Here is a 72089-nt window from a genome sequence, read left to right as displayed (position 1 = left end):
GTTTTCGGGTCGTTACACATACATTAATACTATTTATTAATTATAAATTGCAAAAGTATGTATAATAAATTTGGTAGGAAGGAAATATTCTATCTCAATTCTATTTGTTTGGTACATAGCTCTATATATACATGTTACGAGAATAATATGAATATAAAGAATAGTCTAGAATACAACTCAGTTATACACATTCTAGAATTTGTTTATTTTCTATGTTACACGTATACACAAGAATAATATTCTTTATCCTCTCTCAAGATGGAGATTAGAGGATGAATTGGACCCAACTTGGACAATGAGTGAAAGAAACAGCGAATACCAACTTTGTGAAGAGGTCAACCAACTAAAATTCGAAAGGAATGTGAAGAGTATGAAGGAAACCAGTGGTGATTTGTTCTTGAACAACATGACAATTAATGTTGATATGTTTTGTTTGTTCATGAAATGTGGGATTGTTACTAATGTAGATGGTTGTCTGATTGTTGCAATATAAAGGAATGGGAGCAGAGAGAGATGTAGAACTCTTGAAGGAGATAAGAGATCCATTTCAGCTCACATGTTATACTTGTCATGCTTCGATATTCAGCCTCCACTGAGGAGCGACTGATTGTATTTTGCTTTTTAGACTTTCAGGAGATGAGAGTAGCTCCTAAGAAGATGCAGAAACTTATAATGGAATGCCGACTAGTAGGGTATGCAACCTAATAAATGTTACAGTAAGCTTAAAGTGTGAGAGATGATGTAGCTAGAAAATAAGGCCTTAAGGACACATTCATAAATATTTTAGGACTTGTAGTATTACCTTCCAATGAGGGATCCTTGGTGTTTGCAAGAATTGACTCAAGTACTACACAAGATAGCTTATATAAGGATAAGTCATGCTAAGATAGAGCAATTTACCAATAATCCATCTATATCTTTTAGGATCAAGCATGAGCTTGCATGTGTCTGTAGATAAATGAAGAGCTTTTTTTATAGGAAAAATAGTGGGCTTAGCATTAGAGAGACCAACGTCTTGAAGCAAGTCCAAGATATATTTACGTTAAATAAAAAACAAACCATCTAGTGAGCGTTTGACATACCCCATGTCTTAATTGTAAAGGTTGTATTAAGAAATTATTTTATGGCATTAGAGGATTGTTCATTTGGGCCCGTAATGTGTATCTCATCCATGTAAGCACGAAGAGCTTGGAAGGCTCAACCGAGGATGTAACAGCCCGGAAACCGGTACCCCTCTAGTAACGGCCCGACCTGCTCGGCGCTAGGATTCAGATCGGCTTAAGGCCGCCGGAACCCGTAGCAAGCCTGCTAGACATCCTGAACAACTGGTATAATCCCATACATGATCACACTTTACGTAAAAACTAAAACTTTTGTTTCGAAAATACGTCAGCCTGAACTATGCATGGAAACATAGAACCTCATACCAGATGGGTCATCAAGCTTGCTTTAAAACATATCCGCTTTGGGTCAAGGGGTTGGAACCCTTTTTTTCCCTCACGGCCATCAAAACACATAACATTTAAAATCATTTCTTATCATGGAAACCTTACATACATCTTGAAAACATTTATAGTGATCACGCACAAACTAAGGGATTAACCAACTCTCTAGGCAAAGCACAATTCTATACATCACATGCTACAACACATGGCATATCTATACTTTTCTTAACCTTACTCTATCTCTTATAACATGCTCTTTCCATTCATTCATATTCATACATCATCATCATGTCCACAACTAGGCTATAAACATACAATGCATACATAACATAACATCTCTTTACATACATCAAACTTACATAACATGCTTTTTCCTTTACATAAACTAAGCTATTCTATTACATCCAGACATGGCAACCCATGCCCAAAATCTTCTCCCAAAGCTCTTTCTGACCTACTCTGGCGTACTAAACTCTGGCCCTGCAAGACTGGGGATAAGGGAAAGGGGTGAGCTACGAGAGCCCAGTGAGTAGAAACAGAGAAAAACATTTGATTTAGTTCCTCCTTTTTTAGATATATTATTATTCTTTTTATTGTTCCACCCTTTTTAGATATTTTATGCTAAAGACATTTTATTAATCCAATATTATCATTTGCTTTAATTCCACACTTTTTAGGTATATTATTATAACTTAACTCTTCATGCTTCATGAAATGCAACACATCACAAATAAACACATCAAGGATGGAATTGTCACCTTTAGCCCTCTACAAGAAAAGAACCTCAACAAATGCAACATGCTCAACAAAGCTCTGTTCCAGGGGCGATACGGCCACGCCTGGACTACATATACATACTCTGTGTCAGGGGCGATACGGCCACACCTGATCTCCTCATACTCTGTGCCAGGGGCGATACGGCCACACCTGGTCTACTCATCTCTTAATGTGCATGACATATCATAACATGTAACATTACATCACACTGAGGGCTATAGGATCATCCAGTACCATCCACATCAAATCATCGTATTATGCAATGCATCAACTTCGTGATGTCTAATGCAAACATCCTACTACATATAAACATGGTGCATGGCATGGTGAAACTAGTGCAATCATCCTATTACATATAAACATGATATACGTGATGCATGAACATGCTTTAGGCATTAATTCTTAATTAAGAGATTAAGTTAGTTCTACTCACCTGAAGCCTCTGCTCAGCTTACTCTACTGGCCAACTATCTCTGAAACTAGACACCTCGCCTCGGGTCCGATCCTACACAGATGGACTCAAATGAGGTACCAAACACACTCTAACAACTCATAAGAAACTCCCCAAAAACCCCTCTAAACATCCTCAAAACAAGCATAGAACATACTCAAGAAAGGGCTGGACAGGGCACTTTCGGCGGCACTTTCGGCGGCCGAAGGGCCCTTCCAGAGACGAAAGTCAGGCAGGTTCGGCGGCACCTTCGGCGGCCGAACCTTCTCTCCAGAGACGAAAGTCAGGCACTTTCGGCGGCCGAACATTACCTTCGGCGGCCGAAAGTCTGCTTTCAAGCCAAAACCTCAACTATCGGGGGCAAGGTTAGGCGGCCAATCCCTGCATCCTCAGGCAGGTTCGGCGGCCGAAACCACCTTCGGCGGCCGAACCTGAGTTCATCCAGAACTCTGCCTTTGGGCATTTCAAGCCTCCCAAACCTTCCAAAACACCCCAAAACGAACACACAACCTCTAAAAACATGCATAACACCTTAGTCATGCAAAAAGGAGCTTAACAACTAGATTAAACTCCAAAAACAACATCAAGAGCACTCATAGATAGTTTATGACCTACAATGGCCAAAACCATCAAAACAACCCATAATCTCACTTGCTCTCTCCCAATCATGCATACACTCTCCCACAAACATAAAGGAGCATAAACTAACATATACTCCTCAACACAAACATCACTTAGCATACATTGGGCATAAAACCCTCAAAAACCTAAACATGCATATCTACCCAAACTCAACCATCAAAACATCATTAAACTTACTTAAAACTTATTTAAAACACTAGGAAAGCAAGGATCTACACTTACCTCTTGAAGATCGAGGGGTGGTGCGATCCCTAACTCGGAGGTGTGGAGGATTCAAGCTCCAAAAGCCTCCAATGCTCCCAAAACTCCTATGAAAGCTTCAAAATCTTCAAAACAAGGGTAGATCTCATGAAAAACTAAGGGATGAGTGAAGAAAACGTGAAAGCAACCCAAGGAGGACCAAGACTCACCTGAGCTCGAGAATGGGGAGGAAACTCGCCCATTTCCGATCTGGGGGCTCTTTATAGGTGGCCTGCCGAACCACCTTCGGCAGCCTAACGTGCCCCCTAAACTCATGCATGTTCGGCGGCCGAATCTCACTTTCGGCGGCCGAACCTCAGCTTGTTCCAACAAAGCTTTCGGAGGCCTAAGGCGCTCCCGAAGCCTTTCCATGTTCGGCGGCCGAACATCACTTTCGGCGGCCGAACCTGGGTTCTCCTCCTTAGTCTATTCTTTTAAAAACTTAACTTTCTTTTCATTTAAAACCATGAAATCACATGAAAACATTTAGGAAAACCTTTTGAAAACCTTTGCTATACCCCTCACAACTGATCCGACATCCGAGATTCCACCGGACGGTAGGAATTCCGATGTCCGAACGAGCGGGGTCTTACATTCTTCCCCCCTTACAGAACATTCGTCCCCGAATGTTCAACAAACAAACAAACAACAAGGGTACAAAAGAACCTATAACATACACTCTAGAAGAGACGAGGGTACTGCTGGAGTGTAGACTCCTGGGTCTCCCAGACACATTCTACCAACTAAGGGGTGGTTCCAAAAGACTCTTACCATCGGGTTCCTTGCTCCCTCGCCTTCTAACTCATGTGTCCATGATCCATACTAACTGCTCAACATAGGTGAGGTCTCCTAGGACCTCTGCTCTCGGTTCACTCAGAACCTTACTTGGATCCGACACGCACTTCCATGATGAGGGAACATGGGAAAACGGATGGATTCTATCCATGGAAGCCGGTAAATCTAGCTTGTACGATACAGCCTTAACCTTTTTCAAGACTCCGAAGGGTCTGATGTATCGTGAAACTAGCTTACCTTTCTTCCGAACATGAACCACTTCTTTCCTGAGAAGACGCCTTAAGCAATACCATACCTCTCTCCCAGAAAACCAAGCTTCCTACAGACATCTGCCTAACACTTCTGCCGGTTCACGGCAGTCTTGATCCTTTCTCTTATCATCGGCCTTCTTTCTGTTGTAAGGGAATAAACTGCTAAGGGGTTTCCGACCAAAGGCATCTGTCATAACATCTGCCTCATCCGGATGATACTGAGACTTGTAATCACAGCTGCTAAGCAGTTCAACCCACGCCTCCTGAATTGTTTAGGAGCATAAGCAATCACCCTTTCTCTCTGCATCAACACACAATCTGATCCCAAAACGGGACACATCGCAGGACACTGCGAAGCCTCCCCTACTGATGGGCAGAACTAACGCTGATGCTGACATCGACCTTCTCTTTAGCTCTTCACTGCTTCCTTTATACTATTCTGACCAAACCAACCTCTGATTCTTTTTGGTCAATCCGGTCGTAGGAGTAGCAATTCTGGAGAAGTTCTAGATGAACTTCCTGTAGTAATCTGCCGAACCCAACAAGTTCTTACTCTTTGTTATTACCATGGGTCTGGGCCAATTAGCTACAGCTTCTACTTGCTTGGGGTCCACTTCAATTCTCTTTTCTGACAGGTCCTAACCCAAGAAAGGTACACTCCTTCAACCGAAACTCACATTTGGAGAACTGGGCATCCAAGCCGTGTTCTCCTGGGGTTTACTGAACTGTCCTCAGATAAGGGGCATGCTCCTCTACATCCTGGGGTGCACCAAGGCATCGTCGATGAAGACAATACCAAGAGCTGCAAAAACTGACTGAAAACTCTTGTCCATGAGGTTCATGAATGCTGCAGGGGCATTGGCTAGCCCAAACGGCATCACTAAGAACCCTAAAGCCCATATCTGGTCCTGAGCACTGTCTTCGGCACATCCTCCTCACTGATGCTTAACTGGTGGTACCCAAATCTCCAATCTGTCCTGGAAAAACAGATCGTCGATCTTAGGTAACAGATACTCAATCTTGGTAGTGACTCTGTTCAACTGTCCACAGTCGACACAAAGCCTTAAGGATTCATCCTTCTTTCTCATGAAAACCTTTAGAGCACCTCTAGTGAGATACTAGGTCGGATGAAGTCCTCATCTACCAACCTTTACAATCGTTCTTACAACTCTTTTACATCTGCTGATACCATCCTGTGGGGAAGGATAGAGATTGGTTGAATCTCAAGTATTACTTCTGGTTTGGACTCTATCTCCCTGACAGGTGGTAGTCCTGAAACTCGTCTGGGAAAACATCTAGAAACTTCCTAACAACGGGCACTGAGGCTGGCTCCCTGACCCGACCATCAAACTCTCTTTCAAGAGCTAAAACCCCTGATAACCTTTCCTGAACAACCTACGAGCCTGAAAGGCTGGTCTCAGACCTCTAGGTGTCCCTCACTCTGACTATTCTATAGACTACCTCTGATCCATCCTATTCTCTGAACCTGACTACCTTGTCTCTACTGTCCAAGGTAGCACTATGAGCAGAAAGCCAATCCATCCCTAGAATGACATCAAAACAGTCAAGTCTAGAACCACAAGGTCGGCTGGAAGGCATCTACTCTCTGAACATACTCTGACTATACTGGCAGACTAACTCTGCCGCAGATGGATCACACTTGGGTCTACTGACCCAAAGAGGACACCCTAACTCAGAAACTATCAAGCCCAACCTCACTATGGCTCACAAGACAACAAGGAAAGAGAAACCTCAGGGTTCATAAAACATACACATCAGACCATACCAGAGTGAGATTACCTGATCCCATCGGGTTCGATGTGCTAGCCTCCTGCTGGGTCATGGCGAAAATCCGCGCCGAAGCTGATGGACCTTCTCCACGGGAACCTGCTGAAGGAGGGGCTGTCCCCCTACCTCCGCCTCTTCCACTGCCCTGCATCAAGGATGGAACTACTGGTCGAGCTATGATGCCTGGAGTTGTCTGATGGGACGGTGCCATAAAAGCTACCCGAGGACACTCCCGAGCTATGTGTCCCTCCTGGCCGCATCTGTAACATACTGCAGTCCCAAACCGACAGACTCCTTTGTGCGGCCTACCGCACCTCGCACACTCTGCAACCTCTGTGCTTGAGCTCGAACCATCTCCTAAACCCAGACTTGATTTCATCCGATTCCAGAACTTGTTCTTCTTCGATCTCCTGAGACCTCGGTCTCCCTTTTTACTCTTCATAGTAGCCTCGCTCAAAGAGGCGGGATCAACATCCCCTGTGCTCTGGGTTCTGAAACCCGAAGATTGTGCCATCCGTTGCTTAACTGACTCTTCAATGATAGCACTAGCCTCCATTTTCCGAGCCATATCCACTATGGCACGGAAGCTCTCCCTTTCTACTGATTGGATCAGGGAGGAATACCTGGGATGGAGCCTCATGGTATACCTCTTAGCTTTCTTTTGGTCATTATCATATTCCTGACCCACATACTGTAGCAACTCCAGAAACTGGTCTGTATACTCCTCGACACTCATATCCTCCGTCTGTCTCAATTGTTCAAACTCTATAACTTTCAGCTCCCTCGAGCTGTCTGGAAACGCCCAACTGGTGAACTCATTGGCAAACTCTTCCCATGACATCCCTTCTAACCTCGGGTCCACATAGTGCTTAAACCAACCTCGAGCTTTCTTACATTTCAATGTGAACCCTGCCATCTGAATGGCTCTACTATCATCAGCTCCTAACTCATCCGTTATCATCTTCACTGTCTGGAGATACGCAAACGGGTCATCACCCGTCTCGTACTTAGGAGCATCCAATCTCAAGTAATCCGTCATTTTCACTTTGCTCCCTCCAGATGAGCTAGGTTTTGGTACTTGGACATCAGGGACTACTGTTTCTGCTGGTGGTGGAGGAGGTGCAGCATTCCCCTGGGTAGGGTTTGCTGGATTTGGATAAAAAGACGGGGGTGGATGCATGGGGTACTGTGGGTAAAAGGGAGGATAGAGCATAAAGGTGGGATATGGGTTATAACTGAAGAAATCCGATGTACCTCCCATCGGATACCCTGGCCCTTGCGGGTAGGGTGGATACTGTGGCGGAACAAAGCCCGAGGCCTGAGTGCCTCCTTGGGACTCTTCCATATCCTCTACTGACATACTCATGCCCAAACTACTATCTCTTCTTTGGTTATCCTCCTCTGTCTCCATCACATCCTCTGACATATCACCCAGAACTGTTCTCCTCCGACTTGCATCAAAAGACCTTCTAGGGTCCCTTGATGTACCTTCTCTACTAGTCCTACAAGATCTTGCTCTCTGCAGAGCAGGGGGATGGGCATCCATGCCCTCATTCTCTGGCGGAGCTCCAGTCAATCTAGCAGATCGACGAATTCCTCTCATCTTAACTTCTGAAACATAACATACAAACATACAAACATTAGCATCATATGGTCCATGTGAAGACACACGAACCCACATCATACAGAACATATCATTAATGCGCATGCATATAAACATGGCATTTCACAACATCATGCAAGACAGGACTCTACATCCTATCCTAGTGGACATGATCTTACTCTTGCTCTTTTCTTATTGTGCTTGCCTTACTAAAACATCTATTGCAACCTCTTTCCGATGTGAGATCCCTTGATCCCTGAGCATTCTCTGCTCAATACATCGTACTCTTGAGGCCCTATGCTCTGATACCAACTGTAACAGCCCGGAAACCGGTACCCCTCTAGTAACGGCCCGACCTGCTCGGCGCTAGGATTCAGATCGGCTTAAGGCCGCCGGAACCCGTAGCAAGCCTGCTAGACATCCTGAACAACTGGTATAATCCCATACATGATCACACTTTACGTAAAAACTAAAACTTTTGTTTCGAAAATACGTCAGCCTGAACTATGCATGGAAACATAGAACCTCATACCAGATGGGTCATCAAGCTTGCTTTAAAACATATCCGCTTTGGGTCAAGGGGTTGGAACCCTTTTTTTCCCTCACGGCCATCAAAACACATAACATTTAAAATCATTTCTTATCATGGAAACCTTACATACATCTTGAAAACATTTATAGTGATCACGCACAAACTAAGGGATTAACCAACTCTCTAGGCAAAGCACAATTCTATACATCACATGCTACAACACATGGCATATCTATACTTTTCTTAACCTTACTCTATCTCTTATAACATGCTCTTTCCATTCATTCATATTCATACATCATCATCATGTCCACAACTAGGCTATAAACATACAATGCATACATAACATAACATCTCTTTACATACATCAAACTTACATAACATGCTTTTTCCTTTACATAAACTAAGCTATTCTATTACATCCAGACATGGCAACCCATGCCCAAAATCTTCTCCCAAAGCTCTTTCTGACCTACTCTGGCGTACTAAACTCTGGCCCTGCAAGACTGGGGATAAGGGAAAGGGGTGAGCTACGAGAGCCCAGTGAGTAGAAACAGAGAAAAACATTTGATTTAGTTCCTCCTTTTTTAGATATATTATTATTCTTTTTATTGTTCCACCCTTTTTAGATATTTTATGCTAAAGACATTTTATTAATCCAATATTATCATTTGCTTTAATTCCACACTTTTTAGGTATATTATTATAACTTAACTCTTCATGCTTCATGAAATGCAACACATCACAAATAAACACATCAAGGATGGAATTGTCACCTTTAGCCCTCTACAAGAAAAGAACCTCAACAAATGCAACATGCTCAACAAAGCTCTGTTCCAGGGGCGATACGGCCACGCCTGGACTACATATACATACTCTGTGTCAGGGGCGATACGGCCACACCTGATCTCCTCATACTCTGTGCCAGGGGCGATACGGCCACACCTGGTCTACTCATCTCTTAATGTGCATGACATATCATAACATGTAACATTACATCACACTGAGGGCTATAGGATCATCCAGTACCATCCACATCAAATCATCGTATTATGCAATGCATCAACTTCGTGATGTCTAATGCAAACATCCTACTACATATAAACATGGTGCATGGCATGGTGAAACTAGTGCAATCATCCTATTACATATAAACATGATATACGTGATGCATGAACATGCTTTAGGCATTAATTCTTAATTAAGAGATTAAGTTAGTTCTACTCACCTGAAGCCTCTGCTCAGCTTACTCTACTGGCCAACTATCTCTGAAACTAGACACCTCGCCTCGGGTCCGATCCTACACAGATGGACTCAAATGAGGTACCAAACACACTCTAACAACTCATAAGAAACTCCCCAAAAACCCCTCTAAACATCCTCAAAACAAGCATAGAACATACTCAAGAAAGGGCTGGACAGGGCACTTTCGGCGGCACTTTCGGCGGCCGAAGGGCCCTTCCAGAGACGAAAGTCAGGCAGGTTCGGCGGCACCTTCGGCGGCCGAACCTTCTCTCCAGAGACGAAAGTCAGGCACTTTCGGCGGCCGAACATTACCTTCGGCGGCCGAAAGTCTGCTTTCAAGCCAAAACCTCAACTATCGGGGGCAAGGTTAGGCGGCCAATCCCTGCATCCTCAGGCAGGTTCGGCGGCCGAAACCACCTTCGGCGGCCGAACCTGAGTTCATCCAGAACTCTGCCTTTGGGCATTTCAAGCCTCCCAAACCTTCCAAAACACCCCAAAACGAACACACAACCTCTAAAAACATGCATAACACCTTAGTCATGCAAAAAGGAGCTTAACAACTAGATTAAACTCCAAAAACAACATCAAGAGCACTCATAGATAGTTTATGACCTACAATGGCCAAAACCATCAAAACAACCCATAATCTCACTTGCTCTCTCCCAATCATGCATACACTCTCCCACAAACATAAAGGAGCATAAACTAACATATACTCCTCAACACAAACATCACTTAGCATACATTGGGCATAAAACCCTCAAAAACCTAAACATGCATATCTACCCAAACTCAACCATCAAAACATCATTAAACTTACTTAAAACTTATTTAAAACACTAGGAAAGCAAGGATCTACACTTACCTCTTGAAGATCGAGGGGTGGTGCGATCCCTAACTCGGAGGTGTGGAGGATTCAAGCTCCAAAAGCCTCCAATGCTCCCAAAACTCCTATGAAAGCTTCAAAATCTTCAAAACAAGGGTAGATCTCATGAAAAACTAAGGGATGAGTGAAGAAAACGTGAAAGCAACCCAAGGAGGACCAAGACTCACCTGAGCTCGAGAATGGGGAGGAAACTCGCCCATTTCCGATCTGGGGGCTCTTTATAGGTGGCCTGCCGAACCACCTTCGGCAGCCTAACGTGCCCCCTAAACTCATGCATGTTCGGCGGCCGAATCTCACTTTCGGCGGCCGAACCTCAGCTTGTTCCAACAAAGCTTTCGGAGGCCTAAGGCGCTCCCGAAGCCTTTCCATGTTCGGCGGCCGAACATCACTTTCGGCGGCCGAACCTGGGTTCTCCTCCTTAGTCTATTCTTTTAAAAACTTAACTTTCTTTTCATTTAAAACCATGAAATCACATGAAAACATTTAGGAAAACCTTTTGAAAACCTTTGCTATACCCCTCACAACTGATCCGACATCCGAGATTCCACCGGACGGTAGGAATTCCGATGTCCGAACGAGCGGGGTCTTACAGAGGATTTTATAAACAAACAATGGTTAGATAGAGATTGATGGAATCTAAATTTCTGAAGTTTACTTGTAAACTGTTTATTCCTTTGATAACCAACTTATCTTAACCCAAAAATAGATTTTATGAGCTTGCAAACTTGCCCAACATTGGCTTTTATGCATCCTTCGGGTAGTGTTAGTGGGAAAGATTTAAGGTTGTTTATAAGGAAAAAAATTTTCATGGAACACCATATCTCTGAAGACAAACAATTTTTTGGAATGAACATCAAAACCTTATATGCCTTTTTTCCAATGGCATGACCAAAGAATATGCATTTTGATAGTCTGTGTAATACCCGGCTAAGTCAGACATCGGAATTCCTACCGTCCGGTGGAATTCGGGGATGTCAGAGACTTCTAGTCAGGTATGAGAAAGAGTTGCTACCTGTTTTGAAGACTTTGTAAGGTTTAGCGTAGAAAACGAGTTGAGTTTCGTGGAGAATTGGCCAAAGGAGTTTTTGTCATGTTCGGCCCCCGAAGGTTAAGTTCGGCCGCCGAAAGTGCCCAATGTTCGGCCCCCGAAGGTTATGTTCGGCCCCCGAACGTTGCATGGTTTTGCATGCAGTATCGGCAGCCGAAGCTGAGTTGGCCAGCCAATGTATGGGCACTCCTTAGTCACGGTTTTGGACATGTGTTGCTTCCAAATCTGTCCAGAGGTTATGCCACGTCTCCCATGACTCATCTGCAGAGTTTTTATCAGCTCATGCAGAGGTTTGGCTTTGTTCAAGTGTTTTTGAAGGTTTTGGGTAAAAAGAGAGCTTTGAGGGTTTGTTGAAGAAGAAGAGGTGTTGGTGCATAGCGTTGAGTTCAGGTTGTTCAGCTTCTAGTTTCAAAAGGTAAGGAAAGTGTTTAAACGTGTTTTAATGATTTATGAGAGCTTTTTACGAGGTGAAGGGTAGAGTTATGTTGGTAGGTTTCGTTTTGATGTTTTAATGGTTTATGCATGATTATGTGTTATGTGTGTTGATTGTTGGGGTTGCTAGGTAGTTTTGGACCCCTTTGTGCATATACCAGAGTATATGTGAGTTGAGACGTTGAGTTATGCATGTTAGAGTGTGTTGGAGAAGTTGTGCATGAGAGGAAGCAAGGTTCTGCCTTCTGGAGAACCCAGCTTCGGCCGCCGAAGTGAAGATTCGGCCGCCGAACCCCTTGTGGAGGTAGTTTCGGCTGCCTAAGGTTGCCTCCGAATGAATGGACTTTCGGATCTGTCATGCACATTCGGCCGCCGAAGGTGCCGCCGAACATGCATGAGTTTCGGCTCTGGAGAGGACCTTCGGCCGCCGAACCTGCTGCCGAATGTGTTCTGTCCAGCCTTCGTTTGCATGAGTTCTGTGATTCTGTTCAGAGGTTTAGAGGGGATTCTAGGGAATGGTTTAAGAGTTTTGCATAGTATGTGTGACACCTCATTCGAGTCCATTTGTGTAGGATTGGACCCGAGAGTTCGAGGAGGTCATCAGCGTTAGAGATATCAGAGTCAGTACAGTATCTGCCAGAGGAGCAGAGGTGAGTGGAACTAAACTAACTATTTTATTTTGAGAAATGACACGATTCTAGCATGCTCCATGCATCATACATTGCCATGTTATATCTTAGGTTGTGTTGCATTAGAATTCACGAATATGATGCATTGCATATGTTGTTGTTCCTGTGGATGAATGTTGGATGATCCTTAGCCCTTGACAGAGAGCAGATACAGAGTTATGGCATGAGATAGCCATACCAGGTCGCCCCTGGATAGTCCAGGTCGCTCCTGGTACTATGAGTGAGACAGCTGGGCTGTCAGATCAGAGTGAAGTGTAGACCAGGTGAGACCTCGTCTCCTTGGCACAGTTAGTCATGTTATGATATCAGAGAGATAAGTGGAAGACTAGGTGATGACATTGTCTCCTTGGCACTGTTGGTATTCTAACATGTAGTTGAGGGCTACTGGTGACAAGTTCATCTTTGAGCTGATATGATTGTGATGTGATGCATTTCATGCGAACATGTAATTAATGAATTGTTTTATTGTTCCTCCTCACTGGGCTCTAGAGCTCATCCCACTCCCTTAACCCCAGTTTTGCAGGTCCTGAGATAGCTATGGGAAATCAAAGTCAACAAGAGTACAGAGGAAAGTTGTGCGTGAATGTATGCTGTAATAGTGTAGTGGACATGATGTAATTTGTACTTAAAAGATTGGTATCAGACTGTCATGTAATGTCTAGATCTGTACTGTCATATACGGATAGACTTGTGCTTTCCCTAGTGTTTTTGCTGTTGTGTGATGTATGCTTAATCCCCTGTACATGAATCCTGTTTTACGTTTCTTGATGAGAAATGTGTGAGTTAGGCTTAATGTATGGCTTCGATGAGATACCAGTGGAACGTGTTACAGAGTAAAAGGGTTTCATTCCCATGACCCACAGCAGATAGTAGTCCCTGGTATAGGCCCTGAGGGCCATTTCAGATTGACATATCTGAGTAGCAGCAATTAAGCCTCCAGAGTTTTACAGGATTGTTGAGTCTATTTGTATCATGTCTGGGATTTATCAGGTACACAGAGAGTATAGTCGGCTTGCTACGGGTCCCGGCGGCCTTAAGCCGATCTGGATCCTAGTGCCAGTGATGGTTCGGACCGTTACTGAGGGGTACCGGTTTCCGGGTCGTTACAGATTGGTATCAGAGCATAGGGCCTCAAGAGTACGGTGTGTTGAGATATCCCACATCGGAAAGAGGTGTTGTCTTGTATAGGAAGGAAAGCACAATAAGTTAAACTCATGTCCACTAGGATAGGATATGGAGTCCTGTCTTGCATGCTGATGTGAAATGCCATGATGAGTTGCATGTGCATTATTGATATGTTTGATATGTGTTAAGGATGCATGTGTTTTCACATGGATCAGTTGATGATATTGTGTGTGATGTTGTGCTTTTCAGAGGCAGGATGAGAGGAACTCGTCGATCTGTTAGATTGACAGGAGCTCCGCCGGAGGATGAGGACATGGATGCTCATCTCCCCGTTCTGCAAAGGGCAACAGCAGATAGTATAAGCGGAGAAGGTACATCAAGGGACCCTAGAAGGTCTGTTGATGAGAGTAGAAGGGGAGTTGTCCAGAGTGGTATGTCAGGGTGTATAGAGGAGGATGAGCAGAGTAGAGCTGGTAGTTTTGGCAGGAGTAGGTTGGGAGGAGATATGGGTGAGTCCCAAGGAGGCACTCAGGCCTCGAGGTTTGTACCACCTCAGTATCCACCCTACCAGTGGGGGGCAGAGTACCCGATGAGAGGTACATCAGAGTTTCCTAGGTATAACCCATATCCCACCTTTATGCCCTATCCTTCCTTTTACCCGTCATATCTACCATATCCCATGTTTCCACCCGTCTTTGGTTACCCAAGGTCAGTAAACCCTAACCTGGGGAATGTTGCACCTCCTCCACCACCAGTAGAACCAGTAGCCCCCATTGTCCAAACACCCAAGCTTAGTTCACCTGGGGAAAGTATGGTGCAGATGACAGACTATGTGAGGTTGGATGGTCCCAAATTTGAGACTGGTGATGACCCTTTGGAGTATCTTAGAATGGTCAAGATGATAACAGATGAGTTGGGAGTCAGTGAGCGTAGAGCCATTCAGATGGCAGGGAGCACATTGACTTGTGTGCAGGCAAGGGACTGGTTCACCCAGTATGTGGACCCGAGGGTAGAAAGCTTCTCCTGGGAGCAGTTTGCTTCAGAGTTTGCAGGATGGGCTTGTCCAGATAGCGTAAGGGAGCGTAAAGAGAGTGAATGTGAGCAGCCAGGGCAGACAGAAAATATGAGTGTAGAACCTGACCCAGAGAATAGTGATCGTTTCCCTTTGGGTGAGGCTGCTGCAAAGAATAAAAAGAAAGTGAGAGGCCTGAAAGGGTCAAAGAAAAGAGAGTTCTGGAATAGAGTACAGTTTGGCATGGGTTTTCGTGAGGGTTCGAGTTCTGGTTGGGATAGTGCTAGATGTGCGACGTGTGGTAGGAGGCACAAAGGAGTCTGTCGTGCTGGGACAACAGCATGTTTCAGGTGCGGACAGGAGGGGCACATGGCACGAGAGTGTCCCATTATGACCGTATCCGCACAGTTCCCACAGACATCCTCAGATCATATCATTCCACCAGAAGCTCCAACCAGAGATAGCGAAAGGGGAGTAGTCCCTTCTTCAGGAGGTTCCTTAAGTGGAAGTCCGTTAGTTCCGGCTCGGATTTTCACCCAGGTTCAGCCAGAGACAGACACACTGAACACAGTGGTGCCAGGTAAGCTCACTTTTAAGTGTTCTGTTGTGTGTATGGTTTTCTGGACCCTAGTAGAAGATCAGTTGATGTGAAAATAGGAAAGTGTAAGAGAGTTAGATGGGCAGAGAGAACGAGTGCATCGTTAAAGGTTAGTGAGCCAGGAAAGAGCTTGATAGCTATAGCCGTGGATTTTATCAATCCAGCTAGAAAGAGTGATCTCTCATCTCTGAGTAGAGACCTTACGTGTATGAATAAGCAAGAAAGAGTAGGACCTAAAAGAGTAAGAAAAAGAAGAAAAGTAAGGAAGAGAAAAGTAAGCAAAGAGAAGAGTAAATGAGGTAGAACCAAGCAGAGAAAGAACAGAGTAGAATAACGTAAAGTAAGAAAGGTCAGATAGCGTTCAGTTAGTCTGGGATTAGATGGCGATTGAGCTTTAGTTCAGATAGGTCGGGATACGTGAGGCGTGGAGTGTACACAAAAGTAGTCTGTTGATATGGGACTACGGCATGCATAGATGCGAGCAGGAAGGACTCATTTTATGTGAGTATCCTACTGCGGCCCTGATTGGCACAGTCCTAGCAGATGACTGCGAGTAGTGTAACTCAGCCTGTAGCTCTAGCCATGTCACAGGACAGTGGTTGAGGCAGGAGGAGAGAGTTCTCCTTTTCTTTGGTCGGTTCCCAAGGAAAGAGCTTTAGCTTGGATCTTTCTCCTGACTCAGTAGGAGGCTAACACATCGAACACGGTGACGTCAGATACGTGCACTTGAGAGTGTTCAGATGTGTAGGTTATCGTAGACCCTGATGTTTCTTTCCCTATTGTTTTGAGCGCCGTTGATAGAGGGGGGTTTGATATCTTCTGGGCTTAGAGTGCTCTCTTTGGGTTGGTAGACCCGAGTGTGATCCATCTGTGGCAGAGTCAGTCAGTCAGTGCAGTTCATAGTTCGTTATGAGTAGATGCGATCCAGCTGACCTTATGGTTCTAGAGTTGACTGTGTGATGTCATTCTAGGGCGGATTGGCTAGCTACTCATAGTATTACCTGTGTCTGTAGAGACAAGGTAAAAAAGTATATAAGGTAAGATGGATCAGAGGCAGTCCTCAGGAGGGGACAGTGTAGTATTCCCAGAAGTGTGATATCAGCTCTTCAGGCTCGTGATGTCGTTGGGAAGGTAGTCAGGGGTTTTCTTGCTCTTGTTGGAGAGCAGAATAGTCAGGTCAGGGAACCAGCCTCAGTACTCATAGACAGAAAAAGAGAAAGAGAGTTATATGTGTTATCCCAGACAAGCTAGCAGGATTACCAATAGAGTCGGGAAGTCAAGTGAGGATGAAGCCTAGACTTATCTTCATCTCTTCCTGTCAAATGGTACCTATAGCATGTAAGAGAGGAAACCCTGTAAGACCTAGAAAAGTATGTTGAGAGAGATAGTTGAGTAGTGTGCACTTGGTAGCAAAGGATTCTATCTGACTTAGTACCACACACCCTGGAATAGTCCAGTATCATTGTGAGAACCGAAGGATGAAACCTTGAGATTTTGTCACAGCTGTGACCAGGTGCACAAGGTCACTACCAAGGATAGGTGTTCCCACACAGATCGGTGGAGACCGCTAGTTGGAACCGAGTAGCCTTCACAATAGATCTAAGAGGTGGGTGGGAACTAGATGTTGCGAATAAGAGAGAAAGTCAGTGTAATAAATGAATAAACCAGAGGTAAGGGGTAACACTGCTCAGCGATGTACTGGGATAGGCAGATGAGATGTTAGCTGCCCTCAGGGAAAAGTCGCTTAGCAGTTTATCCTAGAGAGACGAGCTAAAAAGCTAAAGAACTAGAGATAGTCCAGTGTAGGTCAAAGGATCAAAAGAGAACAGGTCAGGATAGAAAAGAAGAAGAAAGGCGGGCAAGGACCAGAGTGCGCAGCAAAAGCGTAGAATAGTTCAGAAACATAGAGAAGCATGCCTAGTATCTACTAAGTGGGGTAGATAAGAGAACACGGCATAGAGGCCAAGTTCTGTAATCTGAGTTCGGTTTTGGGGCATGTCTATGTGACTCGTGATGTATCCCCATAGAGAAAGCTATAATCACGTCATCTAGCCGTTCCTGAGAGCTGTTGCTCCTCTGATCGGGTGAATAGAAGCAAAGGTGAGTGTAACCAGAGGAGTGTGCATAGAACGGAGAAAAGGTAAAGAGAAAGGGAAGTCAGTAGGTAGCAAAGAGAGTCAAGTGGACTATGTACAGACAGGAGTGATCAGTAAACCAGGTAGAGTGTGGACACAGATTAAGCAGTTAAGGGTCAGCAGAGTCAAAATGTATAGCCAACCCGGGAGTTTTACTCCAGGGGTATCTGTGTCTCGTCGTAGAAAAAGATGTTACTTGCTTATTTGTATCTATGTGCTTGTTATTGTAAACATTCGAGGACGAATGGTTTTAAAGGGGGGAAGAATGTAATACCCGGCTAAGTCAGACATCGGAATTCCTACCGTCCGGTGGAATTCGGGGATGTTAGAGACTTCTAGTCAGGTATGAGAAAGAGTTGCTACCTGTTTTGAAGACTTTGTAAGGTTTAGCGTAGAAAACGAGTTGAGTTTCGTGGAGAATTGGCCAAAGGAGTTTTTGTCATGTTCGGCCCCCGAAGGTTAAGTTCGGCCGCCGAAAGTGCCCAATGTTCGGCCCCCGAAGGTTATGTTCGGCCCCCGAACGTTGCATGGTTTTGCATGCAGTATCGGCAGCCGAAGCTGAGTTGGCCAGCCAATGTATGGGCACTCCTTAGTCACGGTTTTGGACATGTGTTGCTTCCAAATCTGTCCAGAGGTTATGCCACGTCTCCCATGACTCATCTGCAGAGTTTTTATCAGCTCATGCAGAGGTTTGGCTTTGTTCAAGTGTTTTTGAAGGTTTTGGGTAAAAAGAGAGCTTTGAGGGTTTGTTGAAGAAGAAGAGGTGTTGGTGCATAGCGTTGAGTTCAGGTTGTTCAGCTTCTAGTTTCAAAAGGTAAGGAAAGTGTTTAAACGTGTTTTAATGATTTATGAGAGCTTTTTACGAGGTGAAGGGTAGAGTTATGTTGGTAGGTTTCGTTTTGATGTTTTAATGGTTTATGCATGATTATGTGTTATGTGTGTTGATTGTTGGGGTTGCTAGGTAGTTTTGGACCCCTTTGTGCATATACCAGAGTATATGTGAGTTGAGACGTTGAGTTATGCATGTTAGAGTGTGTTGGAGAAGTTGTGCATGAGAGGAAGCAAGGTTCTGCCTTCTGGAGAACCCAGCTTCGGCCGCCGAAGTGAAGATTCGGCCGCCGAACCCCTTGTGGAGGTAGTTTCGGCTGCCTAAGGTTGCCTCCGAATGAATGGACTTTCGGATCTGTCATGCACATTCGGCCGCCGAAGGTGCCGCCGAACATGCATGAGTTTCGGCTCTGGAGAGGACCTTCGGCCGCCGAACCTGCTGCCGAATGTGTTCTGTCCAGCCTTCGTTTGCATGAGTTCTGTGATTCTGTTCAGAGGTTTAGAGGGGATTCTAGGGAATGGTTTAAGAGTTTTGCATAGTATGTGTGACACCTCATTCGAGTCCATTTGTGTAGGATTGGACCCGAGAGTTCGAGGAGGTCATCAGCGTTAGAGATATCAGAGTCAGTACAGTATCTGCCAGAGGAGCAGAGGTGAGTGGAACTAAACTAACTATTTTATTTTGAGAAATGACACGATTCTAGCATGCTCCATGCATCATACATTGCCATGTTATATCTTAGGTTGTGTTGCATTAGAATTCACGAATATGATGCATTGCATATGTTGTTGTTCCTGTGGATGAATGTTGGATGATCCTTAGCCCTTGACAGAGAGCAGATACAGAGTTATGGCATGAGATAGCCATACCAGGTCGCCCCTGGATAGTCCAGGTCGCTCCTGGTACTATGAGTGAGACAGCTGGGCTGTCAGATCAGAGTGAAGTGTAGACCAGGTGAGACCTCGTCTCCTTGGCACAGTTAGTCATGTTATGATATCAGAGAGATAAGTGGAAGACCAGGTGATGACATTGTCTCCTTGGCACTGTTGGTATTCTAACATGTAGTTGAGGGCTACTGGTGACAAGTTCATCTTTGAGCTGATATGATTGTGATGTGATGCATTTCATGCGAACATGTAATTAATGAATTGTTTTATTGTTCCTCCTCACTGGGCTCTAGAGCTCATCCCACTCCCTTAACCCCAGTTTTGCAGGTCCTGAGATAGCTATGGGAAATCAAAGTCAGCAAGAGTACAGAGGAAAGTTGTGCGTGAATGTATGCTGTAATAGTGTAGTGGACATGATGTAATTTGTACTTAAAAGATTGGTATCAGACTGTCATGTAATGTCTAGATCTGTACTGTCATATACGGATAGACTTGTGCTTTCCCTAGTGTTTTTGCTGTTGTGTGATGTATGCTTAATCCCCTGTACATGAATCCTGTTTTACGTTTCTTGATGAGAAATGTGTGAGTTAGGCTTAATGTATGGCTTCGATGAGATACCAGTGGAACGTGTTACAGAGTAAAAGGGTTTCATTCCCATGACCCACAGCAGATAGTAGTCCCTGGTATAGGCCCTGAGGGCCATTTCAGATTGACATATCTGAGTAGCAGCAATTAAGCCTCCAGAGTTTTACAGGATTGTTGAGTCTATTTGTATCATGTCTGGGATTTATCAGGTACACAGAGAGTATAGTCGGCTTGCTACGGGTCCCGGCGGCCTTAAGCCGATCTGGATCCTAGTGCCAGTGATGGTTCGGACCGTTACTGAGGGGTACCGGTTTCCGGGTCGTTACAGTCTGGGTACAAATTTATTTTTATGAGATTCAGTAAGGGTCACAATAAAAAGACAACCAAAGGTTTAAGGTGTGTATATTCTAGTAGTTTAGTTTGTAGGACTTCAAATGATGTCTTCCATATTGTTCTACTAAAATCATCAACTATAGTTAATATATATTTAGCTCCAAAGATTGAATGCATATGATAGGACCCCAAAGATCAATGTACAATAATTCAAACACAAATTTAATTGAAATTCTACTTGTTGAAAAAGGCAAATACCGCTGCTTAGACAAAAGGCTAACCTCCAAGGCAAAACCTCTTTACTAATATTAATATTTGAAAGTTTTGATAGGTATACTACGATGGATGACCTAATCATTCATGCCATAGATTACAAGATATGTTGTGGGCATTATAACAAACTATACTTAAGTTAGGAAAGGATGATGAGTCAAGCTTGTATAATCCACCACACTTTTTACTAATAGCCATAATCATCTCAGTCGAACGGACCTGCAAAGTATAGTGGGAAGGGAAAATTTGAATTAATTTATTGATAGTTTGCAAAAATTTGGTAATTGAAAGTAAGTTATACTATCTCCGTTCCATTATTTTTATACATTTTGCTTTTTCACACATATTAAGAAAGATATTTTTTTATTAACTTTTTAATTATATCCATCTTAAAGAAATTAAATTTCTTAAATACTAAGAGATATTTTAAGAGATTTCTTAGAAATAAGATAAAATTAAATAGGATTATAAGAGTCAATTTATATATTATTATAATGTAAAAAAGGAAAATAAACAATAATTTTAAGACAATAAAAAAATATGGATAAAAATTATAGGACGGAGGAAGAATTTAAAAGAAGGCACATATAATACAAATTTTAAAATCAATTCAGGATGCAAAGGAACTGTTCTTACATATTTAACACTTTATGAAGTACCATTAAGCAAGTAGACATGTGAAAATAGTTGGGGTTTATGTATTTAAATAAATTTTTGCAAGTTTGAGCATATATGACTACTTATTCTTGTATCAATTATCTAACTACCAATATTTTTATCATCATTGCTAAAGAAACAACAGTCAAATTTGTTATCTACGAAGTTGGCAATGTTGTTTTTCATAGTTTCTTTCCCTTCCATATATTTCACTATCACTTGCTATATGATATTAGAGAGTTTAGAGGCCTAGTCATTTCATGGAGTTTGTGCATCAACTTGGTTATCATCCATAGGACTGTCATGTACAATATATGCTTGCATCTGATTATCACGTTTCTATTTTCAGCTCCTTGTACCAATCTAGGTAACCATGAAGTTTGAAGCAGGTGTCTCGCATGTGTTCAAGTGCCTTGCAATGAGTGTAGAAATGATCATTCTTCTTCCTTAGTTCACGTCTTTTGTTTCTAGGAGTTTGGGATTTTGTTATGCCTATTTCTTCTATTTTGCCTCCCATTTCTCTAGCCATCATAGCACTTGCATAATCAATTGAATCTGAAATAGAGTGAACTTTATGTTTCTTTTCAATATGAAGGATCATAAGGTAAGCCTTGTTTACGGTAGGTAATGTAATACCCGGCTAGACTCCGATATCGGAATTTCAACCGTCCGGTGGAATCTCGGATGTCGGAAACCTCTAGAAGGGTAAAACCAGGTTTTTATAAAATGTTTTCATGTATTTTAATGTTTTAAGCATGAAATTAAATGAGCTTTTGCATGAAAAGTCTTTGGAGGAAAACCCAGGTTCGGCCGCCGAAAGTCAAGTTCGGCCGCCGAACATTGCATGGATTCGGAGGCACATTCGGCCCCCGAACGTGGCCTGGCCAGCCACCTATAAAAAGGGGACTTAGCCGAAACGGGTGAGTTTTCTCCCATTTTCGGCCACAGCTAGCTTCCAACCTCCCTCTCCCAAATCTTTTGTTCTTCCTCCAAATCCCCACCATTTTTCTCAAGTTTTGAGCTTGCATTGAAGGTTTTGAGCTTTTAAAACAACTTTTGGAGCTTTGGGAACTCAGGAGCTCATTTGCTTGGATCTCCGAGTTTAGGTCGTCTCTCTCTCGATCTTCAAGAGGTAAGAGCCGATCTTGAGCTCAATGTATGTTTTTAACAAGTTTTAAGTAGATTTATGGGGTAGAAATGCATGTTAGGGTTATTTGAATATTTGGGTTTATGTTATGATTTCGAACAATGTATGTTGGTTTTTGTGTGTTTGAAGTGTTGTAGTTGGGGTATATGTTAGTTTGAGACCCCTAAGTGTAATGTATGATATGTATGCATGTTTTAGAACTAGTTTTTGCATGATTTGAGCTTGGGAGGCGAAATGTGCATAGAGGAGCTGAGTTTCTGCCCTTCGGGAGAAGCTCAGGTTCGGCCGCCGAACCCCCTTTGTGAAGGCAGCATTCGGCTGCCGAAGTTGCCCCCGAAAAGAGACTTTCGTCTCTGTCTGGGACTTTCGGCCGCCGAAGGTGCCGCCGAAAGTGCCTGACTTTTGGCTCTGGAGGGACTTTCGGCCGCCGAACCTACCGCCGAAAGTGCCCTGTCCAGCCATTTCATGCATGTGTTTCTATGATTATTTCATGATGTTTTAGGGGGTTTTTGGGGAGTAGATTAGAGTTATGTTCATAATGTTAGGTCCCTCATTTGAGTCCGCCTGTGTAGGTTCGGACCCGAGGAACCGAGGGCCCCAGCAGTGAGATAGCTGCTTCAGAGTCTGTAGAGCTTCAGCCAGAGGTGAGTAGAATAAACTCTTAACTTTTAAATTAAAGAAGTATAAGTTTTTGAGCATGTTCATGCATCATGGATGCCATGTGATATTAGGTTGTTTGCATTAGTGTACACGAATATGTTGCATTGCATAATATGATGTGGATGCGGATTGGCTATTGGATGATCCTCTAGTCCTCCTATGGTATGATATGATGATGATACGGTACGGATTACCAGTGAGGCCCATTCTACGCTCCTGGACTATGTTAAGAGAAAGACCAGTGAGGCCCATTCTACGCCCCTGGCATATTGGAATGTTATGTTATGTTACGTATGTAAGAGAAAGACCAGTGAGGCCCATTCTACGCCCCTGGCACGATTGGACTATGTTGAGGACTATAGGTGACAATACCATCCTTATGTGATATGTTTGTGATGTGTTGCATTTCATGGAAGCATGAAATATTTTAATATATGTTTTCTCTATTCTGCTCACTGAGCTTTGTAGCTCACCCCTCTCCCCTAACCCCAGATGTGCAGGTACAGGGTAGATCAGGAGGTTAGCCAGAGTATGGAAGCTATGTTTATGTAATAGTTAGATTGTGGACATGACAATTGTATTATGATGTATTGTAAAAGTGTTTTAAGTTATGTTATGTAATTTGAATATTGAGGATAGAGTTGTGCTTGACCAATACAGATTGTTAATCCCACTTGTATGTACATGGTCTTTATGATATGAGATATGAGGTTATGTTTCAACCAAGCTTATGTATGATGAGATACCCCATTGGAGCGTTTGATGAGGGCTCCAGTGGAGGTTTATGTTATGTTTATGTTTATGTACAGGTTGAGCTTGGTTGTTATATGAGAATGTTTACAGGTTATGTCAGGCTTGCTACGGTTCCTAGTGGCCTTATGCCGATCTGGATCCTAGCGCCGGTAGCGGTCCGGATTTCCGGGCTGTTACAGAGTGGTATCAGAGCCCTAGGTTATTATGGTCGGACCTAGAGTGTCGGGCTCATAGATGTTATATCAGGTCAAGCACAATAGGAAAGGTCATGTCCACTAGGATAGGATGCGGAGTCCTGTCTTACATGATGATGTGATATGCCATGATTATATGCATGTGCATAAATGATATGTTATGTATGCGATGTATGTGATGAGGGTTCATGTGTGCCCACATGAACCATATGATGCTGATGTTTGTGCTATGTGTGGTTCTTCAGAGAAAACAGGATGAGAGGAACTCGTCGATCTGCAAGATTGACTGGAGTGCCACCTGAGGATGAGGGCATGAACGCCCGTCCTCCAGCATTGCCTAGGGCAATGTCTAGCAGGTCTAACAGAGAAAGAGTAGTGAGAGACCCTAGAAGGTCTCTGGATCTGGGTAGAAGCAGGTCAGTACGAGGAACAGTTCAGGGAGGAATGTCAGAAGACGTGGGAGATGACATGGATGTGGACCAGAGGAGGGATGGCAGTTTGGGGATGAGTATGTCAGAGGAAGGTATGGGAGAGTCCCAAGGAGGCACTCAGGCCTCGGGTTTTGTTCAGCCACCTCATTACCCACCTTTCTCACAGAATCCCGGGTATTCGATGGGAGGTACATAGGATTACCCTAGTTTTAGCCCTTACCCCACACAGATGCCATACCCACCATATTACCCACCATACCTACAGTACCCTATGTATCCACCCCCACCCTATTACCCAAATCCAGCAAACCCTATCTCAGGGGATGCTGCACCTCCTCCACCACCAGCAGCACCTACTGTCCCAGAAACCCAAATACCTCAACCTAGCTCATCTGGAGGGAGCAAGGTCAGAATGACTGATTATATGAAGTTGGGTGCTCCCCAGTTTGAAACCGGTGATGACCCGTTTGTGTACCTTGAGAGGGTCAAGGCGATAACAGATGAGATAGGGGCGGATGACAGTAGAGCCATTCAGATGGCTGGGTTCACACTAAAATGCAAGAAGGCCCGTGAGTGGTTCAAGGCCTATGTGAGACCAAGGGTGGACAGTCTTTCATGGGAGGAGTTTGCTAATGAATTTGCTGGATGGGCTTTCCCTGATAGTTCAAGGGAATTGAAGATGATAGAATTCGAGCAGTTGAGACAAACTGAAGACATGAGTGTAGATGAATATACTAACAGGTTTATGGAGTTGCTGCCATTTGCTGGGCAGAACCTTGATACAGACCAGAAGAAGTCAAGGAGGTATATCATGAAGCTCCATTCCAGGTATTCCTCCTTGATACAGTCAGCAGATAGAGAGAGTTTTCATGCCATAGTAGACATGGCTAGGAGGATGGAGGCTAGTGCTATCATCGAGGGAAAAGTCAAACAGTCAGCAGCACAGCCTTCTGGTTCCAAAACCCCAGGTAAGGGAAAAGTGGATCCTTCTTCCTTAAGCTCAGGTAGTAAGAGGTGGGGCAGTACCACCAAGAAGTTTAAGAAGAACAAGTTCTGGAACAAGATCAAGTCAGGTCTGGGATTAGGAAGTGGCTCGAGCTCAGGTGCAGAGAATGCAGTATGTAAGAAATGTGGGAGACCGCACAAAGGAGTATGTCTGGTTGGGACATCAGCCTGCTTCAGATGTGGGCAGGAGGGACACATGGCACGAGAGTGTCCTAGAGCAGCTTTTGTGACACAGTTTCAGCAGACAGCTTCTGGTAGCGTAGCACAGCCAGTAGCTCCAGCCATGACACAGGCCAGTGGCAGAGGCAGAGGGAGAGGGTCAGCCTCTTCTTCAGCAGGGTTCAGAGGTGAGGGTCTGTCAGCTCCAGCAAGGATCTTCACCATGACACAGCAGGAGGCAGATGCATCTAACACCGTGGTGGCAGGTAATTTAGTCATTGGGTGTTCTGATGTGTATGCATTAATGGACCCTGGTGCATCTCATTCTTTTATTGCTCCGAGGGCCGTAGAGAGGTTGGGATTAATGGTCTCTAGGTTAGAGTGTCCTCTCTGGGTCAGTGGACCCAAGTGTGATCCATCAGTGGCAGAGTCAGTCTGTCAGTGTAGTCCAGTTTTTGTTGAGGGGAGATGCATGTCCGCCGACCTTGTGGTTCTAAAGTTGACAGATTTTGACGTCATTCTAGGGATGGACTGGTTATCTACCCATGGCGCTACCTTGGACTGCAGGGACAAGGTAGTCAGGTTCAGAGGTCAGGATGGATCAGAGGTCGTCTTCAGAGGAGACAGGAGGGGTACACCTAGAGGTTTGATCTCATCTCTTCAGGCTCGTAGGTTGCTTAGGAGGGGATGTCAGGGGTATTTGGCTCATGTGAGAGAACTAGACAGTCAGATTAGAGAGCCCGCCGCAGTGCCAGTGGTAAATGAGTTTTTAGATGTGTTCCCAGACGAGTTGCCAGGTTTACCACCTATTAGGGAGATAGAGTTCGAGATTGAACTGATGCCTGGAACTAGACCGATCTCTATCCCTCCCTACAGGATGGCACCAGCTGAGTTGAAAGAATTGAAAGAACAGTTGCAAGAGTTGGTAGACAAGGGCTTCATCCGACCGAGTACCTCACCCTGGGGTGCTCCAGTGCTGTTTGTAAGAAAGAAGGATGGATCCCTTAGACTTTGTATCGACTATAGGCAGTTGAACAAAGTCACTACCAAGAATAAGTACCCATTGCCAAGGATCGACGATCTATTCGACCAGCTAGCAGGAGCGGGTTGTTTTTCCAAAATAGATCTGAGATCTGGGTATCATCAGCTGAGGATCAGAGAAGAGGATGTGCCAAAAACAGCTTTCAGGACCAGATATAGGCACTATGAGTTCCTTGTGATGCCGTTCGGGCTGACCAACGCCCCTGCAGCATTCATGGACCTCATGAACAGAGTGTTTAGACAGTACCTGGATCACTTTGTTATTGTCTTTATCGATGATATCTTAGTGTATTCCAGGAATGCAGAGGAGCATGCCCATCATCTGAGGATAGTTCTGCAGACCTTGAGGGAACATGGCTTGTATGCCAAGTTCTCCAAGTGTGAGTTCTGGTTGAGGAGCATCTCGTTCTTGGGGCATGTAGTGTCAGAGAACGGAATTGAAGTAGACCCCAAGAAGATAGAGGCTGTGACTAACTGGCCTAGACCCACTTCAGTGACAGAGATCAGAAGTTTCTTGGGTTTGGCTGGTTATTACAGGAGGTTCGTTCAGGACTTCTCAAAGATTGCAGCTCCTCTAACCAGATTGACCAGAAAGAACCAGAGGTTCGTATGGACCGATCAGTGTGAAGAAAGTTTTGAGGAGCTCAAGAAGAGGTTAACTTCAGCACCAGTGTTAGCTCTGCCGACTAGCAATGATGACTTCACAGTGTTCTGTGATGCATCCAGAGTAGGCTTGGGTTGTGTGTTGATGCAGAATGGCAGGGTGATCGCTTACGCCTCTAGACAACTGAAGAGGCATGAGTTGAATTACCCCACACACGATCTTGAGATGGCAGCAGTCATCTTTGCACTCAAGATGTGGAGGCACTACCTCTATGGGGTAAAATGTGAGATCTTTACAGATCATAAGAGCCTGCAGCACATCTTGAGCCAGAGAGAACTGAATTTGAGACAGAGGAGGTGGGTAGAACTGTTGAGTGACTATGATTGCAAGATCCAGTACCATCCGGGTAAGGCTAATGTAGTAGCGGACGCTTTGAGCCGGAAATCACTTGGCAGTTTATCCCACATCACGGCAGAGAGGAGACCGGTGGTGAAGGAGTTTTACAAGCTCATGGATGAAGGTCTACAGTTGGAGTTGTCTGGTACAGGTGCTTTAATAGCCCAGATGAGAGTGACACCTGTGTTTCTGGAACAGGTGGCTCAGAAACAGCACGAGGACCCAGAGTTAGTGAAGATTGCCAGGACTGTTCAGTCAGGCAAGAGTGAAGAGTTCAGATTTGGTGATAAGGGGATCCTCCGCTATGGGAACAGACTATGTGTACCAGATGACGTGGGATTGAAAGGAGACATTATGAGAGAAGCTCATAATGCAAGGTACAGTGTTCACCCAGGAGCCACCAAAATGTATCAGGATCTGAAGAAAGTATATTGGTGGCCAGCTATGAAGAGGGAAGTGGCACAGTTTGTGTCAGCCTGCGAGGTATGTCAGAGGGTGAAGCTGGAACACCAGAAGCCGGCTGGAATGCTTAACCCGCTACCTATTCCAGAGTGGAAATGGGACAATATAGCTATGGATTTCGTAGTGGGGCTACCGGCGGCGTCCAACAGATTAGACTCCATATGGGTGATTGTGGACAGACTCACTAAATCTGCTCACTTCATTCCAGTTAGGAGCAACTACTCTGTGGATAAGTTAGCGCAGGTGTATGTTGATGAGATTGTCAGACTGCATGGGGTCCCGGTATCTATAGTGTCAGATAGAGGGCCCCAGTTCACCTCCAGGTTTTGGCGGAGTCTGCAGAGTGCTATGGGTACCAGGTTGGATTTCAGTACTGCCTTCCATCCCCAGACTGATGGACAGTCAGAGAGGACCATCCAGACAATAGAAGATATGCTCAGAATGTGTGTGCTGGATTTTGGCGGTTCTTGGAGGCAGCATCTACCTTTGGTGGAGTTTGCCTACAATAACAGCCATCATGCTAGCATCGGGATGGCTCCATATGAAGCTTTGTATGGGAGGAAGTGCAGATCACCCGTCTGTTGGGAGGAAGTAGGAGAGAAGGCCTTGGCAGGGCCTGAGTTAGTAGAGATCACCAGCAGGGTGGTACCCATCATCAGAGAGAGAATCAAAACTGCTACAAGCAGGCAGAAGAGTTATGCAGACCTCCACAGGAAACAGGTAGACTTTCAGGAGGGGGATTTAGTATTGCTCAAGATGTCTCCAATGAAAGGGGTGGTTCGGTTTGGTAAAAAGGGTAAGCTAGCTCCACGGTACATCGGACCCTTTGAAGTCTTGCAAAAGATTGGGAGTGTATCGTACAAGCTAGACTTGCCTGCCTCTATGGAAAGAATCCATCCGGTTTTCCATGTTTCCATGTTAAGAAAGTTCATGTCAGATCCGGGTAAGGTTCTCAGTGAGCCTGATGTGGAGATCCAAGAGGATCTCACCTATGTTGAGCAGCCAGTGCGGATCCTAGACACTCAGATCAGAAAGTTGAGGAACAAGGAAATCCCGATGGTTAAAGTCCTTTGGAACCACCACAATATGGAAGAATGCACTTGGGAGACACGGGAGTCCATGCTCCAGCAGTACCCTCATCTCTTTTAAGGTTAGATCTCTTTGTGTTTGTATGTATGTTATGATGTATGCTATGCATGTGTTAGTTGAGGAACATTCGGGGACGAATGTTCTTAAGGGGGGGAGAATGTAATACCCGGCTAGACTCCGATATCAGAATTTCAACCGTCCGGTGGAATCTCGGATGTCGGAAACCTCTAGAAGGGTAAAACCAGGTTTTTATAAAATGTTTTCATGTATTTTAATGTTTTAAGCATGAAATTAAATGAGCTTTTGCATGAAAAGTCTTTGGAGGAAAACCCAGGTTCGGCCGCCGAAAGTCAAGTTCGGCCGCCGAACATGCATGCGTTTTGGAGGCACGTTAGGCCCCCGAAAGCATGAGTGAGGGAAGTCCAGGTTCGGCCGCCGAAAGTCAAGTTCGGCCGCCGAACATTGCATGGATTCGGAGGCACATTCGGCCCCCGAACGTGGCCTGGCCAGCAACCTATAAAAAGGGGACTTAGCCGAAACGGGTGAGTTTTCTCCCATTTTCGGCCACAGCTAGCTTCCAACCTCCCTCTCCCAAATCTTTTGTTCTTCCTCCAAATCCCCACCATTTTTCTCAAGTTTTGAGCTTGCATTGAAGGTTTTGAGCTTTTAAAACAACTTTTGGAGCTTTGGGAACTCAGGAGCTCATTTGTTTGGATCTTCGAGTTTAGGTCGTCTCTCTCTCGATCTTCAAGAGGTAAGAGCCGATCTTGAGCTCAATGTATGTTTTTAACAAGTTTTAAGTAGATTTATGGGGTAGAAATGCATGTTAGGGTTATTTGAATATTTGGGTTTATGTTATGATTTCGAACAATGTATGTTGGTTTTTGTGTGTTTGAAGTGTTGTAGTTGGGGTATATGTTAGTTTGAGACCCCTAAGTGTAATGTATGATATGTATGCATGTTTTAGAACTAGTTTTTGCATGATTTGAGCTTGGGAGGCGAAATGTGCATAGAGGAGCTGAGTTTCTGCCCTTCGGGAGAAGCTCAGGTTCGGCCGCCGAAGTGACTTTCGGCCGCCGAACCCCCTTTATGAAGGCAGCATTCGGCTGCCGAAGTTGCCCCCGAAAAGAGACTTTCGTCTCTTCTGGGACTTTCGGCCGCCGAAGGTGCCGCCGAAAGTGCCTGACTTTCGGCTCTGGAGGGACTTTCGGCCGCCGAACCTGCCGCCGAAAGTGCCCTGTCCAGCCATTTCATGCATGTGTTTCTATAATTATTTCATGATGTTTTAGGGGGTTTTTGGGGAGTAGATTAGAGTTATGTTCATAATGTTAGGTCCCTCATTTGAGTCCGCCTGTGTAGGTTCGGACCCGAGGAACCGAGGGCCCCAGCAGTGAGATAGCTGCTTCAGAGTCTGTAGAGCTTCAGCCAGAGGTGAGTAGAATAAACTCTTAACTTTTAAATTAAAGAAGTATAAGTTTTTGAGCATGTTCATGCATCATGGATGCCATGTGATATTAGGTTGTTTGCATTAGTGTACACGAATATGTTGCATTGCATAATATGATGTGGATGCGGATTGGCTATTGGATGATCCTCTAGTCCTCCTATGGTATGATATGATGATGATACGGTACGGATTACCAGTGAGGCCCATTCTACGCCCCTGGACTATGTTAAGAGAAAGACCAGTGAGGCCCATTCTACGCCCCTGGCATATTGGAATGTTATGTTATGTTACGTATGTAAGAGAAAGACCAGTGAGGCCCATTCTACGCCCCTGGCACGATTGGACTATGTTGAGGACTATAGGTGACAATACCATCCTTATGTGATATGTTTGTGATGTGTTGCATTTCATGGAAGCATGAAATATTTTAATATATGTTTTTTCTATTCTGCTCACTGGGCTTTGTAGCTCACCCCTCTCCCCTAACCCCAGATGTGCAGGTACAGGGTAGATCAGGAGGTTAGCCAGAGTATGGAAGCTATGTTTATGTAATAGTTAGATTGTGGACATGACAATTGTATTATGATGTATTGTAAAAGTGTTTTAAGTTATGTTATGTAATTTGAATATTGAGGATAGAGTTGTGCTTGACCAATACAGATTGTTAATCCCACTTGTATGTACATGGTCTTTATGATATGAGATATGAGGTTATGTTTCAACCAAGCTTATGTATGATGAGATACCCCATTGGAGCGTTTGATGAGGGCTCCAGTGGAGGTTTATGTTATGTTTATGTTTATGTACAGGTTGAGCTTGGTTGTTATATGAGAATGTTTACAGGTTATGTCAGGCTTGCTACGGTTCCCGGCGGCCTTATGCCGATCTGGATCCTAGCGCCGGTAGCGGTCCGGATTTCCGGGCTGTTACAGGTAACGAATCAAACAATAAAATCTGGTTACTAACTTGCTGTTGGGAAAACTCGAGATTATTGCAACCCAAAGGCGTAGTGAAAAAATAAAATTCTCGGATTTCCTTTTCCCAGAATCATATTGCTTTGTTTAATTCACAAGAAGGATATGAGACTAACCTGTTAATCTCGTCGAGAAGATACAATGTTGGACTGATGGTGCTGCCTTTTCAAACGAACACCCTCTATGGTATCCACACGAACGTCTTCTATGCTTTTAGAGTGCTAGCTCCTCAAAGATGGATAGATTATGTGCTCCACAATCTACAGCTTTTTAGACTGAGTTTTCTAAAAAATGTGTACCTTCCACAATTCGTAGAAGGGGTATTTATATGTTTCAGTCTTTTGTTTTTTCCATAACTCCTTTTCCTAAAAGGAGTTGTTTTCATAACCCACTATCACAATCTCGCAGATACTCAAATATTTTATGTGATAGAGTTCTTTATCTGTAACAGTTACAGATAGACTGCAGATCTTTTAAATATTATTATCTCATAATAATAAATGATTAATAATAATAATACTTTATTATTATTATTATTATTATTAATCATATTAATGGGCTTTGAGCTTTTAGCCCATTAATATGACATAGCACATCAACAACGTTTTTTTGTGTGTGACCCAATAGGCTCACATTAATTGGCAATTAGCAATAGGCCCAGTCCCACAAGGCCCATAAGTCATAAGTGGCCTCTAGCAAGACATTATGACTACCCAACTAATATGAGGATCAATAGTCCAATAAAGCATAATAAATAGAACATGTATTAATTTCTTTGTCACGCGATATCTAGTTTGAACATAAGTCATGGTCAATGTCAAACTTATAATGTTCAAACTTATGATTTCTCAATCTCTAAGTAGACTGATAAATTCAAATGATATTGATCACACTATCAATTCATTTGAGCATGGCCATGCATTTCTCAGTCTCATTTATCGAGGGGCCCAGAAGATATATCTCTCAGAGAGAGGGACAAATCCTATCTTGATTGTTCAATATCTTCTACATAATTTCTATTATACTCAATCATAACCTTTATGATTGTCCTATTAAAGACAATGTTTGGTTATGTCAAAACATAATAGTCTTTATGTTGGAAACTATGACAATCTCAAGTCAAAGGATTAAGACATAACTACTTTGAGATTCACTTATGACAATAACCCATGTAGTGATCTCAATGTGGGTTCATCCAATACTTTGTTCTCTAACAAGTATCTATGATTATTGAATTATATCAATATATACATAATCATCTCATGATTATCAATCAATAATCATACTAGTTATATTTTATTATTATCAACATAATAATAAGTAACCAGGGATGATAATCATTATTATGTAACATGCAAACAAATAATAATGATAAAACCTTTTTTATTAATAACCAAACGACATACAAAAAGGTCCAAGATAATGGTCTATGGCAAATACACTAACACTTGCTTATACCCATCATTCATTCCCATAAGAAATTGAATCAAACAATATTCAATATCAGCATTAGCTTTTGTAGCCCCATATTCACAAATTGAATCAAACATAATAGTCTTTATGTTGGAAACTATGACAATCTCAAGTCAAAGGATTAAGATATAACTACTTTGAGATTCACTTATGACAATAACCCATGTAGTGATCTCAATGTGGGTTCATCCAATACTTTGTTCTCTAACAAGTATCTATGATTATTGAATTATATCAATATATACATAATCATCTCATGATTATCAATCAATAATCATACTAGTTATATTTTATTATTATCAACATAATAATAAGTAACCAGGGATGATAATCATTATTATGTAACATGCAAACAAATAATAATGATAAAACCTTTTTTATTAATAACCAAACGACATACAAAAAGGTCCAAGATAATGGTCTATGGCAAATACACTAACACTTGCTTATACCCATCATTCATTCCCATAAGAAATTGAATCAAACAATATTCAATATCAGCATTAGCTTTTGTAGCCCCATATTCACAAATTGAAAAGTTTCTCAAATAGGACAAATCATCCTAAAGTTTTTTTAAATTTTGTAAAATATTCCATTTGATGGCATATTTCCTTGTGAGTAAGAGTTGATTTTGGGTCAAATTTGATAGAGCAACGATCTGTTGCTTTTTCCAAACCTCTATTTAAGCTCACTCCATAGTTCATAAGCAGTAGTGACATAGATGAAGGCTTCTAGTAGATCCTTTGAGATGGAATGCAAAATTCATGACATCACCATATTATCAACTCGCCATTATTCATATGATGAGGAATCTATTTCTAGCATGGCACATTTTTCAGTTATGAAGCCAAATTTGTCCTTTTGTATATCGACTCCATGAGAAATAGTTCATACCAGTTAATGAAGAGCCTCATTAGGTTGGAGGCGATAGGAGTCTTCTGTGGCAGTATTCTTTTAGGTATTGGTTTCGTTTTGAGTAGCAAGAGGTACTTTTTCCATGGTTTCTCATGTAAAAGAGAAATTTGAAATTCTGAAGCTACAAAATTGTGGCTCTGATACCATACAAAAGTAGTGTATAATAAATTTGACAAGAAGGGAATATTCTCTTTTATTTCTCTTTGTTTGGTACGTGATTATATATGCACGTTGAGAGAATAATCTGAAATAAAAGGAATAGTCTAGAATATAGCAGAACTATACACATTCTAGATTTTTTTTAAAAATTTTCGATATTACACGTATGCACATGAATAGTATTTTTCATATATATAGTTATATTTAAATTACCATTTAAATTTTATTGTTTGTTATTAATGCAATTTAAATTTTAGCTACTTATTAATTATATGATTTAAATTAAATGATACATATATAATAAAGAATTAAAAATATTACAAATTATATTAGTACATTAATAAAGTAATTTAAAGTATTTATAATTAAAATAATGAAGAAAAGGCAATTGAATGAAATTATATTAAAAAACATAAATATAAAACATACCTTTAAAAATCAAAAGATATGTCTATAAATTGACTCAAAATTTTAATTTTGGTAAGTTTGAGTCTGATACTATTTCAAAACGATTTCAATTTAATTCTTTCATTATATTTGGGAGGAAATTTTTATAGTAACGTTTAAGATTTCTAAAATAATGCTCGTCTAAGAGATTTTTAAACTGGTTAAGGTTTTTGTAAGTTTCAAAAAATTTAATAATTTTACTTTTCCTAATCCACCAAATTGACGATTTGGAGTAATTTTAATATCATTAATTTTATTACCTTATTTTAGTTTAGTTTAGTTTAACTTTATGAATACATTATTTCACTTTATTCAGTGTTGGCCAACAAACAAAAATACTCAAAATATTAAAAAAATTTATCTATATACATATAGAGAGAGCCATTTCCTCCAAATAACTGATATGTGGAGTTTCATATTCTCAATAATTGACATGTTTCATTTTTTAACAATCGAGAAGTTAGCATGTGGAATTTTTTATTGGCTAAATGTATATTTACATATATATTATAGTATTTTTATCTATTAAATACCTCAATTTTAATCGCGATTTAATAAGTGTCTAAACTTAAAAAAAATTACTTTTAAACATAATTTTATTAAATTTATGATTTTAAAATTATATGTAAAAGTAATTTTTTAAATTTATGGATAAATCAATAGTTTTAAAGTTGTGTTTAAAATTAATTTTTTTAAAAGTTTAGATATTTAAAATATATTTTTTAAAAGTTTATATGTTTAAAAAGTAAATATTTTTTATAACTCAGGCATTTATTATGTCACAATTGAAGTTAAAATTTCTAATAAATAAAAATATTAAAATATAACTATGCAAATCTATCCTTTTTTATTCCCAAGAGATTGACCTATTTGACATCTTAAAATAATTAAGAAATTACACGTTGAGCTTTTGTCAATGATATTAAATTATATTTATCATCACTTTTATGTCTAATAATTTATTAGTTTTAATTATTTTCATTTAGTTAAAAATAAATATATATATTTTAATTTATTATTACTAATATTTATTCATAATAAATATTTTAAAATTATTAATAAATTATTATTACAAATATAAATTTAATATATTTATATTACAAAGTATTATTTTTTATATTTATCATAAATTTTCAATCAGTGGTTAGTCATTTTTTATATCAACACATATATCAGAAATTTTTAAGCTTGAAAAAATATTTTTTAATATGAAAAAAAATAATTTTAAAAAAATCTTATAAAAATTGATACTACATGATATTACGTGACAAGAATCTGATAAATCAATACGCAGTTTCACCCGTAAAAAAAAAGACTCGACCGACCATAGTACCCGGATCTAAAGAGAAAAAAAGATCTAGACGCTTCAGGACAGGTCTGACGTGGAATCCTATGGCAGAAGTTTCAAGTATAAGTAGATATAGAATCCATAGATTTAATAAACCCCCTCCTATGGCACTCCACACTTAGAGAAATTATAGCACCAATGACAGAAGGATTTAAATGAGAATTCGATAAATTCCACAATGAATAGTTGATAAGTTAGCCAAGATTTTTTAATACAATTGATGAAAGCAAATTCTCATTCTCACTCAAAGCAATATAAGCCAAAAGCATGAAGAAAATTTCTGAAAATTTTTTATTCAAAAGTTATGCGTACAAGTGTTTCTTATCCTTATTCGTAAGGAGAAAGAATAAAATCCTAAAATACTTTTCTTAGGATTAGCCGAACCACACACAATGCCCATGCCCATTCACACATTAAAATAACATCTCAACTCATAAGTAATAAAATATAAACCTAAAACATGATCCAACACTCTAAAACTTAGAAGATAAAATTATGGACAGAATACAAACCCAAACAAAATTAAGATAAAACAAGTGTTTAAATGATAATACATAGCAAGACCATTATAACAAAGCTAAATTTTTACAAAAATCTTTTTTGAGCTTTGCTTTAGCCTTCTCTTTATATAGTTTTGACCCATAGATTGATTAGACTCTCTACACTCATAATTATAAGTGTTGCACTAAATCTATCCCTTATGAATTGAAGCACGTCTCAAGTGTATATGGATTATATGAATATGATTTTAAAATCTTTTTAGACATGATATAAGGTTGCTCCACACCGTTGTTGGAAATTTGCCTTATTAGATCCGTATTAAGATCGGCATCAGGTCGGGTAAGATTCACCCTTCTAATTTCAAGGCGAGACTCCATAAGAAAGTTACCGTTAACAACTATAATCTAGCATATTCCCTTCACGCCTTCGATCACGGGATTCCCGACTAATTAGCTGGTAAGATCCTTTACTAGCAAGCCGGCCACATCATTGCCGGATTATAAAAAAATACTATATTTATACCCACTTCTTTACAATATGAAAGGAAAATAGTCATAGAGGTAAAGGTACACTATTTTGAAATATTGCTCAAATTCTAAGCAGTTCATTGCATTCTCTTTATTTTTCAGTATATTGATTTGAGCGTCGAAGTGGATGTCCACCTCACATTCTCTTCCTTGCAGGTTTAGTCAATCACAACACAATTTCGTTCGGGCTACATCTTCATTTTATTTTTAGCAATATCAAAAATAATTTTAAGTAATTTAAAAAATGTGAGTAGTTTTTTATATAAAAAAATATTAAAATTTTCAGTTTCATTCACTTCTAATAACCATCTTCACTCTATAGCTAACATAGTTATGTTCAATTCAATATGGAGATATATAGTTTTCTTAATCACATATACCTTTAGTTTATTGAATTAAAATTAATTTGTATTCATATTAAATCGATCGATTAAAAACGTAAGGTTCCATTAAAGGATAAATTCAATATAAATATTATTCTTTCAGTTTTTTCTTTGATCCGATTCAAAGTCTAAGAGCCGTGTTCACTCTAATTAACTTATGCACATTCAATTCAATATATAGATATATATTTCCAAGCACATTCCATTCAATATATCGATATATATTTCCTTTATATCTTGTTTAGTATAAATAATTTTATAAAAAAAAATTTAAATAAATTCTTATAAAATTATTTATAATTTTATATTATATAAAATAAAATTTTAAATAAAAAATTCTTTTATTTTAAATAAAAATTTTATGAAAAAATTCGATTTAATTAAATTTTTATAAAATTACTTTAAACGAAAATTAATAATATTTTTTTTAACTGAAAATAAAAAATTGAGAGAATAGGATATGAAATTTTTTATATTCATTGAGATACACATACCACGGGTAAATCTGCGGGTTCAATAGCATTTACTTTTAAGTTTATTACACTAAATTTCATTCATTTTCATATTAAATCCGCCATTGAAGTGTTGTGAACGATTTAATTCCTGATGGAAATTATCTTATTCCTTATGGTTTTTTGGTTCGGTTTAAAGCCCAAGAACCGTGCCCACTGCCAGGCTAAAACCACTAATTCACAAAATCATTCTCCATTCACAAACTCACCTACCATCCTCCAGTACAAATGGCCACTCCCGCCGCAGCTCAGAGCGACTGTGAACTCGAATCGAAGCGCAAAGAGGACTCATCTTGGCATCCTTGTCGAGTTTCCCTCAGGTCAGCCTTCTTCTGCCTTTGTTATCCAGCTTTTCTGTATGATCCACAACTTCAATCGGCAATGGTGCACTGTTGGGGGAATATGCTTTTTTCTTTCGGGGGTAAACAGACGAGTATTGGTTTAGTCTGAAGATTGTTATACTGGAGGCCATTACTGAACCTCTATGTTGATGATCATGGAAATTTTTACTAAGAAATGGGTTGATGGAATGCTAAACAAAATTGGGAAATTTGAACTTCATCATTTGTTGTGCTATACGTTAATTTTTTTTGTTATTCTATTTTTTTGTTTGACATCAATCTCATCAGTGGTTAGAATGATCATCTGGTATAATATCAATTTAATGTCTTTATCTTTTATTTCTCATCAGTGATTGATTTGATCATCTGGTATAATAATAATTCAAAATCTTATCTTTTAATTAACCCTTTTTGAGTTACTGATACATGCAATGTGGTTTACTCACGATGTTATTCTACTCTATGAGTTCTTCATTGGAATTCAAAGATAAGATTGGGTACTTATTATCTGTTTCTTTCTTACTTAATTGAATAACAGTAATAGTTCATCATGTGTGCTTATTATGTATATCTATTCAATTTGATTTATTTGTCTAGTAATTCCTATAATCCTATTAAGTGAGTTTCCTTTGATATTTTACTCTTTCCAAACTTCTGGTTTCCTTAATCAGGCTACTTGCTTTATTTGGATTAAATTTGGGCTTAAAATAATCAGAAGTTCAAACAAAATTTTGACTTTGGCTGCTGATTCCATCCGCAGCTCTGTTGGGGATGGTCTATTCGTTGACTTTGGGCAAGATTCAGGAGTTGAGTTCTTGGACAAGGAAGAAGTACTGAATCAATTACGGTTCCGTTCTGTTCCTCTTAAAGGTGATGACTGTTCTCGTGTAAAAGAGGGTGAGCATGTCCTTGCTGCCAATAAGTCAGGACTTGGTAGCCTTTTCTATGATGCTAAGGTGGAAAAGGTATATATCACCTTCCTATATACTGAAGTTATCATGATGCTGTTGCTAAGGTGCTCCAGGGACTTCTCATACAATGCATATAGATGCAATAAAGCATGTCTATGAGGAGAATCATTAGTATAATTAGAAGTGACATCAATTACTTCCTTATTACAGTTGGCTTATACCAAAAAAATATCACTTTCCATTATTTTTCACTTTGGGTGTGAAGGGGCTTACTTATCATATTAACAATTTCACATGGTGTATGCTATTTGATAACAACATAAGTGTTCTTTTATTTGGTTTAGAAACATAGTTGTGAAACATGTGGGGAGAAAGTGCCTAAAATGAGGGAGGAATTGTGCGAGTCCTAAAGAAGATCCTTATACATAGATTTGATGTTGCAACCCATTAAAAACTGTAATGGCAATAAGTTCATGGGTCCTATCCACATATAAGTTCTTTGCTTAATCTTTGTCTTTCTAGTGTGAGATTGATTCTCATTCACTTACACTTGCATATCCTGACAATTTCCTCTACAACTGTTAATCTCATCAATGCTTTATCCCTTGAACATGTAAAAAGATAATATTTGTTGTATATCACAATAGAGATTACAACCTATTTATACATGAGAGACGGTATCTAAATAGGAAGGAAAATCAAGCCTATGATTATACAATCCCTAAGATTAAGTAACTAATCCATCTATCAATATTTACTTCCTATATTAACATATTTACTTCCTATAACCTATAACACTCCCCCTCAAGTTGGAGCATAAATATTAATCATGCCCAACTTGTTACATATATAGTCAACTCGAGTTCCATTTAGAGTTTTAGTGAAGATATCTCCTAATTGTTCTCCAGTTCGGATATGTCCTGTTGATATTATCTTTTGTTGGACCTTTTCATGAACAAAATGACAATTAATCTCGATGTGTTTAGTCCTCTCGTGAAATACTGGATTAGAGGCAATGTGGATAGCTGCTTGATTATCACACCACAACTTAGCAGGCATCGAATTTGTGAACCCAACTTCTTCTAATAGTTGACGTACCCACAAAACTTCACAAACGGCTTGTGCCATGGCTCAATATTCAGATTCAGCACTGGAACGGGAGATCACATTTTGCTTCTTATTTTTCCATAAGACTAAGTTACCTTCCACAAAACCCAGTAATTGACCTCCTATCAACCTTTGAGCCTGCCCAATCAGCATCAGAAAAGTATTCAATATTTGAGTGCCCATAGTTGCCATAGAATAGCCCTCGCCCTGGGGCCCCTTTAAGGTAACAAAGAATCTGTCCCAAAACATCCCACTGGGCAACAGTAGGAGAGGACATAAACTGACTTACCACACTCACTGAATATGCAATATCAGGACGAGTCACCGTCAAATAATTCAGCTTGCCAACTAATCTTCTATACCTTTCAGGATCTGCAAATAGCTCACTGTCTTCTGTGGTAAGTTGAAGGTTAGGGGTCATTGGGGCACTACAAGGCTTAACACCCAATTTTCCTGATTCTGCTAACAAATCAAGAACATATTTTCTTTGAGACAAGAAGATGTCTTTCTTACACCACATAACTTCGATTCCCAAGAAATATTTCAATGAACCCAAATCCTTTATATGAAACTGTGTTTTAAAAAATTATTTTAGGGATGTGATGCCAGCAATGTCACTTCCTGTGATAACGATATCATCCACATATACTACAAGCAGAATTACTCCACTATCAAAATTTCTATAAAACACTGAGTGATCACACTTACTCATCTTCATTCCAAACTGTTGCACCACTTCACTAAATCTGCCAAACCATGCCCGGTGACTCTGTTTCAAGCCATAAAGGGATTTTCGAAATCTACAAACCTTGTTTGATTCCCCCTGAGCAACAAAACCAGGTGGTTGCTCAATATAAACCTCCTCCTGAAGATCACCATGAAGAAAAGCATTTTTAATATCCAGTTGATGCAAAGGCCAATCATGTGTAGCTGCCAAGAAAATAAACAATCGAACAGATGTGAGCTTGGCAACTGGGGAAAATGTATTAGAATAGTCAACTCCATAAGTTTGTGCATAACCTTTGGCCACTAAATGGGCTTTGAGGCGAGCAACAGATCCATCAAGATTTACTTTCACTGCAAACATCCATTTGCACCCAATAGCTCGCTTTCCTGGGGGCAAGGACATCAACTCCCAAGTACTATTAGTGTCAAGGGCCATCATTTCCTCTTCCATTGCAGCACGCCAACCAGGATGGAACAAAGCCTCAATAACAGTTTTGGGAACTGAAATAGAATCTAAAGCAGTAGCAAAACAACGAGAAGAAGAGGATAATTGATCATAAGAGACACAAGCTGAAATAGGATAAGTGCAAGTACGTTTACCTTTGCGAAGAGCAATGGGCAAATCCAAATCAGACAGTGAAGGATCAGTGGGAGCAGGATCTGTCAACGAAGAAGCGGGTAGTGGAGCGGGGTCAGAGTCCTCTAAGTGTCTGGAATACACATGAAAGATGGGAGGGCGACCTGGCACATGAGCGAAAGGTGTAGGAGTAGTATGAGGAGACAGAGAGCGAACAATGTATAATAAGAGGTCATCTTCCTCCCCTTGAGTGTTATAAACAGATGATGGCGGAAAAAATGGAGTGGACTCAAAGAATGTTACATTCGCAGACACAAGATACCGATTCAGATCAGGAGAAAAACAACGATACCCTTTCTGACGTCGAGAGTAGCCAAGAAAGACACATTTGAGTGATTTGGGATCCAATGTAGTAACTTGTGGACGAACATCACGAACAAAACAAGTACACCCAAAGATACGTGGCTCAATAGAAAACAAAGATTTAGTGGGAAACAAAATATTATAAGGAATATCACCATGAAGGATGGAGGAAGGCATGCGATTGATCAAAAAACAAGCCGTGGATACAGTATCAGCCCAAAAACATTTAGGTACTTTCATTTGAAATAAGAGGGCTCTGGCTACTTCAAGAAGATGTCGATTTTTTCTTTCGGCAACTCCATTTTGTGAAGGAGTGTCAACACAAGAGGACTGATGAAGAATCCCTTCTTGTAACAAATAAGATTGAAATTCCTCAGAGAGATACTCTATAGCATTATCACTTTGCAACATACGAATGGGAATATTGAATTGGGTTTGGATTTCAGCATGAAACGCACAAAAGATAGAAAACAATTCTGAACAGCTCTTCATTAAAAATAACCAAGTAGTATGAGAGAAGTCATCAACAAAAGTAACAAAGTACTTAAAGCCAGACTTAGACACAGTAGAAATATTTAGGTACTTTCATTTGGAATAAGAGAGCTCTGGCTACTTCAAGAAGATGTCGATTTTTTCTTTCGGCAACTCCATTTTGTGAAGAAGTGTCAACACAAGAGGACTGATGAAGAATCCTTTTTTGTAACAAATAAGATTGAAATTCCTCAAAGAGATACTCTATAGCATTATCACTTTGCAACATACGAATGGGAATATTGAATTGGGTTTGGATTTCAGCATGAAACGCACAAAAGATAGAAAATAATTCTGAACGACTCTTCATTAAAAATAACCAAGTAGTACGAGAGAAGTCATCAACAAAAGTAACAAAGTACTTAAAGCCAGACTTAGACACAGTAGGACAAGGACCCCAAACATCTGAATGTACTAACTCAAAGGGGGACGAAGCCCGTTTATTGACTCGAGACACTGAAGGTAAACGATGATGTTTGGCAAATTGACAAGACTCACAATCTAAAACAGACAAAGAATGAAACTATGGATATAACTTGTTCAAAGTCGAGAGAGAAGGTTGCCCCAAACGACAATGAACATCAAAAGGTGTTAAACGTAGGGAACATGCAAGAGATCTAGGTAGTTGCTGATCCAAGACGTAGAGAGCCTCTGACTCACGCCCTCTACCAATAATCTGTTTTGTCGAAAGATCCTGAAAAATACAATGATCAGGAAAGAATAAGACACAACAATTCAATGCACGAGTGAGTTTACTAACAGAAAGCAAATTAAATGCGAACTTAGGGAGACATAACACAGAGGAGACAAAAAGAGAAGGGGTTAAGTTGACATGATCAGAACCCATGATAAAAGATTTAGTACCATCAGTAAAAGTAACATAAGAAGGCGATGCATGAGACTCAAGATTGGACAAAAGGATAGAATTACCTGACATATGATCGGTAGCTCCAGAATCAATAACCCATTTGGAGGATGAAGACACAAGACATGCAGTAGAGTTACCTGACTCGGCAATTGCAGTGATAGAGGAGGAATTAGAGGATTTCAGAGATACCTGGTATTGGATGAAATACTCATATGCAGATATCAAAATCCCCTGATCTGAAGGGTCCTCAACTGCCATATACGCCATTTGTGTGCGCTGATTCTTATTCTGTAGAATAATACTCGTGAACAGTACCGATAAACAGTACCTGTGAACAGTACCGATGAACAGTGTCGATAAACAGTACCGATAAACAGCACCCGAATATGAACAGTACCAAAAAAACACCTCCACCCAACACCCGAACGGCAAACAAACCTCAGATCTGACAAGGGGACGGTGTGGCAACCCCAGCGACGGTGAGATCCAAATGTTACCCTTTATGGGTAACCCAAATGAACAGAGCCCTAAGTCTCCAAAAAAAATTTAAAAATTGACGAGGGAGAAAAAAATTAAATCTGTACGAGAAAAGCTCTGATACTATGTAAAAGCATAATATTTGTTGTATATAACAATAGAGATTACAACCTATTTATACAAGAGAGACGATATCTAAACATGAAGGAAAATCAAGTCTATGATTATACAATCCCTAAGATTAAGTAACTAACCCATCTATCAATATTTACTTCCTATATTAACATATTTACTTCCTATAACCTATAACAGAACAAAAGCCTTCCTAACAAATATTAACAATTTAAGGTGCCATCAGCAAGAGCTCAACCACCTATTCAATCATTATTTTATCCATCCTAAAGTGTGCTTCTATTGTTGCTTTAAGAGCCATATAGGCCAATACTTGTTAGTAATCTTCCCAAGATATGTGCCTCACATCACATCCACCATGAGCTTTCATAATTCAAACTTCATCTTTTCTATTCCTTAGAGGGAAACAATATATCTTTGAAGAATCTCTGGAAAATTGAGAGTATTATTGTATTTCACTCTTAATCTTTACAATTGGTTTACATGATTATTTAAACACAAAGAAATATATCTAAACAGGAAGCAAATAATCAAATAATAATTACAGAGATAATTAAGGACCTTAATCAAATCAAATCATATCCCTAAAATTAGCTAGGATCAACAAATAAGTTAACACTCACCCTCAAGTTGGTGCAAATATGTCGCACATGCCCAACTTGCAAATCAGATTATGGTAGATCTTGTTGTTGAGCCCTTTAGTAAACACATCCGCAAGTTGCCCAGTAGAAGTTACATGAACTAGGCTCAAGACACCGTCTGTTAATTTTTCTTTAATAAAGTGTCGATCAATTTCAATGTGTTTCGTCCGGTCATGTTGGACTGGATTTTGTGCTATACTTATAGCAGTTTTATTGTCACAATACAAAGTTATCTTATCTCTCTTGGGCAACCTCATCTCCATCAATAACTTCTGCAACCATAAGAGTTCACACACACCTTAGGCCATTGCTCTGTATTCTGCTTCAGCATTTGACCGAGCAACAACACTTTATTTTTTGCTCCTCCAGGTAACAAGGTTTCCTCCCACAACTGTGCAGTAGCCAGAGGTGGATCTCCTGTCATTGAGAGATCCTGCCCAATCTGCATCTGTAAAAGCTTCAACTTGGAGGTGATCATGTTTGGAGTAAAGAAACCCTTTCCCTGGCGCAGACTTTAGGTATCTCAAGATGCGAAGTACAACCTGCATATGAGTCTCGCGAGGGTCATGCATGAATTGGCTGACTAAGCTAACAGCATAGGCTATATCCGTTCGAGTGTGTGAGAGATAAATCAACATTCCTACCAATCTCTGGTATCTTCCAATATCCATGGGCTCACCAGTTCCTGTTTCTAGCTTGTGATTACTTTCAATGGGAGATTTTGCTGGTTTACACCCCATCATACTAGTTCTTCCAAAAGATCTAGAATGTACTTTCTTTGAGAGATGAAATTTCATTTTTTTGATCTAACCACCTCGATACCTAGGAAATATTGCAGTTCTCTCAGATCTTTAATTTCAAATTTCTGAGCCAACAACCTCTTTAGTTGAGCCATTTCCTCATTGTCATCACCTGTCACCACTATATCATCAATATACACAATAAGAAGGGTGATCTTACTCTTATGATGTTTGATAAACAGAGTGTGATTAGCATTATTTTGTTGATAACCAAAGGACATCATGGCTCTGCTAAACCTGTCAAACCAAGCTCTGGGAGATTGTTTTAGCCCATATAAAGCCTTTTTTAACTTGCACACTTTTCCTTGTGTCTTCTCATCAGCGAACCTAGGAGGAATTTCCATGAACACTTATTCTTCTAAATCTCAATGAAGGAAAGCTTTCTTCACATCAAACTGTTGTAAGTCCCAGTCCAAGTTGGCTGCGCAAGATAATAGAACTCTGATTGAGTTCATTTTTGCAACTGGGGCAAATGTCTCTTGGTAATCCACTCCATAGGTTTGGGTGAATCGTTTAGCAACCAATCTGGCCTTAAACCGTTCAATTGTGCCATCAGCTTTGTGTTTCACTGTGAACACCCATTTACAGCCAACGAGATTAAGTCGAGATACATTTATATTAGCTTTGTCAACTCAAATGATCAACTAGCTGATATTTTCACAAAACTCTTTCGGAGTTCACAAATTGAATATAAATTGTAACAAGTTTGGAGTATATGACATGTACGCTCCAGCTTGAGGGGTAGTGTTGATATACTTTTGTAAATAGTCTAGATTTATAGTGATTTAATATATAATTGGGATATGATTGTTTGATATGATTGTGATATGATTAGGTTATAATTAGAGAATTAATTTATTCATATAAGTAGTATATATATCCCAATTGGCTTAAGGGGAATCATCAAGCATCTTTCTCTCAAACTCTCTTTCTCTCTTTCTTTTTTCATCACTGTTTCAAGAACAAAACACATGCACCCAAACACCTTTGGTGGAACAGTATAAGCATTTTTTTCCTTGTAGAACCTCTAAAGGACTTTTAAAGACAAGTGCTTTAAGAGACATTCTATTTGAAGATTTTTGGGAAAATTTAGAGAATTCTTGTATTTCACTCTTAATCTTTACAATTGGTTTATATGACTATTTATACACAAAGAATTATATCTAAACTGGAAGCAAATAATCAAATAATAATTACAGAGATAATTAAGGATCCTAATCAAATCAAATCAAATCAAATCATATCCCTAGAATCAGTTAGGATTAGCAAATAAGTCAACACTCCCCCTCAAGTTGGTGCAAAGATGTCGCACATGCCCAACTTGCAAATCAGATTATGGTAGCTCTTGTTGTTGAGCCCTTTAGTAAACACATATGCAAGTTGCCCAGTAGAAGTCACATGAACTAGGCTCAAGACACCGTCTGTTAATTTTTCTTTAATGAAGTGCCAATCAATTTCAATGTGCTTCGTCCGGTCATGTTGGATTGGATTTTGTGCTATACTTATAGTAGCTTTATTGTCACAATATAAAGTTATCTTGTCTCTCTCGAACAACCTCAACTCCTCCAATAACTTCTGTAACCATAAGAGTTCACACACACCTTGGGCCATTGCTCTGTATTCTGCTTCAGCACTTGACCGAGCAACAACACTTTGTTTTTTGCTCCTCCAGGTGACAAGGTTCCCTCCCACAACTGTGCAGTAGCCAGAGGTGGATCTCCTGTCATCGAGAGATTCTGCCCAATCTGCATCTGTAAAAGCTTCAACTCGGAGGTAACCATGTTTGGAGTAAAGAAGCCCTTTTCCTGGCGCAGACTTTAGGTATCTTAAGCTGCGAAGTACAGCTTGCATATGAGTCTCGCGAGGGTCATGCATGAATTGGCTGACTAGGCTAACAGCATAGGCTATATTCGGTTGAGTGTGTGAGAGATAAATCAACCTTCCTACCAATCTCTGGTATCTTCCAATATCCACGGACTCACCAGTTGCTGCTTTCAGCTTGTGATTACTTTCAATGGGAGATTCTGCTGGTTTACACCCCATCATACCAGTTTCTTCCAACAGATCCAGAATGTACTTTCTTTGGGAAATGAAAATTCCTTTTTCTGATCTAGCCACCTCGATACCTAGGAAATATTGCAGTTTTCCTAGATCTTTAATTTCAAATTCCTGAGCTAACAACTTCTTTAGTTGAGTCATTTCCTCTTTGTCATTGCCTGTTACCACTATATCATCAATATAAACAATAAGAAGGGTGATCTTACCCTTGTGATGTTTGATAAACAGAGTGTGATCAACATTGCTTTGTTGGTAATCAAAGGACATCATGGCTCTGTTAAACCTGTCAAACCAAGCTCTAGGAGATTGTTTTAGCCCATACAAAGCTTTTTTTATCCTGCACACCTTTCCTTGTGTCTTCTCATCAGCGAACCCAGGAGGAATTTCCATGAACACTTCTTCCTCTAAATCTCCATGGAGGAAAACATTCTTCACATCAAACTGTTGTAAGTCCCAGTCCAAGTTGGCTGCGCAGGATAACAGAACTCTGATTGAGTTCATTTTTGCAACTGGGGCAAATGTCTCTTGGTAATCCACTCCATAGGTTTGGGTGAATCCTTTAGCAACCAATCTGGCCTTAAACTGTTCAATTGTGCCATTAGCTTTGTGTTTCACTGTGAACACCCATTTACAGCCAATGAGTTTCTTCTCAGGTGGGAGAGTGACAAGCTTCCAAGTCTCATTTTTAGCCAATGCTTTCATCTCTTCAATCATTGTTTTCTTCCATTTAGGATCTACAAGAGCTTTCTTCCAATCCTGTGGAATAGACACAGAGTAAATAGACAAGGCAAAGGCTCTATAGGAAGGAGATAAAGATTCATAAGAAACAAAGTTAGAAATAGGGTGTTTAGTACAAGGTCTGACCTCTTTTCTTTGTGCAATAGGTTTATCTAAGTTATTGAAACATTCAAGAGTTGTGGGTAACTCACCAGAAGAAGATTCATGACTGGGTAACTCACCAGGAGAAGATTCTTGACTCTGAGTAGACTGCTTAATGGCTTCTTCTGCCTTGTCTCTCCTCGAATACCTTCTCAAAACTGGCTTATCCAAACGACTAGTTCTCTCTCCCTGATTGGACATCTCCCCCTGTCTACTAGAACTCAAACTTTCTAGTTGAACCATATCATTCAGAATCACAAAATTCGGGATCACTTTTTCTTGCTCATTATTCTCCCCCTGAAGAGGTGAGTGGGTGGTACTGAAGTAGGGTTCAGTTTTTCGGAAGGTAACATCTATACTAACTAAGTATTTCCTAGAGGGAGGATGATAACACTTGTATCCCTTCTGTGTTGGAGAATACCCAACAAACACACATTTAAGGGTCTTGGGATCCAATTTTCCTGCTGTCCTAGTTGGAGAATACCCTACTTCACAAAATTCGGGATCACTTCTTCTTGCTCATTATTCTCCCCCTGAAGAGGTGAGTGGGTGGTACTGAAGTAGGGTTCAGTTTCTCGGAAGGTAACATCTATACTAACTAAGTATTTTCTAGAGGGAGGATGATAACACTTGTATCCCCTCTGTGTTGGAGAATACCCAACAAACACACATTTAAGGGTCTTGGGATTCAATTTTCCTGTTGTCCTAGTATGGACAAAGCAAACACACCCAAATACTTTTGGTGGAACAATGTATGAATTCTTCCCTTGTAGAACCGCCAAAGGACTCATAAAGTCAAGGGTCTTGAGAGGCATTCTATTGATAAGATAAGCAGATGCAAGAATTGCATCTCCCCAATATGCTTTGGGTAGATTCATGGTGAACATAAGAGATCGAGCTACCTCCAATAAATGCCTATTTTTCCTCTCAGCAACGCCATTTTGAGCACTGGTATAAGGACAACTAGTCTGGTGTACTATCCCATTACTCTCCAAATAAGCAGAAAAGCTACTATCCATGTATTCTCTTCCATTGTCGGTTCTCAAAATTTTTACCTTAGTATCAAATTGAGTACAAACCATTTTATAAAAGGATTGAAAACAAGAAAAGACATCACTTTTAGCTTTAATCAAATAGACCCAAGTCATTCGAGTGCAACAATCAATAAAGGTGACAAACCATTGATTACCAGACAAGGAGACAGTTTGAGTAGGCCCCCAAATAACAGAATGAATAGTCGCAAAAGGAATTTGACTTTTATTATGACTCAAAGGATAGTATGTTCTAGTGTGTTTAGCATACTCACAAGCATCACAAAATAGAGAATCAAACTGAGGTCTAGCAAACAAATTAGGATAAAGTTTTTCTAAGGCAAAAAAATGATGGATGCCCTAACCGTCTGTGCCACTGTATTATTTCCTGATTGACATCCTTATTTTCTCCAAAACAGGCTTGAGATATCGAAGAACCTGGATCACCCTCCAACATATATAAGCCATCATGCAGCCTACCATTGCCAATCCTCTTTCCTGTGTGAAGATCCTGAATAACACAATGATCAGGAAATAATTCAATTTTACAATTAAGGGCATTGGTAATAGCACTGACAGATAAAAGGTTGACAAGAAAGTGGGGAACATGTAGGACAGATGATAATTTAATGTTGGATGTGCAAATAACAGAACCTGTTCCGGATATGGGAGTAAAAGAGCCATAAGCAATTCTGACACTATCTTTGGTTAGAGAAGGAAAATAATTGAGAAAGCCTTTAGAAGAGCCTGTCATGTGTCTATTCGCACCAGAATTGATAATCCATGGAACATTATTAAGAGAGGAAGCATTAGCTGACTTTACAAAGTTAGATGTGGCACCGGAGGACGAGGAATCAGAGTTAGGAATCGAGATCCTTTTACCTTCTGCCATGGTAAAGATTTGTGAATCGTGAAAGAATAGGAGGTACCCAAGGTTGTACACACAAGAGAGCTCAATCGATTCACTAAAGGACCGGGTAGCGGCACGGAAGGCCGAAAAGATGGTCGGAATCGTCGCCAAAGTGATCGGAGCCGCGAAGCAGCATTAGGCGATTGGTCACACGCTGGGAAAGGGAGGCGCGTGAGCCTCACGTGCGGGCTTTTTCGGCATCGGAGAAAAAATTAAATTTGAACCCTAAAATCAGGAAAAGGCTCTGATACCATGAAGATTTTTGGAAAAATTTAGAAAATTCTTGTATTTCACTCTTAATCTTTACAATTGGTTTATATGACTATTTATATACAAAGAATTATATCTAAACAGGAAGCAAATAATTAAATAATAATTACAGAGATAATTAAGGATCCTAATCAAATCATATCAAATCATATCCTTAGAATCAGTTAGGATTAGCAAATAAGTCAACACTATTAATGAGATAAGCTACGGTTAACACTGTATTTCCCCAATAGGTTTTTAGAAGATTTATGGTGAAAAGGAGAGATTTGGTCATTTCCAACGAGTGCTCTTTTTTTTTTTTTTTTCAACAATATCATTTTGGATACTAATGTAAGGACAACTAGTTTGATGTAGTAGAAAGATCTGTCTATTTCCAACAGGTGCCTTTTTTTTTTTCAGCAATATCATTTTGGACAATAATGTAAGGACACCTAGTTTGATGTAGTATCCCATTAGACTCTAGATAAATAGAAAAACAACTATCCATGTACTATATGCCATTCTCAGTTTTCAAAACTTTTATCTTAACATCAACTTGAGTACAAATCATCTTGTAAAAAGATTAAAAGCAAGAAACCACATCACTTTTTCCTTTTATCAAATAAATCCAAGTTATGCGAGTGCAGTAATCAATAAAAGTAACAAACCAACGATTACCAGATAATGAGACCGTTTGAGTAGGTCCTTAAATGTCAAAATAGATAGTCACAAAAGGATCGTACTTCTATTGTTACTTGTGGGAGAAGAGGCTTTTATATGTTTAGCATATTCACAAGCATTACAAACTAAAAAATCATGCGCCTTAGAAAATAAATTAGGATAAAGTTTCTCTAAAATAAAGAATGATGAGTGTCCTAATCGTCGATGCCATTGTAAGATTTCCTAGTTCACATCCTGATTTCTTCCAAAAAGAGCTCGAGGTGAAGTTAAACCCAATTTTCTTTCCAATATATATAAGCAATTGTGTAATCTACTATAGCCAATTTTCTTCCTAGTTTAAAGGTCCTAGGTCTTGAATAACACACTAGTCATAAAAAAAAACTCAATTTTACAGTTAAGAGTTTTAATAAGAGCCTAACAGATAAAAGGTTAATAGGGAAACGAGGAATGTAGAGAACAGAGGATAGTTTAATATTGGAAGTACTAACAATTGATCTGGTTCTAGAGATAGGAACGAAAGAACAATCGGCTTTTCAGACTGTGTCCTTTTGTAGATATGGAAGGTAAATAAGGAAGCGTTTAGAGGAGTCTGTCATGTGTCTATTTGCATTAGAATCAATAATCCATGGAGCACTAACAAGGAACGACATGTTAGAAAACAACAACAAACAACCACAACAACGGAAAAGAGATTGCCCAACTAAAACAAAACCTATCAACACCCTACTTAGCAAAGAATTCTTTTTGCTTCTGCCATAAATGAGAGCAGCAAAAAAGCAAAAGGATTACCCAAACAGCTGCAACAGGAGGCTGCCCGCACCAACAAAATACCCAATCAACACTAAATCCAGCAAGAAACAATAGGAACAGGCCGGAAAGAGAGGTCTAGAGGCAACGATGAGGTTCGGGCGTGAAGATCTACCTCGGAAACAAGCTCATGTGCTGAGGGAGGGTGGTGTGTGAGTCACACGCGCTGAGATTTCGACTATCGGAGGCTGGCAGATGGTCGACGAAGGGGCTGCGACTCCAGTGGAGTAGGCGGTGATGAAAAATGATGGGTCTAGGTAGGTGAGTATGAAATTTAGTTATCTAGGATTTTGAAAGTCTAAAATTGAACTGGAATCCTAAATCAGGCAAAAGCTATGATACCATGCATAATTTTGGGGGAAATTTTTAATTCTATTCTAATTGAATTGATTTTTACAAGGTTTGAGAATTTATACATAAAGAATCAACCTAATTTAGGAATATTTATAATAAAAATAAAATCCTATAATCAAGCCTACAAATAAAATCCTTATAATCAAGTTTAGTTAGAATCCTAAAAGTCTAAATCCTCCTAATTAGGAATCTTCTATGTTAGTCAATAGTTTTGCTTTTTTTATTATTACAGTTTGTTGAGGGTGTTTCCTCAATAAGTTTATTTGATATTTTAATATTTACTTGGAGATCGTGAAAATAGATTCAGTCCAATGCAAAAGAAGAACAACATACATCTAGCCTTGTTAGAGGCTGCAATGTAGGAACTGTAGTGCATTGGGGTTTGGAACACCCTTTTCCTCGAAATAAGACTTGTTAATATGCTGTTGTAATGGAATTTGAATATGCCATACATTGTCTTCAAATGCTTGTAATTCAATCTTTTTTGCGTCGGTGAGACTTTTACTAATTGTAGTTCCTTATCATGATTTATGAAAGGAATAGTGACCCAAAAAGGCCAAACCCTTTTGGGTTTCTCTTAATTTTATCTTCAACTTTTATTTTGGCAATTGTATCTCAATTACAAAAGCTTGCAATTGTATCCAAAAAATTTTGCCTACTTAGTTCTACTTTGTTTCCAACTTGTCCATGCCTCCATTGCCACCCACTAGGATCCAATCCTACCACTATCAAAAACACCTCCGAAGATTCATATTTACACCCATTGGACATTGAACAACATCAAGATTTGGTGGTGGTGAGGTTAAGAAGTGGGTGAAGAAAACCACATGATATGGCCAAATAGCTAAAAATTTTGATGTACAATGGGCTTCAAAATGAAACTTGGTGATACAAGCACAAGAATGACATGATTCTTCAATGACAAGTTGTGGATTGAATTATTTACTCTTCAAAGATTTAATATGGGAAGCTCCAAATCATGACAAGTCAATTACTCAACCTATGATAAGGAGTTATATGCCTTAGTGAGAGCACTGGACGTGTGGCAACACTATCTCTTGCCCAAGAAGTTTGTGATACATACGGATCATGAGTTCTTAAAGTACTTGAAGGGACAATGCAAGTTGAAAAAGACGCATGGTAAGTGGGTTGAGTTTATTTAATAATTTTTGTATCTGATTAAGTATAAGCATGGGAAAGACAATGCGGTTGCAGATGCTTTGTCTAGGAGGTATGCTTTAATTAATGCTTTGAGTTCTAAATTGCTTGGTTTTGAGCATGTTAAGGATTTGTACATTAATGATACTGATTTCTGCAATGTGTTTGTGGCTTGTGAGCATAGAGTTTTTAACTCTTTTTATAAGTATGATAGTTACTTATTTAAGGGTAAGAAATTATGTGTGTCTAGATGCTCTATGCGTGATTTGCTTGTGCTTGAATCTCATTGTGGGGGGTTTGATGGGGCATTGTGGAGTACATAAGACTTATGACACTTTATTTGAGCATTTTTATTGGCCTTCTATGCGCAAAAATGTTGAGAAAGTGTGTGCTTCTTTTATTGCATGTAGACATGCAAAGTCTAAGTCTATGGCTCATGGTCTTTATATGCCTTTACCTGTTCCTAGTTCACATTGGATGGATATTTTTATGGATTTTGTGCTTGGCTTACCTAGGACTAAGCATGGTAGAGATAGCATATTTGTTGTTGTCGACAAGTTTAGCAAGATGACTCACTTCATTCCTTGCCATAAAATTGATGATGCCATCAATGTAGCTGACTTGTTCTTCAATAGAGATGCAAAGTGGTTCGACTTCATGGAGTGCCAAGGACAATTGCGTCAGATAGAGATGCAAAGTTTCTTTCGCACTTTTGGAAAGTATTGTGAGGTAATTGGGGTACCAATCAGTGTGATTAGAAACAAAGATTATAGAGTGAAGGTTGCTCTATTGTACCCTGACTAACCAATGTGATTAGAAACGAAGATTATGGAGCAAAGGTTGCTCTACTACACCCCTAACCAACCAATGTGATTAGAAACATAGATAATCAAGCGATTCCAGCTTGAGAATGCCACAAGGAATTCTTGATAAGTTCACTAAGCATGGATGAGATCCATATTAGAATGCCACAAGGTTGAACTTTGATAAGTTGCTCAGTAATGGATTCATAACATCATCTTTATTGATTGTTTCCTTGTGGCTGCCACCTTAAAGATGTTTTTATAGCCTCCAAATTCTAATTTTAGTATAGGAATGTGTAATTACAATATAGAAAGGGTATCTAGTTAAATAGTCAAACCTGAATTATATTAAAGATTTTTTTTTTCTAAATTATTTTGGAGAAATCTCCTTTCTAAATGGGCTGCATGAATTTGATTTCTAATTTAGGCCAAATTAAATAAATTAGCCTAAGTGCAATTCAGCCATATATGTATTACGAGATCTGAAATTGTTTTACGCGTCCACATGTGCTGAAGTGTGTTCTTATTTCCTTATTCTCCCATGTTTCCTAAATATAGTTTTCATCGCGTAAGCATTGAATTAAGCCATTGTAATTTGACTTGTCATAATTTGGAGCTTTCAATATTAAATATTTGAAAAGTGTGAATACTTCAATCCACAACTTGTTGAAGAATCGTGTCATTCTCGTGCTCGTATCATAAGCTATATTTGGGAAGTATGTGATACGGATCCAATAGGGCAAATTTCTAACAATGGTGTGGAGTAAACTTATGTTATTCAAATAGATCTAAAAGGAGTTCAAAATCATATGGGACAGATTTGATGCAACACTTGCAATCATAGGCTTAGGGAGCCTAATCAAACCTATGGGCTAAAACTACATAAAGGGAAGCCTAAAGTGAAGATCAAGTAAGGCTTTTGTGAAGATTCAGCTTTGTTATGATGGGCTTGTTATATTTTTATTATTTAACACTTGTTTTATTTTAGCTTTGTTTGGGCTTGTATTCTGGCCATACTTTATCTTTTAAGTTTTAGAGTGTTGGGCCATGTTTTGGACTTATGTTTTAAAACTTATGTGTTATTTTAGTGTGTGATTGGATTTGGACCTTATGTGTTTAAGTCAGGTCCAAGAAGAGTGTCTTAGGGTTTTATTTGTTTTTCTCCTTACTATATAAGGATAAAAAACAATTGTAAGAGGCAGCTTTTAATCAAAATTTCAGAATTCTTCTCATGCCTTTGGCGTGTATTGCTTTGAGTGAGAGTAAGGATTTGCTTTCATCAATTGCACCAGGAATCTTGGCTTACTTATCAACTATTCGTTGTGGCGTTTGTCAGATTCTCATCTAAATCCTTCGATCATTGGTGTTTCAGGTTCTCTAAGTTTGGGGTGCCATAGGAGGTGGGTTTATCAAATCTTTGGATTCCATATCTACTTGTGCGTGTGGGTTTGAGGCTTGTGCCATAAGGGTTAGCCCATAGGTTTGATTAGGCTCCCTAAGCCTATGATTGTAAGTGTTGCACCAAATCTGTCCCATATGATTTTGAACTCCTTTTAGATCCATTTGAATGACATAAGTTTGCTCCACACCATTGTTAGAAATTTGCCCTATTGGATCCGTATCAGTATGAGAGAATAAGGAAATAAGCAACACGCTCTTCAGCACATATGGACGCGTAATACAATTTCAGATTGCGTAATGCATATATGGCCGAATTGCATTTAGGCCAATTTTGGTATTTTAGTGTTTTGTGGGATTTATTTTAAATTAATTTGGCCTAAATTAGAAGCCAAATTCGTACAACCCATTTAGAAAGGAGATTTCTCCAAGATAATTTAGAAAAAGGATATTTAATGTAATCCGGTTTGACTATTTGATTAGATGCCCTTCCTATACTGTAATTACATCTTCCTACACTGGAATTAGGATTTAGAGGCTATAAAGCACCTTTAAGGTGGCAGCTACAAGGAGATAATAAATAAAAATGATGTTATGAATAATACTTTGGTTCTTCATTATTTAGCTACTTATCAATGTTCAACTTTATAGCGTTCTCAAGTTGGAATCACTTGATTATCTATATTTCTAATCACATTGGTTGGTTAGAGGTGTAGTAGAGCAATCTTCGCTCTATCATCTTCATTTCTAATCATATTGGTTGGTTGGGAGTGTAGTAGAGCAACTTTTGCTCCATAATTTTTGTTTCTAATTATATTGGTTGGTTAGCGGTGTGGTAGAGCAACTTTCTGGAAGATATCTTTGCCTTATTTTTGTCAAGTTGTATGACAGAGTTTTTTATCACGAGTTGATCCTGGTTCCACTTCAATAATGATACTAGTACGAGAATGACATGATTCTTCAACAATAAGTTGTGTATTAAAGTATTCACACTCTTTAAAATTTTAATAGGGAAAGCTCCAAATTATGACAAGTCAAATTATCACCATTTAATCAAGGCTTATGAGATGAGAACTTATACGAGCACGAGAGTGATACGATTTTTCAACAAGAAGTTGTGGATTGAAGTATTTGCACTTCAAAGATTTAATATGGAAAGATCCAAATCATGACAAGTCAAATTACCATCGCTTAATTCAAGAATTCAAAACTTACAGATGAGAACTATATTTGGGAAGTATGGGAGAATAGGGAAATAAGCAACACACTCTTCAGCACATGTGGATGCGTAAAACAATTTCAGACCGCGTAATGCATGTATGGTCGAATTGCACTTAGGCAAATTTTGTTATTTTGGTATTTTAGTATTTTGTGAGATTTATTTTAAATTAATTTGGCCTAAATTAAAAACCTAATTCGTGCAGTCCATTTAGGAAGGAGATTTCTCCAAGATAATTTAGGAAAAAGATCTTTAATGTAATCCGGATTTGACTATTTGACTAGATATCCTTCCTATATTATAATTACACCTTCCTACACTATAATTAGGGTTTAGAGGCTATAAAAACTCCTTTAAGGCGGCAGCTACAAGGAGACAATCAATAAAGACGATGTTATGAATAATATTTGGTTCTTCTACATTATTTAGTAATTTATCAGGGTCTAACCTTGTAGCTTTCTAATATGGATCTCCTGCATATTTAGTTAACTTATCAAGAATTTCTTGTGGCGTTTTCAAGCTGGAATCGCTTGATTATCTATGTTTCTAATCACATTGGTTAGTTAGGGGTGTAGTAGAGCAATTTTTATTTCTAATAACATTGATTGGTTAGGGGTGCAGTAGAGCAACCTTCGCTCTATAATCTTCATTTCTAATTACATTGGTTGGGGTGTGGTAGCTTCATTTCTAATTACATTGGTTGGGGTGTGGTAGAGTAATTTTCTCAAAAATATTTTTGTCTTGTTTTTTGTCAAGTTGTGTAACGGGGTTTTTGATCATTAGTTAGATCCTGGGTTCCGCATCACTTTGGAGATATCAGTGGTAATGATGGGGTTGGATCAGTAGTGATGAATCAGTTGGAAATGAAGTGATAGTTAGGTTGGAAAAAAAAAGTACAAATTGCAACAAACTTTGGCAATTGGGTGGGATAAAGTTGTGGATAAAATTGAGAAAACATGAAAATGTGTGCTTTCTTTAGTCATCAAGTCTTATAGAATGGGAGATAATATGAACAAATCATTGAGAAATTATGCTTAATATTTGAGACACTTAATAATTCCAACTTTTAGTGGCTCTATTGTCTTTGTTACTTCAGAATGTGTCATGCAGGCAAAAGCCATCCTTCTAATTTGATTATTGTGCGAATATACATAATTGACAGGTCTTCCGGGTGAGGCACTATAGGGGCCCCTGCAGATGTATGTTCACAATCAAATGGCTTCACCAAAATTTTGAAGATGGAATCAAAGTCCCATCTAGTTCAATCATGAAATTGTCCACGAAAAGCATCACTGTCTACCCAACTGTTGCGGTGTTATTGAAATCTGAAAAACATGTGAAATCTTCTGGTCCACCTCCATATCTGATTGAGGATAGAAACTATGACATGGACCTAAGTAAAATGGTAGAAAAACAAATAAAAAATATCAGCAATTCAGCTGATCTATCCGAGTCAGAAATTACCAAACCAACTCATGTGAGGATTGGACAAGCCTCTGCACGCAACAGCATATGTAAGTTTTGAGAACAAATTTGCTTCTTTATTTCCCTTTTTTTTTTCTCCTTATCAGAGTTGTAGATCTTTCATCCATGTGGGAGTTTGGAAATATAATAGTTTAATGGGTAAAGAAGCTGGTCTCTGAGAAGGATATCACACAATATCATAGACATAAGAGTTTGGGCTGGAGCATCAAGCCATACTGTAACAATATTACAGCAGTCATATGCTTTTTTCCTATGGTGAGCTGCAATGAGAGATAGTCTGCACAGTAGAGTAATTACATTCTCAATCTGTTAAACATTCCAAGTGTTTTGCTAGTAACATGAGATGGTGTACTGTTATCTGGTTTGTTTAAGTCCTCATGCTGCATTCATATGGGGGTAAATTCTCTAGATTTTTTCAATGTTTTGTTCAACATCTGAAGGTAGAAGCTAAATTAGAACTTCTAGGAGGGTGTTTGCTTAGTTTATAAAAATTAGCTTCTAAAAACTAAGTGCTTATAAGCTATTTGAAAATTATAAGCATTTGAAATTTTAAGCAATTTCGTGTTTCGTTAAAATGCTTATAAGTGGCTGGTAAGCAGTTGACATGTTTGGTAATAAGTATCTTATAAAAATATTTATTATTAAAGTTACTAAAACAGATATTAAATAAGATTTGTGGTGAAATTTTAAATTATATGGGAGCAATGTAGTAACTTGTATAGTCCAATCAGTCTACAAGTTTAGTGCTTATAAGCACTAAAATAAAAAGCTTATCCCTGAACTTTTTTTTAGCCTATAAGCTGAACTTATAATCTTAAAATGTTATAGAAGTAACGGGTGGGCTTATTTGTAGAGCGTATAAGCTGGTTACAGCTTATGAGCTAAGACAAACACCCTCTGGGTGCTCATGTCCTAGCTTTTCGATTATCCTAAATGGATCATGTTACATGTTGAAATTCTTCAAGTCTTTACTTTGCTCCTGGTTATGAACAGTAGATAAAAAGGAAAGCTGCAAGGCCGTTGCTGCAGCCAAAATAAGCATTCCATGTGCTAAAGTTCCTTGCGACCAGAAGACTCCAGTGAGAAGAACAACCAGGAGGTCCAGTAATCTACATGTGGTAGCAGAAGTTGAGGATCCACCAATGTTCACTTCATCCATTGAAGAACGTTCAGAATATAGGTCACATCTCAGTCCACTTGCTGCTTGTGCAGCTCTTGCCTCACGAGTGCAAATTACTCCAAAGAGTGTTGCAATAGGTGGAACTAGCTTGTTCAATCCATTTATCGGTGACAAGGTTATTATGAAGGACAAGTTTTCAACAGATGTATTGGCTACTCCTTTTCCAGTTGTTTCGGAACCTGTTGAGATGGTAAAATCACACATTTTAACTCGTCGGAGTGGTTCACCAAAGTCGCAGCTTGCAGGATTGTCCTCTGAAACAAAGAATCTAGAATTGACAAATGAAGATAAGACCTCAGAATGCACCACAGGTAGAAGAAGTCGGTCCAAGTTAAACGAGACCATGAACTCAGCAAATCAGAATGATAGTGGAATTTCAAATGGCAATATGCAGATCAAGAACAGTGCTGATGACCTAAAGTTAAGGACTTCAACTGGTGGAAAAAGGGTTACTCGTTCAGCACTTCGTAGAGAAAAAGAAAATCTAGCTAAGTCATCACAGGATAAATCATCTCATACAACTGTGGATGATTATTCTGAAGGAAATCTTGCAGTTACTGAAATTTCCAATGACAATATTCAGATAAAGTCCTCTGCTGATGCTCAGAAGTTAAGCGCCTCTACCAACAGGAAAAGATTTACTCGTTCTGCACTTCAACAAGAAAAGGAATATCTAGCTTTGGAAGCACAGAGTAGGTCGACTCAAGTAACAGAATCAAATTACTCCGAAGAAAAAGGTGATATATCTAAGAAGAGTGGCTGTACAGCAAAAAGGAAAAAAACAGTTACTTCATCTCTTGATAGTGAAAGTGATAATCTTGGCGGCAGGAGTGAAGAGCAGGCACCTATTTTTGTCCAAACCAACCAGCAAACTGCAGGTATGTAAATGAAATCAGGTCTTACCTATAATTGCTTTTATTTCATACGATATACTTTCAAGTTCTCATTTCAACTTTGTCATCATATAACATGCACTTGGTTTTTCTCATCTCAATTTTGTCCCTCTTGCAGATGCTGTCTCTCATTTTTCCATTTATTCATTTTGAAAAAAATAAGTGATGATCTTCACATTTTAGTCAAAATGAATAGGACCATCTTATTTGTTTTATAAAATAATTTCATTCATTTTTGAACCTTTCATTTACTTATCAGTCTTCATTGAAGAGAGAGAGATAGAGAGTTGCATATAGGTGGGTGCAGCCTTTCTCTTCTCTCAACTTATGGTCGGGTAAAAGTGAAATTGGGCATCCCTAGTTTACTGTTCTTTCTTCTGAAAGAGATCAAACATCCTAGTGCCTGGAGCTCCCTGCATTGCAAGGGTCTGCACTCTGCACCCATCAGTTAACCCAAAGAAACAGAGATTAGATCTGGTTGACTGTTATGTATCTCTTAATCAGGACAATTAAAGAAGGCAGGTAGTGGTCAACTGTAGATTATACAACCCTTTTTGTTGCATTTGCTCTATTCTAGGAACATATTCTAGGACAAAACTAGTCTGGTGAATATTTTAATTCATGATGCAGTTTCACACCAAAGCTCTGCAGTGATTTACAATTACAGAAGGCAGCTAGTGGTCAACTGTAGATTATACAATCCTTTTTGTTGTATTTGCTCTATTCTAGAAACATATTCTAGGACAAAACTAGTCTGGTGGACATTTTAATTCATGATGCAGTTTCACACCAAAGCTCTGCTGTGATTACAATTACAGAAGGCAGCTAGTGGTCAACGGTAGATTATACAACCCTCTTTGTTATTTGCTCTCTTCTAGGAACATATTCCAGGACAAAACTAGTCTGGTGAACATTTTAATTCATGATGCAGTTTCACACCAAAGCTCAGCAGTGATTTCAATTGGTGGTGTGACTTGCAGGTGGAGGTTTGGACAAGGTAGATATTCAAGGCCAGACGAAGAAATTAATTTCTTCCAAAAGGCAATCGCAGCAGGTTTCTCTCCATAATCATCTTCCTAGGACTCGCTCTCAGACCAAGTCTCACCTTAGCGTAAATATGGGAACCAGAAAAAACTGATTTCCTGTTTTTGTTATATAATAGTCTTGTATCGCTAATTGCTTCTTAGGAGGAAGGTGGGAATCAAGATTTTACAAGCTATACGTAGCACATATAACCCAATGAATTGTGTTTCCACTAAATGGAAATCGATGCGATGGGAAAATGCAGATGAAAATGATAATGAAACTTTTGCTCCTGAAATCTCTTATGTTTCCCATGGTTTTAATAGGAATTATGATAATGTGTTTGTAAATTGTAACATCATTTTGAAGTTTGTATATTGAGATTTTTGGGCAGTTAGAAACAATAGTAAGAAATGATGGAATGGTTTCACTTCTTTTGATCTCCAGCATTATGAGGTAAATCTTATTTTCTGTTCCCAGCATGTCAAATGAGTCTTGCCTTCTTTTCCCCAAAGGACACTCACTGTTAATAGGGGGTATGGTTTTGTTGTGTTCATTTTTGTATGGGAATTGAATTGCTTATATATTTCTAACATGCAAATGGTATGGGTTCAATTGCAAATTTAAAGATCCCTGAAGAGATTACTTAGAATAAAAATATAATCTTTCTAACAAAATCCCAATTTTGTATTGCTTATATATTTTTCTAACTCTTCCATGTAGCTTGTATATGAAAATAAATAAGGATAAATTATTGTTGTTCCTAATTTATATCAAAACTAGATCTATACCCGCGCCGTATAGCGGAAAAAAGTTTTTTTTTTTTTTTTTTTTTTTTTAACAATGTAGCGGAAAAAGTTAAAAGTAAATATTTTTAGAAATTTACAAATTAGTCTTCTTGTATTTATTACTTGCCTGCAAAAAAAAAAGTATATATATATATATATATATAATATAATATAATTAAATATCTTATGAAAACATACTTCAAGACCAGACTTTATAATTAGATTTTCACTTCCACTTTTCAAGTTTCTCCTTAAAAAAAATTATTAAGTATATAAAAGTTATTGCACAAGCTTCACCTTAAAAAAAATTTATTAAGTATATAAATGCATTTGCACATATGTAAAGTTATTTAATATGTAATATGATCTTACTATTTTTTAACCCGTTCAATTTGACTTAAAATCAAAATATCATATAAATTTAATGTTTCAAAAAATTACCGAGATAAATTAGTACTTTGTAAATTTTCAATATGATAAATCAAGTTTCTCTAATGTTCTGTTTAATTTTTATAGAATAAGGATTTTGCGCAAACACTGAAATTTAAGATTAAAGTGGAGTTAACGCCTACTGCGAATCTAATATAAGAATTTTATTTGAAACAATTCAAATCACTCGAAAAGAGATGTTAAATATATTTTTAATTTTTGAACTTAAAACCATTTGAAATATTTTTTTTTAAGTTATAAATTTTTGTCACCAAAGATGAGATTGAAGTCTTGTCCCTACAACTAAGAACTAATGTGGATGTAGAAACACTGATCAGCAAGTCTGCTGAAAATAACAAACTGGCAACTCCTGTTGGATCCTCAAAAGACAATACTTAATTTGTACCTACAAAATAATTATATCATGCATCAAATTATAATAACTATTTTATTTTATTAAAAAAAATATACAAATGAAAAGATGTAAAGATACCAACGCAATGTAGCTTCTTGCAGCATGCCATGCCACATCTGTTATTGGCTATATAGTATCATTGAAATTACTTGTGTTGCTTTTGTAATGAGTGCAAACTTTATATCACTAACCTGTTGATGGATCAATACTCTTTATCATCGTTTTAATGTGAATTTGATATTCTATAAATTCAAAAAAAAATATTTAAGATAAAAATATCTATAAACAGCCAATTAAATAAATTATTATTAGAAAAATTAATTTTAACATTTTCTGTATGAATATCAATAAAAAGCAGTCTTTTTGTTTGTATTTTTTTCTGATTCAAGATGAATCGAATGCTCCTATTTTTTTTTTTCAATTTTCTTTACACGTTTTGGAAGGTTATTAAATTAAAATAATAATATAAATAAATAATCAATATTTATTAATATATATAAAAATTATAATATAATTATTATAAAGATTACATGTTTATAAATTCAACAACTTTTAAAATTTCTGGATTGATATGAATTTTTGAAGCAAAAACACAATCAACATTAATAGCATATGAGGGAATAAAAATTAAATAAATTAGTTAATGAATTGTAAATATATATATATATATATATATATATATATATATATATATATATATATATATATATATATAGAGAGAGAGAGAGAGAGAGAGAGAGAGAGAGAGAGAGAGAGAGAGAGAGAGAGAGAGAGAGAGAGAGAGATAATTTCAAACGTTTTATATTCATCTTGAAAAGCCTTAATGGACATGCCAATAAAAGGTACAATGACTGGTCCATTATTTTCCTCATCTAAAATGTCAGTAAAAGAAAATTCAGTTTTAATTGTGCAATACTTAATATTTCTTGTCTGCGCAAATAAAAATTTTAAAAACTAAAAATTAAGTGTAACACACATAAATGAATTTATGATATATTTTGTTAGTAATTTGCCGTTAGTATTTGACTAAATTTTTACAGATTTAGTTTTTTTTTAATAAGTTTTTAAGTATAATTTGCTTGTTGCTTAATTATAGAAAATTAATTTAAATTTTTTCAGATTATTTGCAGTAGTTGTTAAATAGTGATTTTTCCTATAAATATTCATCAATAAATAAGAAGTGGGTGCTTCCAAATCCAATATATTCCAATTCTTTAAATTTTTTTTCATATAGCTTTATATCTGTAAATACTACAAAAGAGCCCATTATTTTGAGGGATCATGCTGCTCTACCAGTTTTTTATGACCAAAATTATCAAGCACGGGCTGTTAGAATGACGGTCTATCCTGATGCTATGAATCTTTGGGAGGCTATAGAAGAAGACTACGTCGTTCAACCGTTGCCTGCAAATCCAACGGTGGCACAGATAAAAAATCACAAGGAGAGAAAGATAAGGAAGTCAAAAGCCATAGCTTGTCTTTACTCTGCCATTTCAAGTACAATTTTTACCAAGATCATGAATCTGGATTCAGCCAAAGCCATATGAGATTATCTCAAAAAGGAGTATCAAGGCAATGAAAGAACCAAGAGCATACAAATTCTCAACTTGATTAGAGAATTTGAGATGGTAAAGATGAAGGAGTCGGAAACAATTAAGGATTATTCGGACAAGTTGTTGGGCATTGTCAACAAAGTAAGGCTGCTGGGTAAGGATTTTTCTGATGACAAAATTATTGAAAAAATTCTTGTCACTCTTCCTGAGAAATATGAGTAAAAAATATATTCGCTAGAGGAGTCTAAGGATCTGTCAAGCATATCCTTGGCAGAGTTGGTTAATGCTTTGCAGGCTCAGAAGCAAAGAAGGATAATGAGAAAAGAAGGAAATGTAGAGGATGCTTTGAAGGTCAAGTTAGAAAGTTCACGAGGCAAAGACAAGAAATTTATAGAAAAATATAATAGCAGCAAGTTCAACAATGTCAACAAAGGTGCTAGTTCACCTTGTACACACTGCAAAAAGTCAAATCATCATCCAAATAAGTGTTGGTGGAGGCCTGACATTAAGTGTAGAAAGTGTGGTATCATGGGACATATGGAGAAAGTGTGCAATTCCAACAGTCCGAAGTAGCAAAAGCACATATAGAAAAAAATGATGAAGAACAACTCTTTGTGGCGATGTGTTTTGCAGCTAAGAACAACTTAAGTGATTCTTGGTTGATAGATAGCGACTGCACCAATCAATGACCAACGATCCAACTCGCTTCATAGAGATCAAGAAGACTTTTATCTCTAAAGTAAGGATTGGAAATGACTAACTTATTCCAGTCAAAGGAAAAGGCACAGTATAAATTGAGAGCTTGACAGGTTTAAAACATATAATTGACATTTTGTATGTACCTGATATTGATAAAAAAATTTTGAGCCTTGGGCAGCTTATTGAAAAAGACTACAAAGTTTTTTTTGAGGATAAGCAATGCTTTATTAAGGATGCAATGGGCAGAAATCTGTTTAAGGTCATGATGAAGTCTAAGAGTTTTGCTCTGAATCTGTTAGAAAATGGACAAGCAGCACTTGTATATCACTTTAGCAATGCAGAGTTGTGGCACAAAAGGTTGTGACACTTTCATCATGCTGGATTACTGTATATGCAGAAAAATGACTTTGTGAAGGGTGTCCCACCACTCGAAGAAGAGCTAATTGATTGTGTGGCTTGTCAATATGGAAAGCAGGTCAGGAAACCATTTCCTCAAATCGTATGGAGAGCGTCACACAAGCTGCAGCTAGTGCATTTAGATGTTGGAGGACCTCAGAAAATATCATCTTTAAATAGTAATCAGTATTATATTACATTCATTGATGATCACACAAGATTTTGTTGGATTTACTTCTTCAAATCTAAAGCTGAGTTTGCTAGTATATTCTGGAAGTTTAAAAATTAGGTGGAAAATCAAAGAGATTGCTGAATAGGAACAATAAGGTCTGACAATGGAAAAGAGTACAAGAATGTAATTTTTGACAAATTTTGTGAGGATGCAGGTATTGAGCACCAATTCACAACTCCTTACACTCCCCAGCAGAATGGCGTAAGTGAAAGAAAGAACCAGAGCATCATGGAGATGGCAAGATGCATGTTGCATGAAAAAGAGTTGCCAAAAAATCTTTGGGCAGAAGCTTCAAGTACTACAGTTTTCTTATTGAATAGGCTTCCGACTAGAGTTATTGAAGGCAAAACACCATTTGAGGCCTGGTTTGGTTATAAGCCAGATTTATAAAATCTAAAAAATTTTGGTTGCCTATGTTTTTCTTATGTGCCACAGGTGAAGAGACATAAACTTGATAAGAAGGCAGAACCTGGTATATTTGTTGGATACAGCAGCACCTCTAAAGCTTACAGAATTCTCCAATCTCAAAATGAGAAAATTATTGTAAGTCATTATGTCAAATTTATGGAGGACAAGCAATGGATTTGGGAGGAGCCAATAGAAAGAGAATTTCCAGAATTCTCTCAAGAACTTGATGACAAGATAGATGATGTTCCTGTTCGAGGCACAAGATTATTGTTTGATGTCTATGCAAGAAGTAATGTTGCTGTTTTTGAGCCTGCAGAATTCAATGAAGGATGACAAATGGATAGATTCCATGAAAGATGAACTACAAATGATCGAGAAGAATGACACCTAGGAGTTGGTGGATAGACCTCAAAATAGAAAGATCATTGGTGTGAAATGGGTTTATAGGACCAAACTCAATAATGATGGTTCTGTAAACAAAGATAAAGTCAGATTAGTTGTGAAAGGGTACAATCAAGTCTTCGGAGTAGATTTTTCAAAAACTTTTGCTCTGGTTGCACGTTTGGATACTATAAGGATGTTGTTAGCTTTATTTGTGCAAAAAGGTTGGAAACTTTATCAGTTGGATGTTAAATCGGTCTTTTTAAATGGTTTCCTTCAAGAAGAAATCTATGTTGAACAGCCTGAGGGATTTCTAGTCAAGGTAAAGGAGGAGAAAGTTTACAAACTGAAGAAGGCTTTGTATGGCCTTAAACAGGCTCCCAGGGCCTGGTACAGCAGAGTTTATGTTTATCTTCAAAGTCTTGAATTTGCGAAATGTAACGACCCGAAAATCGGACCGCTACCGGCGCTAGGATCCAGATCGGCTTAAGGCCGCCGGGACCCGTAGCAAGCCTGGCATCTAACCTGTAAACCTGTATAATCCCATACATGACCAACAACATACATAAAAAATTAAAACTTTTCTTTCCATTCATACACCAACTCAACCTGTGCATGCTCTATACATAATATAATCATAACATTGATCCCTCTGTGGGATCTCATCAGTGCCCCCAATGGGTGACATAACATATGCTGAGTTGGTTTACATAAACATCATAAAAATCTCTAAGATCATGTATTAAAAGGGATAGCAACAATCTATGGTCAAGCACACCTCTAACATCCATAAACATCATCTCATTACATATCTAAACTGTACTTTTACATTACATCAAAATCATTTATCATGTCCACACTAACTAATACATAACCCAAACTTCATTACTCTATCCGGACTCCTGCTCTATCCTGTACCTGCAAGCCTGGGGGTAAAGGGAGAGGGGTGAGCTAAAAGCCCAGTGAGTAGAACTATAAAACATATTAACACTATGCTCCAATGAAATGCATCATAACACAGACAATTCACATAAGGGCTGGGTGAACTTGTCACCAATTAGTCCAAGCTAACTCTGTGCCAGGCCGTAGCATGGGGTCCTGGTCTTCCTGTCATAACATACATTACTTACCATTGTCCCAGGGCCTCCTCTGGGCTCCTGGTCTTCGAGTCCCATAACCGTACCAGGCCGTAGAATGGGGTCCTGGTCTTTCCTTACTCTGTGCCAGGCCGTAGAATGGGATCCTGGTCTTCCTGTCATGGACTAATTGGGTCATCCAATATTCACCCACATCAACAACAATCGATGCAATGCGGCATATTCGTGAAACTAATGCAATCATCCTATTGCATAATCATGATGCATGAAACATGATAAAATATTTAATTTCTCAATTTAAAAGATTTAAGTTTAGTTCCACTCACCTCTGGCTGACTCTGACAACACCGAAGCAGCTGAACTCACTGTTGGGGTCCTCGGTTCCTCGGGTCCGAACCTACACAGGTGGACTCAAATGAGGGACCAAACATACTAGAACACATCTCTAAACTACTCCCCAAAAACCTCCTAACACATCATGAAACAACCGTAGAAAAACATGCAAAGGATGTAAGACCCCGCTCGTTCTGACATCGGAATTCCTACTGTCCAGTGGAATCTCGGGTGTCGAATCCTCTTTGGGGGGTAGAGCAAGGGTAAAAGAAAGGTTTTCTAAAATGTTTTTAAGTGTTTTATGGTTTTAAATGAAAAAGAGTTGGGTTTTTGAAGAGAAAAGACCAAGGAGGCGTTTGCCAGGTTCGGCCGCCGAAAGTGAAGTTCGGCCGCCGAACATGGAAAGGCTTCGGGAGCGCCTTTGGCCTCCGAAAGTCTTGTTTGAACGAGCCAAAGTTCGGCCGCCGAAAGTGAGGTTCGGCCGCCGAACTTGCATGAGTTTAGGGGGCACGTTAGGCCGCCGAAGGTCTTCGACCAGGCCACCTATAAAGGGCCCTCAGATCGGAAATGGGTGAGTTTTCTCCCCATTCTCGAGCTCAGGTGAGTTTATGCCTTCCTCTAGTCGTTTTCGTGTTTTCTCTACCCATCTCTCAAGTTTTTCATGATTTCTACCTTTGTGTTTGAAGATTTAAAGCTTAAAGGGAGTTTTGGGAGCTTGGAGCTTTTGGAGCTTGGATTCTCCACACCTCCGAGTTAGTGATCACGCAACCCTCGATCTTCAAGAGGTAAGTGTAGATCCTTGCTTCCCTAGTGTTTTCATGAAGTTTAATGATGTTTTGATGGTTGTGTTTGGGTAGAAATGCATGTTTAAGGTTTATGTGGGTTTTATGCCCAATGTATGTTATGTGATGTTGTATTGAGGAGTTTAAGTTAGTTTCTTTGCTCCTTTATGCTTGTGGGAGTGAGTATGCATGCTTGGGAGAGAGTATGTGAGGATTTGGGGTGTTTTGAGTTTGGTTTTTGGCTTGGCAGAATCGGACCTGTCGTCCAGAGGGGACCAGGTTCGGCCGCCGAAAGGAGTTTCGGCCGCCGAACCTGCATGGGAGGCAGTCTTTAGGCTGCCGAATGTGCCCCCGAAGGAGGGACTTTCGGATCTGTCCAAGGGTTTCGGCCGCCGAACCTGCCGCCGAACCTGCCCGAGTTTCGTCTCTGGAAGGGACTTTCGGCCGCCGAAGGTGCCGCCGAAAGTGCCCTGTCCAGCCGTTTCTTGGGTGTTTTCCATGCATGTTTAAGTGATGTTTAGAGAGGTTTTTGGGGAGTTGTTTATGAGTTGTTAGGATGTGTTTGGCACCTCATTCGAGTCCACCTGTGTAGGATCGGACCCGAGGGACCGAGGAGGCCAGTAGTGCTAGCAGGTGCAGAGTCAGTCGGCGTCTGCCAGGAGGTGAGTAGAACTAAACTTAATGTTTTATTTTAAGAAATTCTAATGCCTAAAGCATGAGCATGCATCATGATCATGTATAGTAGGTTGATTGCACTAGTTCACGAATATGTTGCATTGCATTATTTCATGTTGATGCTGAGGTAGGTTTGGACCAAGGCGACTCCAATAGCCCATATCTGTCATTGAGTCTTGTCTAAGTCCTTTGAGAGCCGGACGAGTACCTGTAGGAAAGTCCATGTGAGCTCTCTGTGGACCAGACACCATGTTATGTCTATGTTAGTCCTGTGAGCTTCTTTGGGGAGCCGGGCAGCGACAGAGGGTATTTTTGGGGTCATGTCCGATCCTTGAGAGTAAAGATGCTAGCAATTCATGAGGACTCTCAGAAAACAGTTCGTGGGGATAAGATGCATGTATGAGCCCCGAGACGGACACAGTTATGTGACTTACTTGTGTTATGACGCATTCCATGAAAGCATGTAATTAATGAATTGTTTTTCCTGTTTCTACTCACTGGGCTTTTTAGCTCACCCCTTTCCCCTAACCCCAGTGTTGCAGGTTTAAGTCAGAGTCCAGAGGCTGCAGGGTAAAGTCAAGGTTCAGATATGCATGTTGTAATAGCTTAGATTATGCTTATGTTTAGTATTTTTAGAAGTGGACATGTAATAAAAGTTGAGGTAATGTAAATTGAGATAATGTATGTAACTGATAGTAGAGTTAATGTTTATGGATTAGTTGTGCTTGGCCCTATAAACTGGTTAGTCCCTGTTAATGCATGGTTATGTTTATGTTATATGTTGAGTTGAGAACCAAACTTGAGGCATGTAATGTTACCCCATTGGAGTATTTGATGAGGACTCCAGTGGAGGTTTTATGATTTTTATGAAGTATGTTTCATGTCAGGATACATGCACAGGTCAGGTTTGGGTTCAACAGATGTTCAGTTTTCATGTTTTTATGGTTAAGTTTTAATCATGTATGGGATTTGACCAGGTGATAGGAGGTATGTTTGGCTTGCTACGGGTCCCGGCGGCCTTAAGCCGATCTGGATCCTAGCGCCGAGCAGTTTGGAGCCGTTACGGCAGGGTATCGGTTTCCGGGCTGTTACAGTTGGTATCAGAGCATCGGTTCCTCGAGAGTACGGTGTTTTGATGCGAAGGTGCTCAGACATCGGAAAGAGGTTGTGCTAGATGTTAGGAGGGCAAGCACATTAAGAGAGATTAAGAGTAAGATCATGTCCACTAGGATAGGATGTCGAGTCCTGTCTTGCTATGATGATGTGATATGCCATGATTTCATGCATGTGCATAAATGCTATGATGTATGACATGTTACGTATGCTATGTATGTATGTTGTAGGTTCATGTGTTTCCACATGGACCGTATGATGCTGATGTTGTTTGCATGCTTGTGTGTGTGCTTCAGAGGAGTCAGGATGTGGGGTACTCGTCGATCTGTGGAATCGACAGGAGTTCCGTCAGAGAGGGAAGGTATGGACACCTTTCCCCCTACCCTGCCGAGAGCGCAGTCGTGGGGAGTCAGTAGATGGAGGACATCAAGGGACCCTAGGAGGTCTTTTGATGCAAGCAGAGAAGGTATGGATCTAAGGAGGATGTCAGCTAGTATGAGAGAGCCTGAGAAGGATGTTCAGAGGAGAGATATGAGTTTGGATGTGGCTATGTTTGGAGAAGGTATGGGAGATTCCCAGGAAGATGCTCAGACCCAGGATTCTAGAATCTCGGGTTCAGGAGGGATTGATCCCTCCACTCTGAGTACAGCTGCCACGAGAGGTAAGAAATGGAAGAGAGGTCTCAGGAAGTCGCGGAAGAAGTTTTGGCAGAATTTGAAGGCCAGTCTGGGTTTTGGTGGTTCGAGCTCTGGTTCGGGTGCAACTCGTTGCAGGAGGTGTGGTAAGACACACCAGGGAGTTTGTCTGGCTGGGACGACAGTGTGTTTTAGATGCAGACAGGAGGGGCACATGGCACGTGAGTGTCCTAATGCGCTCCGGTCAGCTCAGTCTCAACGGGCAGCTTCAGGTGGAGCGACTCAACCAGCAGCTCAAACCATGTTTCAGGCTAGTGGTCGAGGCAGAGGGAGAGGGGCAGCCTCTTCTTCAGCAAGTTCCCTTAGAGGAGGTCCGTCAGCTCCGGCTCGGATCTTCGTCCAGGCTCAGCAGGAGGCAGACACATCGAACACGGTGGTGTCAGGTACGCTCACTTTGATGTTCTGATGTGCATGCTTTTGTGAACCCTAGTGTTTTTCTCTTTCTTTAGTTGCTCTAGGAGCCGTCGAGAGGTTGAGTTGATAGCTTCTGGGCTAGAGTGTTCTCTTTGGTCAGTAGACTCTAGTGTGATTCATCTGTGGCAGAGTCAGTCTGCCGGTCCAGTTCTATGACAGTTGAGGGTAACTGCCTTCCACCCAACATTGAGG

At 39.5% G+C, this 72089-nt stretch overlaps 1 protein-coding gene across 8 annotated transcripts; it reads left to right on the top strand.

Moving 5' to 3' along the window:
* Positions 1-38008: 38008 nt before the first annotated feature.
* LOC110609352 lies at positions 38009-61927 on the top strand. 8 transcript variants are annotated; one of them, XM_021748870.2, is made up of 5 exons: positions 38009-38205; positions 38987-39191; positions 58069-58420; positions 59385-60449; positions 61445-61927. In XM_021748870.2, exons 1-5 carry the CDS (start codon positions 38114-38116, stop codon positions 61600-61602), a joined length of 1872 nt encoding a protein of 623 aa, XP_021604562.1. In that variant the 5' UTR covers positions 38009-38113; the 3' UTR covers positions 61603-61927. The 8 variants fall into 8 exon arrangements, 6 of the variants coding, with proteins under 6 accessions (XP_021604562.1, XP_043814783.1, XP_021604564.1 ...); XR_006351626.1 differs by lacking the exons at positions 38009-38205; positions 38987-39191 and adding exons at positions 53513-54215; positions 61095-61302 and having other exon boundaries at positions 61396-61588; XR_006351627.1 differs by lacking the exons at positions 38009-38205; positions 38987-39191 and adding exons at positions 53513-54215; positions 61095-61302 and having other exon boundaries at positions 61445-61586.
* Positions 61928-72089: the final 10162 nt, after the last annotated feature.

This window comes from Manihot esculenta, chromosome 8 (assembly GCF_001659605.2).
Source record: "Manihot esculenta cultivar AM560-2 chromosome 8, M.esculenta_v8, whole genome shotgun sequence".
NCBI lineage: Eukaryota > Viridiplantae > Streptophyta > Magnoliopsida > Malpighiales > Euphorbiaceae > Manihot > Manihot esculenta.
Note: the sequence above shows the minus strand (reverse complement) of the source record. Positions and strands in the feature narration are given on the sequence as shown.

What these genes read in the sequence shown, in the direction of transcription:
- LOC110609352 (XM_043958845.1), top strand. Translation starts at nt 53,607, where the DNA reads ATGTTAAGGATTTGTACATTAATGATACTGATTTCTGCAATGTGTTTG. An exon ending in CTCTGCACGCAACAGCATAT is followed by an intron (nt 58,421 to 59,384) that starts GTAAGTTTTGAG and finishes GGTTATGAACAG; the next exon opens with TAGATAAAAAGGAAAGCTGC. An exon ending in AACCAACCAGCAAACTGCAG is followed by an intron (nt 60,450 to 61,444) that starts GTATGTAAATGA and finishes TGTGACTTGCAG; the next exon opens with GTGGAGGTTTGGACAAGGTA.